General features: G+C 37.4%; 1 non-coding gene across 1 annotated transcript; it reads right to left on the reverse strand.

Annotated features, from left to right (window-relative positions):
* Window positions 1–34,758: 34,758 nt before the first annotated feature.
* Window positions 34,759–34,830, reverse strand: TRNAD-GUC. The gene has a single exon. It is a non-coding gene; the product is annotated as a tRNA-Asp (tRNA).
* Between the last annotated feature and the right edge of the window lie 37,259 nt (window positions 34,831–72,089).

Raw genomic sequence — 72,089 nt, forward strand, 5'->3', positions numbered from 1 at the left:
TAACTCCTTGAGATACTTTTATCTAGATTGAGTTTGATTGTCTAGTTGATTCTCTAGCAAAGTATTTCGGAGTTAGTCCATACAGATTGCTAAGCGAAATATTGGGTGGTGTTGTTAGACCCCCGCTTTTTCAATTGGTATCAGAGTAGGCAAACACATTAAAGACCTTATAAGTCTGTGTTTGTAGCGATCTGATTATGGACGAGTCTATCTCTAATAACGTACCAGTTCAGAAATTACCAGACGATTCTAAAAGCTTGGATTCAACTGAGAGAACTGTCACATCTAAGTCAATATCTAAACATTCTCTTGATGTAAAAACTATTGATTGGGAAACTCTTCTAGAAGAACAGCTGGATGAACTTTCTGATGAAGGTGATTCAGATATTGATAGATATGTTGATGAGGAAGTCTCAGAGTATGTTAAGTTTTTGGATTCATGGAAAATGAAGAAGATTAAAACTTCTCATGTCTCACCTCATCTGATTCCTCTCTGTCGAGAAAACAAGAAATTGAGAAGATGTTATGCAGGTGTTTATTTTTCGAATCGTTCTTGCGAATCGATCCTCAAGGATTCTGAGGAAAACCTACGTATGAAGTCACTTGAATGTGACAATCTTTATCAAAAGTACTTTTTGTTGGAAAAGAAACTTGCAGAATCTGAAGCAAGGTTTAACTCTCAAAAAATTAGTTTTGATGACAGAAAAAGTGCTTGTCTCGCTCGAGAAAAATGCCTTGAGGCTGATTTAGTTGCTGCTCTTGATAAAATCAAGATGTTGGAAGATGTCTTGAAAAAGTTCAATATTAGTTCAAGCAAATTAACCACTATGCTAGGAGCAAGTAAAAATCATCGTGATACACGAGGATTGGGATATGAGGGAATAGATGCTCCAAGTATTAGCAAAGAGGTAAAATTTGTCAAAGCTAATGATTCTTCTCAACAAAAGGTTTCCACTGATGGAAAAAGTGAAATACCTTCACCTGCAGTTAAGGTTCAAAAGAGAAAAGTTTATCAACCTCCAAAGACAGCACACATGGATCGAGGTAAGAACATTCCTTATGTTTATCACTATTGCGGAAATAAAGGTCACCTGGAAAGGAGATATCGTTTCCGTATAAGGAATGAGAAACTTCGTGATGTTCTTGTTTGGGCATCACAAGAAGTTGTGAAACCAAGATCATACGTTAAGATTGATCTTCTTAACATTACAGGTTGTAACTGTCCAACCTTTACGCAAAGGAATCAGTGTTGTGATAAACCTAGATTTGCTTATAAACGTCGTACGAATCCTTTTCACAATCGTAATGGTTATCAAAAGGATAACTTCGTAAATACGAAGACAAGATCCGATGCTCCCAACTGGAGAAAGACTAACTTGCAAAAGAATAGTCAATTCAATTCTCTTCCGAGAATTCTAGAAGAGAGTAATAGGAAGAAGGTTCCAATTGTTCCTAAACGCACTCAGAAGTGGATACCAAATAAAGTCGATGATGTTTTGAGTGTGAAAAGGAATGATCTCCCAGAAAATTCCATGATTATGGAGAAGGCAATATCCATGATGTTGGAACTTAACAAGTTTTTTGGGAAAATGAAATTGGATGTGAAAGGTTCTAAAAGCGATCTCTTTCATGATAATCCAAAGGTCACTTGTGGTGAGCAAGACATTGTTCACCCCTACACAACTTGATTGTGTTGTAAGTGCATCCTCACCAAGGAATGCCCAGTTATGTACACGGTGAGGGAAGCACGAGAATTGGGGCACACAGATTATGTTCGGTAAGGCTTTAGAATTCGTCTGGATTCATCTAAAAAGGTATGTCTATAAACTTGAGCAAGATTTGTGTTTTTATTTGCATAGAGAACTTATAATGATTCACGTATCTTTCTTATCGTTCTTTTCTACCTAATTTGATATGTGTTTAAGGTTCTTAAATGTTTATGTTTGAAAAAATAGTTCGGGATGTTTGAACTTCATGGTACACCTACCAGGTATGCATAAAATCTTTTAAAATCAAAATCCATGGGTTTAAGTTCGCGGACTTGAAAATTCGTTTGCAAACCCGTATGCATATTTGCCTGTAGACGTCGATATTCGGTAAACTTTGTTTTGGCCGTAACTTCTTCGTCCGAACTCGGATTGACCTCATTATTTTTGCACTCTCTTCCTATTTGAATTCTCTTCAAAATGGAGATGAGAAACCTTGAATTTGTATGAGTCAAGATTGGTATTTGTCCTGTATCTTGTTTTTGAGTATTTTACTCCGTTTCGTTGCATTTGTTCCACTTCTCTTGGAATTGGGCACTTGGATTCTTGGAGTACCACTCTTATAAGCTCATTTATAGCTTTTACAAGAATGTTGTTAGTGAATCACAAAGAAGAAAGTTTAAGATGGGCAGTAGTACGCATTACTATGGAATTCTTGAATGTTCACAATCATTTTATGTGAACTACGGTGCATGGTCGTTAATGAGTTTGTATGATCTTCTTTGTTAATAAAATATTTTTATACGCCTTTGGTAGATATTCTTGGTATAAATCCGGGCGAAAAAGATTGATTCTACCCTCTAAGGACAAATCATCTTATATGTGCATTAGAGTTTGTCATGATGCATAGGAAACTTCTTATGAGAATTTGTTGATGGTGGTTTTTAGACAAGGGGTAAAATCGTAAAACCTTACGCATAGCATGACGTCACCGGTGACGCTACACATTTATTAGAACATTTAATGCACTTATGTAAAAAATTACCAGGGTATCTTTTTTCAAATGCTAAACTAGGGTTTCGACACACAGAACCCTAAGCCGCACAATCGCTGCACATCATGGCAACTATGCCAAAACCAAAGCCGCACAATCGCTACGCATCATGGCAACTATGCCAAAACCAAAGCCGCACAATCGCTGCGCATCATCGTAACTATGCCAAAACCAAACCGCACAATCGTTGCGCATCATGGCAACTATGCCAAAACCAAATCCGCACAATCGCTGCGCATCATGGCAACCATGCCAAAACCAAGCCGCACAATCATTGCGCTTCACGGAAACCGTGCCAAATTCGAGTTGCACAATCATTGCGCCACACGCGCCATTGGCACATGCCAAGCGACGCTTGCGACCTAACATGCCAAGTCGTGCAAACCTAGGGCCAAGACGCCACACGCGCCATTGGCACATGCCAAGCGACGCTTGCGACCTAGCATGCCAAGCCGTGCAAACCTAGGGCCAAGCCGCCACACACGCCATTGGCACATGCCAAGCGACGCTTGCGACCTAGCATGCCAAGCTGTGCAAACCTAGGGCCAAGCCGCCACACGCGCCATTGGCACATGCCAAGCGACGCTTGCGACCTAGCATGCCTAGCCGTGCAAACCTAGGGCCAAGCCGCCACACGCGCCATTGGCACATGCCGAGCGACGCTTGAAACCTAGCATGCCAAGCCGTGCAAACCTAGTGCCAAGCCTCCACACGCGCCATTGGCACATGCCAAGCGACCCTTGCAACCTAGCATGCCAATCCGTGAAAACCTAGGGCCAAAGCCGCTACGCGCTCCATTGGCACATGCCATGCAATACTTGCATTTTGGCATTGCCACCTGCACCCGATGCGCAACCTACAACCAAGGCATTCCACACAAGCCATTAGCACATGTCATGCGACCCTTGCACTTTAGCATGCCGCGCCTACATCAAAGGCCACGATTCCTCTCAAGATGCAAAATCTCGACCGTCGAAGGTCGCCACTAAGCCGGTGCATCTCTCATGCTCAACTTATCAAACACCATCGACATGCTACACGTTTTCCACGAAAACACTCGAGACATCAATACATGTCACAAACTGGGGGATGCTCTTTAGGGTTTTGGTTTGGAGGTTTACAGCGTACGGCATACACAAATACCCGTTTCAAGACATTATATTAAGAATAAAATGGTTAGTAAATGCAGGAAACAATGGTGAAACGCTCTTTTATTATGGAACATCAATTCCATCAAATTCCATCAATACCAGGCGTTACCACCTCTTCCCATTTAACTCATCCGTTTTTTTTCTTACGAGGCCAGAGTACGTTTCACTTAGACTTGTATAAATAGGTCTTACCTATTTCCACCAAGAAAACAAGTTTTTGGTCAGGAGAAATACAATACTCAAAAAGGCAACTTTGCTAGCTTCCCCAAAATCTTTCACCTTCTGATACAAGTCAAGTAATACACTTCCAGAACTGTTCTGGTCTCAACACTCTCTTCGCTTCCCTCCCTAAACCAGCCCTTCTCCTCCTCTTTGTGACCGAAGCAAATCCAGAACGGCCATTTCTTTGTTTAGGCCGGAGTTGTACAGATTGATCTCTCGAATCTAAAGTACTCCCGTGCAGTACATTTGTTTAGGGTTTAGATCTGTTTCTCACTCACCTACCGGAATTACCAAAATCGGCAGAAATGATTTTCACCCATAAACAGAATTTATTCTTGCTTTTGAGAAGGATTACTAGAGTTTGGAATAGCCATTATTGTGATTACACATAGCTATGTCCAACGATTTCATCTTCATGTTTTTAGATTTATTTGTTTAAATTCTAAAACTTTTTTGAGGATGATTGTTTGCAGTATTTAATCTTTTTGATTTGTTATATTGCAACTTGTTATGGGATATTGGTGTTTACGTCCGTGAACTATGTTGTCCCATATTTTGTCAAAAGTAAAGTCGTTCATGATCGGTATTCGTTTATTGGTTTAAGAACGAATGGACTTTTGATATATACAAAAGTTAAGCCCATATTGTCAATATTTGATGGAATATAGGTTAAAATCTTCTGTGTGATAAGGATAAAGTCTATTATGTCGTTATGCAAATAGTGATTGAAAAATAGAATAGATCCTTATATGTATTCCACAGTAATGATCATCACTGATCCATATCTTATGTATTACTATGAGGCTCCGTAATGTGTCTTATGTTGAGCACGATACAACTAAGTTGATTATTTTGTGATTGGCTTTGTTGGTTGTTCCGTAAGGTACTTCATGTTGAGCATTGTTGAACTAAATTAATCATCTTGGTTGGTTATTTAGTTATTTGCTCCGAAAGTCTTCTTTTGTCGAGCAAAACTTTTGATAATTAAATTGATTACCTTCGTGATTAGTTTGGTTGTTTGTATTCCATTTAGATTAATTATGGGTTTCTGTTGTAATTAGTCTAGTTGAGTTTTCATATATTCCACAAGTTCTTGTGTTGAGTATATGAATGGCTATACTAACTATGTTCTATTGGTTGATGTAGTCGTATATTCTGTAAGGTTTTCCTTATGTTGAGTATGTGAAAGATTAAGTTAGTCATCTCCGTATGATTACCTTAGTCGTAGCTCCGTAAGTTTACTTATGTTGAGCACTTTCAATTAAATTGACCAATTATTTATGGGATCAACTTCTGTTTGACCGCATTTTCTTGGATTAGTATAATTATGCTTGTACTTAAAATGCTTGGATTTTATAGATGTAAATTCTTCAAATGTTGAATTTTTGGTGCAATGGTAGCATGACTGACTCCATGTCAGATGATGCGTGTTCGACTCACGCCAAGTTCACTCCATGTTGATCCCCTAAATTGGATCAACAATGAAAGTTGATTTTTTTTTTGATCAACTACTGTTGTTGATACAAAAATATCTGAACCAGTGGTGGTGGCGGCGTCGATGGGGTTGGTGGAGGCGGCGGTGGTGACAGAGGTGGATTTGTGGAGACATCGGTGGTGGTGGCGGTGGCAGCGGCGGACTAGTGGTGGCGACGGCATAGAATTAATGGTGGTGGTAGCGGCGGACTAGTGGTGGTGATGGACTGGTGGTGGCGTAATGGTGGTGGTGACTAAGTGGTGGTGGAATATTAGTGGTGGTGGCGGTTGGTAGGTGGTGGTCGTTGAACAGTGGTGGTGGAATGGTAGTTGAATGTTGGTGGTGGTGGTGCTAGTGATGGTCCAATGGTGGTGGTAATGCGGATGAAGTGGTAGAGGAAGAAATTTGTTCCATTTCGAAACAAAGAAAAATATTATATGGGTGGGGTATTAAGGTAATCTAATTTTAAATAGATAAGGTTATTAAAAAGTAGGGATATATTTATTATTGTATAAGGATATATTTATAGGGTGTTAAAACTAGAGACATGTAATAAATATACTCTTTTGGATTTTGAGGAAAAAAACATATTATAGTTGAAACTTAATTTAGTTTTAGCTATTTGGAAATTTCATGGAAACAAATTTGTAAGCTTGTAAAAGTTGATGACATCTGACACCATTTATTTGACTTCAACTTTCCGGATCCCTAAAAAAAATAAATATATTAATTGCTTTATTTTTCTATCGTTTTTGTCATTAACAATTCAGTGATACGATTATTTTTAGTTGTTTTGTAGTACATATGCCAATATGAAACTTGGTTATATTTAACGGTGCACAATGGTTGGTTCGGACCGATTTTGGACAAAACCAACCACTAAACTGTACATCGTTGATTTCTACGTTTCAAAACTGTGTATACCAGCCTGGAGAATTGGTTCGGGTTCGAACCATCCAAACATGTGTCTGATTATAACAATCAGTACTACGAAACCGGTAATTTCTTCCAAGAAAATATAGGAAAAATTATTTTTCCAAGCATCAAAACAAAATTATCAGTCATTCATCTCTATTTCAGATGCGAGTACAGTTCTAGTACATCATATCATATGTGTTACTTGGCATAGATATGTCAATTATATTTGTATTCAGATTCCAACATTAGAAATATTCTTTCAAAAATGTTTTATTTAACAATTAATCATAAAATACATAATCGATTCTAGCAACTCTCCTATAAAAATCAATATTCAATACTATATGTAAATAAAAACCCTAAACCTATTGTAGGAGAATAATATTACAGTAACCTTGAATCTCGATCTAACTAATTAATTGAGATTTGTAACCCAAGGAAAAATAAGATATGCTTGATCGAATATTTTTTTCTTCTAATTCAACTATTATCTTGTTTATATGCTTTGATTAAGTTCTAAATAAACAATCATGTGAGATTTTAGTTGTTCGGGAAGAAGGGAAATAGAAGAGGGAAGGGAAAAAGAGAGGGAAATGTGCTAGGATAAATGAATAAACCTAAAGAAAATTGATTTATATATACAAAGGGTTATCATTCGTTTGTAATCTCACGGCTGCAATTGGCGGTTCGGTTTGAACAGTCAGTGTCCACCTTTTAGAACCAATATTTTATCGGTTTTATAAAATCCTAAACCATTTATCTACAATTGGATCATCAGTCTTGATTTGGTATGGTTTTTAGGTTTGGTTTTGGTTCGGTCAGACGGATCTAATTGGTTTCGTGCGACCCTATTTATATCAAAGGCACGAGAGAAAAGAGTAAATATTCATTGACATCAGAAAAAAATGGCAAATTTCGGTTTGGTCCTATTTTAAGTGGTCCCAGGACAATTTTATCTATTGACAAACATGAGAATTTTGTTTGGCTCTTATTATCCTTTTCTCTCTCTTATATTCCCTATTTCATTTAAAAAAAAAATCTCATAAACTATAAGTCGAAATTTAGCAAATTTTATACATTAGAAGCCCCTCGATGAGATCTATGTAACGAGTATCACTTTCACTATTTTCAAAGCTTTAATTTTCACGATATTTATAACGGTACTTCATAGTTAAGAATGGACATCATTCTAGAGTTTCGTTTTGTAGAATGAACTCGAAATGGAAGTTCATTCTGTAGAATCAACTAATGGTAGTTCAATTTATTTCTGATTAATTTCTTGAGATTAATAAAGAGCTTACTGAAACTAATTAGTCCGTTTTTGTTTCGGATTATGATCCAAAAGGAGTTGAGTTGCTGAAGTTTTCACTACAGGCGAAGCGACTTGAGATAATGAACTCTATCTTGAATTCACGTGCGTAGACCAGATTGGTTGTAGGCACAGGGATACTGAAGGAACTGAGTAACCAGGGGTAGTTTTCTTAGTCTCAACTATACAAAGTTATGGTAGTCGATTTGTATAGTGGCTTAGTTCTGAGAGTGTTCAAAACTGCACTAGTTCTCGGGTTTTTTTTTTTTGCCTTGCAGTTTTCCTCGTTAACAAAATCTTATGTGTCTGCGTGGTTTACTTTATTCCGCATTATATTGCTTTATTTTTATAATTAAAGTAAATACACATGTACTTTAATCAAACACTTGGTACGATCACATAGACTGGTTCGGTTTCGAACTTACGCTATATACAAAGTGTACATCTTGTCGGAATGGTATCTTGATATTTGTTTGTCTTTATAAGATTATACAAGGTATGTCTGTGTAGGTTAATATTGAAAAGATTATGGTGTATTTGGTACCCTCGTAATTTCAATTGGTGTCAGAGCAGGAAACACGATAACATCTAACAATCTGTATTTGGTGCTATCCAACCTATAAAATAATGAGTCAAAATAATGGTAAAGGAAGACCAAGAATGAACTTTGTTAGCGTACCGCAAGATTTTGAGAATACTATGTCGAAATTAAGTATCGACAGTCGATCAAATACCTCTTCTACATCCAAGCCAAGTGTAGAGTATCTTTTTAATAAACTCTTAATTGAGTCTTAAACTCATGACAAATAAAGTGTATGTCCAAAACTAAAGTTGTGAATACTTTTTTCAAAATATTTTTTGGGTCCCATTCCAATCGATATTTGTAAAGACCTTTCAGTTCCTACCACATTGTCTATTTCAGATAATGTTACCTCTGCATCCAGCTCTCAGGCAGAAATCATGACTAGTTTGCAGATCTTTTTCAATAAAGTTGACCTATTTTTTGAACCTGGTAAAATTTTCAATTGTCTTGAAGATGTCTTATAACTTGTTGTCCATCAGTAGGTCAGAATTTGTGGGATAAACGAAAAACACTCAGTTCCCAATTAATCTTACTGATTATTTGGAACGAAAGATTGATCTGTATAAGGAAGCAAATCAAAAACTTTAAATTATGAAAAACTTATACAATCGTTAAAAAATTCACTAATTGAGATCACAGACCTTAAAGAACAACTCCTTAAAGAACTTAGTCAAGATTACTACTTGTCAGATCTCTAAAGACTCACTTTCGCCATGGTCTCGACAACTTATATGGACATATTGAATTCTTTAATCAAAGATTTCATTTTAAGAAACATGTAATCTGGATACATAGCAAATCCCAGAAGATTCCGACAAAAGGAACTTGCCACGATGGGCTCAGTCAGATAACTCTGGTGTAGTGTCTCTTAACCATCATGGTTTGAAAGTTGAATCTCATTCTCATGGAAGTTGTACAAGGATTCAAGAATGATTCTTTAAACATGAGAAAAATGATGATAAAGCTATCCCAGCAAAGCTTGGTGAGAAAACTATGTTTCACCCCAACACCAACTAAACGTGTAGGAACGTGCATCTTAACACTACAAGAAAACTTGGCTTTAGCGACCATTTTCTTAAAAACTGTAGTTGACGAAATATTTTACTAACTATTTCTGGTAACTCAAAATAACCTCGTTGGCTAGAAAATTCTACCCACCAGTTTTTAGCAACAAGAGTGGGTTCAAGCCTTTGGCGACAGTGCTTCAACAACTCAAGAATCACTATGTGCAACTATTAGCTTTGAACCACCATGTCTCGCTAACCAAAATGTACACCAGAAGCTATACACTTGTGGTCACTAGTCTGAGCCACCAAAATACTATCTTGCTAGACACATGTACCAACCAGCAGATTGTTAAAGTTGCAACCATCATTCAACCACTAGTTTTAGGCACTAAAGATTGCTTTAGAGGTTGAATACTTCTAGCCAATATGTTTAACTACCAGTGCCATATATTGGTTGACAATTATTCCAATTAGCAAATCTATGGCGTTATTATTTGGCTTTATCGTTTACGATGTGGCAACTGTAAAGTTTACCAGAAGTCAGAAACCTCCAGCTACTGCAACTAGACATCTGACCGATCGAGGGTAGGCCCCTATTCCGACTACATGGTTTGATGGTTTGTGATGAGTAGTTATGCACTATATTTTGGCTTGGGGGTTTGTATGTATTGCCTACGGTAAAACAAAGCTATATATCATTTTGGCTTAGCGATTCTTATACATGGCATTAAAAACATTGGGTATACTCAGAGATTTTCATATGATGATTTCAAGATAACTTAATCTAATTTTAGAATTGAATCGATATTATGAAATATGATTTAGCATTTACATAGCACGTGTTATCATATTTTACTTCAAGTGCATTTTAGAATTCATATAAATTATCGAATTGATTTTTCATTTCTATGATTCATTCTGATTAATGACCTCTTCCACTAAGTTAGAATCTTTATAGGAACCCCAAATCTACGGATTCTTGTCATTTTATTCTGAATGACTTCTTCGTTTAGCTGGTATCTTCACTGAGACATTGAACTTACAGATTTTTGTTGTGTTATCCTTGATGAACTCTTACCCTAAATCAGATCTCCGCCGGAACCCGAAATCTACCATAATTAGACTCCAAAACTTTGTTTAGTCGAAAGTAGGAGACAATCATCGAATACATTTCTCATTTTTCTAATTCATTCTTGTGTATATATTCGAATTTATTTATAGTCGATGGTTGATAACAATATCCATAACTATACTAATTTATATAATATTCCTTGAAGTTTTTTCGTATTGAAGGTTGATAAATAAACCGAATGTAGGAGACTATGAGTTCATTTTAGCACAAAAGGAAGCACTCACTTTCTTAATCCGTATGAGAATATCAGGCAAAATCTTCACCGTTCAAACTTTTTAGTAATCCTCGTGTTTATCCTTATCCACCGTCCAAAAATTCATTACGATTCTCTTTGGGTAATCCCTCATCCTCATCCGTGTGGCTATCCTTATCCTTATCCACTTCACTTTCTGTCACAACCCCAAAACTTTGGCTTGATAATTACTTAATTTCATTTCGATCTCCGCCGCTTTCTTCGCCTCCATCTCTCTTGCTCTTCATTTCTTTTACTGGTTACCCTCAAACAAGATCGAAAAATCCCAATCCCAAGAGACCCATTTATGTTTTTTGATTTCCTTCATCTCGATTGATTTCTCTCTGTATTCTAAGTTTTTGACATCTGAGCTAGATACGAAAATAATAACTCTTCCACTTTTCTTCTTTTCAGTCCTTTTGCTTTTGTCACTTAACCTCTGCTTTTTGGTTCTACTTCAATGATTCACTATTTTGATTTTGATTTTGGTTTTTATATTTCCCTTGTGTCATTTATGATCAGAAGAAGCTCGGTAAAAAGATGAGACTAAGCAGACGCATCTCTAATTGGATCCGTATGACACTGATAACATCATCAGGTTTGCGTTTTTTTTTTCTCTTTCAATATCTTTTGTCTAGTCAGACATGTTCTTGTTTACACATGTACTTTAATCAAACACTTGGTACGATCCCATAGACTGTTTAGGTTTCAAACTCACGCTATATACAAAGTGTACATATTGTCGGAATGGTCTCTTGATATTTGTTCGTCTTTATAAAATTATGTCTGTGTAGGTTGATATCGAAAAGATTATGGTGTACTTGGTACCCTCGTAATTTCAATTGGTGTCAGAACAGGAAAATACGATTACATCTAACAATCTGTATTTTGTGCTATAAGATAATGAAGGAATACCAAGAAAGGACTTTGTTAGCGTACCGTAAGATTTTGAGAATACTATGTTGAAATTAAGTAACGGCAGTCGATCAAATACCTCTTCTACATCCAAGCCAAGTATAGAGTATCTATTTGATAAACTCTTAATTAAGTCTGATTCTCATGACAAATAAACCGTATGTCCAAAACTAAACTTGCGAATACTTTTTGGGGTACATTAATTATATACCCCTAGTTTTCATGACCAACAAATATACCCCTCACCTTATCCACTTAAAGATATATTACATTAATATCCTCTATTATATAATCTTTTCTTACTTTATCACATAAACATATTTCTTCATTTAAAAAAATATATATATATTCTCATTTCACCACAAGCAATCCATTGCCACCACCATTCCACCACCACCGCCACCATCACCACTATTCCACCACCACCGCCACCACAACCACCGCCATCATTCCACCACCACCAGTACACCGACACCCGTTCGCCACAACCACCGCCCCACCAATCCACCACCACTAGCAGCACGGCGCCACCGGTCCACCACCACTGAGGGTGTGTCAACAACCGAAGTTGATCCAAAACAAAATAAATCAGAAAATAATTAAAAAATAGCATGGTGTCAGCAACCGAAGTTGACCCCAAGGACAAAAATCAGAAAATAATAAGAAAAAAAAATGGTTTCAACAACCGAAGTTGATCCCCAAAAAAATCAGAAACAAGAAAAGAAAAATGATGTCAACAATCAAAGTTGATCCCCAAAAAAAATCGGAAAACAAAATGATATGGTGTCAACAATTGAAGTTGATCCAAAAAATTAAAAATTCATACAATGTTCAAATTATATATGGTGTCAACAACCAATGTTGATCCCAAAATGTGGTGTCAACAACCAAAGTTGATCCCAAAATTAAAACTTCAGAAAATGTTCAGATTATATACGGTATCAACAACCAAACTTGATCCCAATATACGATGTCAACAACCAAAGTTCATCCCGAAAAACTAGTGTCAACAACCAAAGTTGATCCCAAAAATTATTATACTAAAATTAGTGAACCTGACGTGAATCGAACACGCATCTTCTGACGTGGAGTCAGGTGTGTTATCATTTTGTAAGAATACAAGCTCAACTATTTATAATTTTATGACCAAGGCTTGATCGGAAGACAAGGTATTATCAATTCTGAAAATCCTTAAGATAGACAAAGAATATTTATTTCTGAATTTGACAAATACCAACTGCATTCCAACTATTAAACTGATGTCACTCATAGTTGAAAACTAACATTTGCTAGCTGGTAGGCTTCTAAAAATCCTACAAATGATAACCGCAAGTGCACGGTGTCGATTGAAGCTAATGTGCAAATACGGGTCGATCCACAGAGACTTGGTGTGTGTTGAGATCCTCCTAAGATAATTCTCTAACAGTAACAGTGGGTAAAACAGCAAGGTAGCTAAACAGGACAGTGAGTAAAAGAGTAATATAGTGACAAAGACAGTGGTGAGCAAGAGCAACAATAATAACTTAAAAGTAACTGAGACAGAGGCAATAAGTGACAGTGGCAGTGAGCCAAAGAAGCAAAGGCAATGAATAACAGTGAGCAATGAGCAGTGAGTTCTCTAAGTAAAACAGTGACAAAGAAGTAAAACACTAAGGTCTTGAATCCATCTTATACCTAGCTAGATAGTAGCAATTCTAGTTCATATTCTTGTCCTTAATGGAAAAAGGGGGAGGTTCATGCCTTCCTTAGTCCAGGGTATGCATTTGTAGAAAGTTAATGAGCTAAGTTACTCAATCACCCCTAGCATTGAGTGTCTGTTTAAGGCACACTCAATCACAGGTGATATTACATACTAAGTTCACCACTTCCCTAGGCAACTGATCACTACAAGAATTCCTTCCTAATATTTTACCACCTAACATGAATTAAATTTCATCTCAACCTTAGCACCAGTGATTTAGAACATACTTAACATGAAGATACAGATAAACATGGAATTAAACTAAACATGAGATTAAATTGAAACTGAACATGAACTTAACCCAATTAGGGGGTTTCTCGGATGACCCAAGAACATTTTTTGAATTCTCTACAGCTTCCCTTTTATAGTTTACAACAAAATCCCTAATTTCACAAAACCCTAAATTTGCAAACCCTAACTTTTGGGGAAAATCAAATTCGACATACCCATGTGTAAATTGGCTTCGACCCATGCTTCTTGATGTCCCTCTGGTGCTTTTCCTGCTCTTGTTGCGCTGTTGGCCTAGCCCTAGACTTCTGTGAACCCTAGCTTCTCTCACTGTCGAGTTTGTAGCATCAGGACTCGATGCTACAAACGAGAAAGGAAGAGACAAGGGTGGTGATGGAATACTGAGTTTGTCGGGGGAAGGTGGTAGTGGTGGTGTTCGAGATGGTGATGGAAGAGATGGTGGCGATGGAGATGGCAGAGTTTTCTTTTGGGAAGATGAGAAGAAGAACCCGATGGAGAAGAAGGGTCTGTTTGGTTGGGTAATAGGGTTCGGTGACTAGGGTGTTAGACGGACGTATCAAAGGTTGATGCTCAGCGAAGCGAAAGCGTAGGATGAAAAGATGATGGAATGATCCAACGGCGCGATAGGAACGACCGTTGGATGATGAGATACAACAAAACTGACGGCTTCAGATGGAGTTAGGTACTATAGTGTTTGACAGGAGCTTCGGATTTTGATGCACAATGATGAGGCGACCGTTGGATGACAAGATGGATCCAATCTGACGGCTCTCATGGAAATGGGTATGGATAATGGAAATGGATTTGGGTAAGGGTTTTGGGTCTTGGGTATGCCAAGCCCATATCTTCTTTAAGAACAATTCTTCCTCTTCAAGCCCACTTCTAGTTGATTCGGCTCTTGCAAACATCATTCTTCGCTTCCTCCTAGCGAGAGTCTTTGCCGTTCCTTTGCTCTTTTCGCTCCGTGAGATAACCAGGCTTTATTTAGTACCTAAAAATGCAAAATTAATTAAGAAAAGTATTTATTCTTGAAAACAACGAAAACACAGAATATGGGATAAAATGTAGAATTAATGCACAAAAGATGAGTTAAATGCCAAGAAAAATATATAGAAATATGTACTTTTTAGCACTCATCAAATACCCCCAAACCTGAATTTTACTTGTCCTCAAGTAAAACAAAACTAAGGAAATCCTACCTATACCACTGTCGCTGGTCTCTCGAATGCATTTAGCGTATGCACTAAGCCTTTTAAACCACTAAGTGTCCCTAGTGGACGAGTTGAAGTCTCGTGAAGGTTTGCTTAGAACGTACCTACAAAGTTCTAGGTCAAAATATAAGCTCAGATTCCATCAAATGTGACATGTGCAAGTCAGTTTAAGCTCACAGCAAAATGGAGATGTCAATCTAGATATCGAAGGCACAATCCTAGCACTGATAACAAATAAAGACATGTGATAAGAGTGTAAAGTGTATCTACACATGTGTAAAGAAAGATCGGATGTTATGACTACTAATCACCAAGAGATAGTTTCTCAGGCTAAGAACCAAGGTCGAAATCTAGCTAGCTGTCCGGACTTTACGAGAATTGTGAATGAGTAGGAGGTGTTTCACAATTACTCGCGTTGTACATCAATGGCATACACCCTCCTTGCTTATTACAATGAAACAACAAAATGACTCTTTACATGACTCTTATTTATATTGACTACTCTCTTTTATTTTTGGAACAAGAGAGGATGGAATTGATAAATACTTGATTGATTTTTTCATTTTTTGAAATTTTTTTTTTTTTTTTTTTTTTTGAACTTTTTTTTTTTTTTTTTTTCTGAATATATACATCATTTTTTTTTTTTTTTTTTTTGAAATGGAAACACTTTTGATACATATACAAAAGGAAACAAAAAATTACATGACACTTTGCAAGAGGTAGCCCTTTTTGATGCACCCAGTTAAATTCGATGGTTGTCTTTCTTAATGTAACCTCCACCTTCTATCCCAACCAACCAAAGAACAAGCTAGTCAAGTTTCGTTCAGTATTCTAAAGTGATTGGCAATCGTGACTTCCTATCAAACACCTTGAAGATTGAGGCTATACATGTATTGGTAGATCGTGCGCGTGCAAGTTTCTTATCACTATGTGAATTGTGCTAGAATCAGGGTGCCTAAATATCTAGACTAAGACTCCTAATAATTACATATTTGCACAAGAGTCAACATTTCAAGGTAAATGAGCTCCATTTTTATGTTTTTTTCAATTTTTAATATTTTTTTTTTTATATATAACTCTTTGGTTTTAATGGGTTTGGTTTCTTGGGATAAATTTGGTTTAGACGGGATTATGTCAAAAAGAAAGAGGTTTGTTTTCCTATTATAGCATGTTATCAGGGTTCCTAAATCTACCCCCAAACCTAAAATAAACAGTGTCCTCAATGTTTTAGAAAGGAAAGAAAAATTGTACATGAAGAAACAAAAATCACAAGAAAAGAAAGAGCATGGAATGTTTAACCTGATTTATGTACAAGGGTGGATCAGCTTAGTCCACATAGACGGGGTCCTCCAGGTTGGTTGTTTCAATGTCGGGTGGGATTGGTTCAAGGAATGGCTTTAATCTCTGCCCGTTGACTTTGAAAATGTTTCTGTTGGCGACATCTTCCAGTTCCACATCCCCATGAGGGAAAACTGTGCGTACTAAGAATGGGCCCGTCCATCTGGAACGCAGTTTGCCCGGAAAAAGATGAACCGGGAGTTATACAACAAAACTTTCTGACCAGGCATGAATGACTTGCGGAGAATCCGCTTGTCATGAAACATCTTCATCTTCTGCTTGTACAGCATGGCACTGTCATAAGCCTCATTTCTCAATTCTTCCAACTCGTTGAGTTGGAGTTTCCTTTGAATACCAGCCTCGTCCAGAGAGAAGTTAAGCTTCTTGATTGCCCAGTAAGCACGATGTTCTAATTCCACAGGAAGATGGCACGTCTTTCCATACACTAGACGATAGGGGGACATGCCAATCGGTGTCTTATAAGCTGTTCTACAGGCCCACAAAGCATCATTCAGTCGTAATGACCAATCTTTCCGGGACGGGTTAACCGTCTTCTCTAGAATGTGCTTGATTTCCCTATTAGACACTTCTACTTGTCCACTCGTCTGAGGGTGGTACGGAGTTGCAACCTTGTGAGTTATGCCATACTTGCGTACTAAAGACTCAAAGTACTTGTTACAGAAATGTGAACCGCCGTCACTGATGAGCTCTAGGGGTACCAAAACGTGCAAATATGTTTTCCTTTATAAATGAAAGTACCACCTTGTGGTCGTTTGTTCTGGTTGCGATGGCTTCTACCCACTTAGAAACGTAATCAACTGCGACTAGGATATACAACCTACCGTCAGAAATAGGGAATGGACCCATGAAGTCGATCCCCCAAACATCAAAAAGTTCCACTATCAAAATAGGGTTCAATGGCATCATGTTTCTCCTCGAAATACTTCCTAGCTTTTGACAGCGTTCACAAGCCACACAGTGATCATGGCAGTCTTTGAACAATGATGGCCAATAGAACCCACACTACAGAATCTTTGCAGCGGTTTTCTTGGCACTGAAATGGCCTCCACATGCTTGGTTATGACAGAAAGATATCACTTCTCTCTGTTCATTGTTGGGGACACATCTCCGAATGATTTGGTCCTGGCAGTACTTAAACAAATATGGGTCGTCCCAAAGGAAATGTTTAACTTCAGCCAAGAACTTAGAACGGTCTTGTCTAGACCAATGTGAAGGCATTCTACCTGCAGCAAGGTAGTTAACAATGTCGGCAAACCAAGGAAGGTCTGACACAGACATCAATTGCTCATCAGGAAATGATTCTCTGATTAGTATAGACTCATCAATAGACTCAATGGTTAATCTAGACAAATGATCAGCAACCACGTTCTCACAACCTTTCTTATCACGGATTTCGAGATCGAATTCCTGTAATAAGAGTATCCATCGAATAAGGCGAGCTTTAGCATCCTTCTTGGAAAGAAGGTACTTCAAAGCCGCATGGTCAGTGTATATGATGATCTTAGATCCTATGAGATAAGATCTAAACGTGTCTAATGCGAAAACGACAGCAAGCAATTCCTTCTCGGTAGTTGAATAATTGAGTTGGGCATCATTAAGGGTTTTGCTAGCATAGTATATCACACATGGTAGTCTATCAACACGTTGTCCTAAAACAGCACCAACGGCATAATCAGAGGCATCACACATGAGCTCGAACGGTAGCTCCCAGTTGGGTGGTTGGACAATAGGAGCTGAGGTAAGGAGAGTCTTGAGTTCTTCCCACGCCTTCACACACGCAGCATCAAAGTTAAAGACAACATCTTTGGCAAGTAGGTTACACAAAGGGCGAGAGATTTGGCTAAAGTTTTTGATGAATCGCCGGTAGAATCCGGCGTGACCTAAAAATGATCGAATCCCCTTCACAGAGTGGGGTTGGGGTAAATGTTGAATGAGGTCGACTTTAGCTTTATCTACTTCAATTCCTTTTTCCGATACGATGTGTCCTAGAACTATGCCGGAGTTCACCATGAAGTGGCATTTTTCCCAGTTTAAAATCAGATTCTTTTGCTTACATCTTGATAGCACAAGGACTAGATGGTCCAAACATTCGTCAAAAGAAGAACCAAACACAGAGAAATCATCCATAAAGATCTCGAGAAAACTATCTATCATGTCTGAAAAAATGCTCATCATGCAACGCTGAAAAGTAGCAGGTGCATTACACAGCCCGAAGGGCATACGTCTAAAAGCAAATGTCCCAAATGGACACGTGAATGTAGTTTTTTCCTGATCTTCCGGTGCAATGTGGATTTGGTTATAACCGGAAAAGCCATCTAGAAAACAGTAGTGACTGTGTCCAGACACACGTTCTAGCATTTGGTCTATGAAGGGAAGGGGGAAGTGATCTTTTCTTGTTACTGTGTTCAACTTCCTGTAGTCGATACATACTCGCCATCCTGTGGTTGTACGTGAAGGGACTAACTCATTCTTTTCGTTCCGAACTACAGTAATGCCTGACTTTTTAGGCACAACTTGAATGGGACTAACCCATCTACTATCTGAAATCGGATATATGATACCCGCATCAAGCAGCTTCAAGATCTCACTCTTAACAACTTCTCTCATGTTAGGATTAAGTCTCCTTTGCATTTCCCTCGATGGTTTGGCATTCTCTTCAAGGTTAATGTGGTGCATGCAAATGGTGGGACTAATTCCTTTGAGATCTGAGATGGTCCATCCTAAGGCCTCTTTCTGCTCCTCAAGTACTTCTAAAAGCTTGTTTTCCTGTTCTATGTTTAGTTGGGAAGAAATATAACAGGTAAAGTATCATAAGGACCTAGAAAGGCATACTTCAAAGTATCGGGTAAAGGTTTCAATTCCTGCTTGGCCTTAGGAGACTCATCCGAAGATATGACAGACTTCTCAGAAAGTGGGAGTTGTTCCACTTTAGTCTGCCATTCAGTGATGTCCATATGAGGTACAGATTCGAGCAAAGATTGGACTTCACCAAGGTATTCATCATCATACAACTCCAAGTCAACTTCTTCCAGACATGCTTGCAAGGGTTCGACTGACATCATGCTAGTCAATGAGTCTTGTATCAAACTCTCAATCATATTGACCTCATGTACATCCTCATCATCAAGATTCACATGTTGTTGACTAACATTAAACACATTCAGCTCTACAGTCATGTTTCCAAAAGACAGCTTCAACACTCCATTACGGCAATTGATGATCGCATTAGACGTCGCCAGGAAAGGACGCCCTAAAATGACAGGAATGTGGCTATCCGGGTTTTGTACAGGTTGAGTATCTAAGACAATAAAGTCTACAGGAAAGTAGAACTTATCAACCTTAATCAAAACATCCTCAATCACACCTCGAGGGATTTTGACGGATCGGTCCGCCAATTGGAGAGTTATGGGTGTTGGCTTCAACTCTCCAAGACCTAACTGCGCATAAACAGAATATGGCAGGAGGTTCACACTTGCACCTAGATCTAATAAAGCTTTATCAACCATGTGGTTTCCTATAGTGCAAGAAATTGTTGGACAACCTGGGTCCCTAAACTTAGGTGGGGTTTTGTTCAGAATGATGGAACTCACTTGTTCAGCTAAGAAAGCACGTTTGTGTACATTAATCTTACGTTTTTGAGTACACAAGTCTTTGAGGAATTTGGCATATGCAGGGATTTGCTTAATTGCCTCAAGAAAAGGAATGTTGATGTTGACTCTTTTGAACAGTTCTAACATCTCATTGTAGTGGGTGCTTATCTGTTGGCGAACTAACCTCTGAGGATATGGAGCAACAGGAGCATTAGGAGGTAGAGGGACATTCCTAGCAGTGGGATTGTCAGCTTCACTAATGTGCTCGGACTCTTTATCTAAACTGGAGGTTTCCTTAGGTGGTGTAGGCAGTGCTAAGTTTGGCTCGGATTCACTTGTTTGTGGCATGCCTACGTTGTTCTCAACAATCTTACCACTTCGGAGAGTGGTGATGGAATGGACTTGATCGGGTGAGGTTTCTTCGCAAGATGATGTGCCTGCTTGAAATATCCTCTTTGGATTTTGTTGGGGTTGGCTAGGAAGTTTACCCTTTTCTCTCTCACTTATTGAATCACAAATTTGACCCATCTTTTGATCTAGATTTTTCTGACTTTGCACCAGACTCTGGACAATCTCCTCTATGTTGGATAATCTCTTGTCGGTATTGTGTTGAGGATATGATTGTTGTTGAGGGTTCCTAGGGTATTGATATCCCTGATTGTTTTGATAGCTTTGGGTGGGTTGATATGGTCCTCCTTGAGTGGGGCCTTTGGACCATGAAAAGTTGGGGTGGTTCCTCCATCCTGGATTGTAGGTCTGTGAATAAGGGTTATGCTCTGGTTTTTGAAACATCGCATGTGCTTGCTCAAGTCTAGCTTCCTGGACTGCAAGTAAATCTGGGCAACTATTGAGTTGATGGTTGGGATCATGGCAAGCAGCACATACAGACATTTCGACATGTTCTCGGAGAGTAGTGGTGGAAGGTTTTGCATTTTTATGTAGTTCTAACTCTTCTATTCTCCTAACTAACGATGCCATCGTTGCATTTCCCTCAAAATCTGACTCAATCCTAAGAACCTTAGCTACAGGTGTAGTCTTTCTGGGTTCACGAATGGATTCCCACTGTTGCGTCTTCTCAGCTACCTCAATTAAGAAGTCTCAAGACGCATCAGCAGTTTTGTCTACGAAAAGACCATTGCACATCGACTCAACCGTTGTTCGGGTGGACACATCTAGACCCTCATACAAAATTTGCACAAGTCTCCATTTTTCAAAACCATGATGGGGACATTGGAGCAATAATTCATTGAATCTCTCCAGGTATCTAGCTAAGGTCTCACCCTCTAATTGCACAAAGCTATTCAGACTTTGACGAATTGTCGCAGTCTTGTGGTTTGGGAAGAATTTTTTGAAAAACTCCTTTGTGAGATCATCCCATGTCATGATGGATTGTGGCTGTAAAGCATACAACCAGGCTTTTGCCTTATCTTTCAGGGAGAAAGGAAAGAGCCTTAACTTTAGGGTTTCGTCGGTCATTTGAGTGAAACGCAGAGTTCCACAAATTTCCTCGAATTCTCTCACATGGTGGTAAGGGTTTTCATTTTCAACACCTCTAAAAACAGGGAGCATTTGTATTGTGCTCGATTTCAGCTCATAATGGCCATTAGCCTCGGGTAGGACAATGCAAGAGGGTTGACTTGCTCTAGTTGGGTACATATAATCCTTGAGGGTACGGTGTTCTCCCATTGTTTCAGATTGGTCCGGTGTGTTTTCCTCAGAAGTTGTGGATATGTCAATTGGGTCTATTTGATTTACTCTAACTAGTCTATTTGATTGGTCTCTAAAGGTTACAATCATATCCCACTCATGAAATAACAAGCCCACGGATAATGGAGAAAACAGGGCCCATAAGGATTATGAAGATTTGGTTTTGAAAGGGTTAAGTGGAATTTGGTTTTAAGGAGTGGAATTTTTGGTTTTCAAAAATGGGTATTTTGGTTTTAAGATGGGTTTTGGTTAAAATTGGGTTTGGGAACTTTGGTTGAGTTGGGTTTGAACTAAGCCTAATTTGGGTTAATTTTGGCACACGAATTTGAAGCTTAATATAAATTGTCACACATCCACAAAAGAAAGAAAAATAACAACAATAAAAAAATATTACAAGCCCATAAAAGAAAAAGAAAAAAAAAAAAACAAATAAAAATTATTACAAGCCCAAATTAATTGAATAAATTATTACAAGCCCAAATGAATTTTAATGAGGCCCAGTTGGGTTAACTCATGGGTTAGGCTTACTTGGTTTTGTAGGGAAGCCCAGTTGGGCTTTTATTCCCTTTGTTGCACTAGCCCAGTTGGGCTTGGATCATCCTTAGCCTTTCTTTGCATCAACCCAGTTGGGCTTGTCTCTAACTCAGCTTCACTGCAGCCCGCAGCACCTTGGTTCAGCTCACCCAGCTGGAATAGCAGCACTGGCTCAGGAGAAGAAGGTAGAGGTTGGTAGCACAAGCAGCAGCAAAGCTTTGCAGCAAAGCAGAACAGCAGCAGCTAGAAGCAGACATCAGCAGCACCAGCACCAGCTACACAGCACAGCAGCAGTAGCACACAGCAGCAAGGGTGATGCAGCAGCAAAGCACAGAACATGTATCTGCTTAAGTTACAGCAGGTTAAAAAGGGAGTTGGCAGGCAAGGTAGGTAAGCAAGGCTGGAGCCAGAGAAGGAGGTAGCCAGCAGCAGGGACAAGCACTACTCAGCGCACATCCCCGGCAGCGGCGCCAAAAACTTGGTGTGAAAACGAAAGCGCACACAAAACCTACAAGTATATAGGGCCAAGTTATAGTAAAGGGATGAGTAAGGGGAAGTCCACAGGGATGTGGTGTGTAGTGATGGTAGCTAAGCTACGAACCAAGGCAAGTAGCCAAGAGCAAGGGAGATAAATTGTAACTAAATGCAACCTATCATGAAACTAAGAGTTCAAACTAAAACAGGAAGTAAGCAAATTGCAGGGTGATTTCAAGCACAACAGTGCAAGGCAGAGGAGGACAGTGCACTATAACTAGTGCACATCAAGGTTTAAGTTGCACAATTTAAGCAAAACAGTGAAGAAACAAGTAGCTGGGCAAAAAGAAAAAACAGAGAATTTCAAGTGACAGTGAAGTGAGTTTGTGGACTAAACTAAGGTTCTGAATCCACCTAGTGACCTAGCCAGATAGTGTAGTTCTAGGTTAAATCCCTATCCCTAATGGAGCTAGGTGAAGGTTCAAGCCTGCCTATGTTCCAGGGCATACATAGATGGAATGGAAGAATAATAAGCTAGTTCAACTGTTTTAATCCTAGCATTGACTGTCTTTTAACAGCACAATCAATCACAAGCAAAGTTGGACACTAATTTCCTCCATCCCTCAATCAGTTCAACTTACATGAGTTATAACCTAACATTCCACCACCTAACTGTGTACTAAGGTTTCATCTAAACCTTAGCTAATGTAACTTAGCTCATAACTAACATGTTACTAATATCATACATCTTAACAGATAATTGACACATAACTTCAAATTTTTACTGAACTCAAATAACTGAATTTGAAATTGGAAATAAAACTACTACAATGTTCACTGGCTAGTCCAGAGATGATTCTGACATTCACCCTTCATCTCTATTTATACCCAAAACATTCAATTAGGGTTTACAAGCATTTTCCCCAAATTTGATAAAATTAGGGTTTTTGGGAAATTGGGGAAAACTCGCCGTACCCTCTGAATTCGTTGTCTCCTCTGCAATTGAGCGCTGACCCATGCTTCCACTTGCTCATGTCAACTCGAACAACACTCCAAGTTGGTCTTCTCTCCACTGTAACTGAACTCTAGCTCTGCCTTTCTTGTTTGTAGCATCTAGGGTTGATGTGTTTCTGTGATGGTCGGGGAAGAAGGTGGTGATGGAGCTCGAGGTCTGGTAATGTCGGGGCATGATGGTGAAGGAGTTGCAGGTGATGGAAGAGAGGAAGTTTGGGGAAGAGAAGAAGAGGTCGACAGTTTGGGGAGAAGGGAGTGTTTGGCTTGAGGTCGATGGGTTTGGAAGTTAGGGTGTTGAGCGGGTGTGGCAAGGGGTGATGATTTGCGAGGAAACGCGTCGGATGTGAATATGGTAGGTGGATCCAACGGTGAGATGGGAAGATATTGGAGAGACCGTAGGATGAGGAAATGCAGCAAAAAGGACGGCTCAAGATTGAGATGGGCGCTGCGATGTGAAGCGAGGACTTCGGAGTTTGATGTGCGATAATGGAGCGACCGTAGGATGCTGAAATGCTTCGATCTGACGGCTGAGAACCGAGGCGGGCTAGGGTTGAGATATTTGCGTAATTCCTCCCGGCCTTTCACTACTTTTCTGCTCTTTTCCGCTCCGCAATTCATCCAACTTTATTTATTACCTAAAAATGCAAAATTAATTAATAAAAATATTTAATCTTGAAAACAAGGAAAATACAAAATATGGGGTAAAATGTAGAATTTAATGCACAAAGGATGAGCTAAAGGCCAATAAAAATATATAGAAATATGCACTTTTTAGCACTCATCACTAGCACATACCCATGTACTTTATTAATATCGTACCTAATAATATGCAAAGCTTTGGGATATGATAAGCATATAATTGCGATATCTAAAAAGATATTGAAAGTCGGTGATAGATGCATTTATGTGTATATTTTGATCTCAATTTTCTACATTGTTAGTACCCATTTTTGTACTTGTTTTGATATTTATCTCTTTGTAGGTATTTTTGGAGAAATAAACATGTATGGAAAATTGGCTCGAAAAGTGGTATTAGCGCTCGTGGGAGAAAATCACTAAAGGTAACTATCATTTGGATAAGGGGAACCTCAATTACTAAGGGTAAACCACTTGTTATTTACACTCTGGGACACCCAAGTGTTAAAGGCACCCGACAGTTGGATAGGGGCACTTCATCCTCTTAATTTGAAATATAAAATTTGGCGGGAAAAGTTGATTTTCACGGACAGAATTAGGGTTGGAATTTTGGGAGGTTTTGGAGGAAATTCAATCGCCATAATTATTTTCAATAGACTCCAATGAGATAAACATGGCTGGTATAGGTGATTTAATGGCTCAAATTTGGTTGGATAATCTCGACAACACAGGGGAATGAAGTCTTCTCGGGATTGTTTGGCTGTATTTCATGGAGATTTAATCGGAGATTCTCATGGACTTGGATTAGTTTGGGCCTGTTAGGTCGAATTAGGTTTGGTAGCTGGTCTGAAATCGAAAGAAAAGGAAGGTTTCCACGTAGTTATCTTAAAACAGGGCATTCATAAGTTAGGGGATTTTTTGTGATTTATATAAAGAATTTATGTTGAACTTAGGGGAAGATATTCACGTAAGACTCTCATCTACCAAGTTTAGAAGAGTATTTCACAATCCAGACTCTGTTGGAGACGCGTAAAAGTTTGGCAGTGAATTATTTTATTTTCGTAGCTTGGCTGGGAAGAAAGAACAGATATTTTTGGAGATTTCTTCGAGAATCAATAACCCTGTTGAGTATATATAGGCCGCTGGGAAGTCGAACAGAGGTTTTAGAGAGTTAGGGGTTAGAATAGAGAAGAAAGAATCGCTGCAGGGAAAGTTTCAGCAGCAGCAGGAAGAGGAAGAACATCAAGAACATAATGCTGCAATAAACAGTCGCGAAGTCTGCTGCACAATAAAACAATCCTTTAGTAATAGTCGCATCAATTTTAACAGTGTCCTCTGTAACGCTTATAAACGTCGCAGATTCACTGATTTATTTATTTGAATTCTTTTCTTCTTCTCAAGCACTTTTAAGCCATGTATCAATCTTTTGAGAGTGTTTTGCCTAATGAGCTAAACCCCAACACTGGGACAACGGAGGAAGCTGTATTTCATCCATGCGGTAATTTAGTTAATTCTTTATTTACTTTTTGCACCGATTTTAATTGAATTAAGACTTCGATTAGTTACTTGTAACTTTGTTTGATGGAGCATGCTTTGTCCTAGGGATTCTTGATGCGCCATGCTTATAATCTACACGTAATATTTTACTTTAGCAAAGAATAGAGTTAATATTTGTTTTGTTTTGAGCTATAATTGCTTAGGGTTAATTTTTGAACCACTTGAATATGGAAAACGGTGAAATCTTGAGTCTCAGTAATCTCTCGATATTTGTGACAACCTTGTGAATATATTTTCTTTATTTTAGTGTTTCTATTTTTGAGTCTGAAACCGATCTCATGAAGTCCGAGTTGAACAAATCTCATTCACCACTATAAAAACTACATCAGTCGGTTTCAGGGTCATGCCTTGAGTATCAAAAGGAAAATAGTTAAACATTACGATATTAGAGTTTCATACATGTTCAAATCACCATGTCAACATTTATGAACATTCCCAGTTTAACCAATATACACATCGATGTCTATAGAAACCCTATGATGATAGACAAATCGAAAACATAATATTTGGTCAGATACACGAGGATCGGTCCCAACTTATATCCTTGTTAAGGTACGGTCCAGACTTAGATCCTTAAGATCAATCCTAGTTGAGATCCTTCCACGAGATCAGTTCTTTGAATAGATCTTTATTATGGATCGATCCTTGAATCACTTTTGAACTACGAAACAAGTTTCACAAGTCTACTTCCTTGAACTATGTGATTAAACATTATTTCAAGGTATGGATTCATCCGAAATTTCAACACATAGAATAATAGTTAATTATCAATTAATACAATATCGATTATACATATATCATCAAGTTGTGAAAACAACTAGTATATAATTCCTTAATTCTTTCACATTATAATGACCAAGTCACCAATACTAAAGTCATTGTGAGCAAAACTTTACTTCGTATGTTATGTTCTCGATAAATACTAAGTTGAAAGAACAAATGATAGAGATGGAACAAGTCAAGTATGTAGTTAATAACCTCGAGTTAAAGAATAACGTCTTCGTTATTTACGACACGTCTTATGAATCATCTTATGGAACAAGAGAAAGGTTCAAAAAATTTATGTTTCTAGTCTAACCTAACGAAGTTGATTTTAATTTTCAAATCAAGAGACTCGGAGTTTGGGAACTAAATTTGACAACCAAACTTGGCATACCAACACTTGGTGGATTTATCCGAGCAATACTCTAACAATTCAGTTAAACGTTTGAAAGGTTATTTTCATTTATGAGTTGTTACATTGTTTATTTATTTATTTTCAAAATCAAATTCCTACATGGTTTCAGTAAGGTTGTATTTCTCTAATTTTTTTTGTTCGACATTTACTTGTGATTTCCTCCCTTTTGCTATGATGTATATGTTTTCTTTAAAATCCCCTTTGCTTTGGTTCTCTTCATGTTAGTAGTATGATGGTCTTGTTTTCCGTATAAACAATTTCAGTTGTTTTGGTTAACTTAGTTTCACTTTTCATGGTATTTGACATTTTTGTAGGTTCCTGTACTTGCAACCGCTATTATTGTGAGAAGGGTTTAGATGGTATTAGCATGTTAGAGTTTGGATGATAATCGGTCGGGTCGAGTCATGAATAACATAATTTTCAGTTCGGGTACCCATTGAGTTTGTTTTGAGTTGTTGTAACCATTTTTTGTGTTTCTTAACTGGACATCTTTTAGTTTTTCCTCTTTTGGAGTTTGCAATTCTCGACTCGCTGGTATTTTTACTCCGAAAGGCTTTCGCTCTTGTTGTTTGTTGGGATAACTTTTTTAATATATAGGTAGAAAAGTCATACGTGGTTTAAAAATCACATGATAAAAATTAAGACCAATCCCTTGCTAATTGTACCATTCAAATCCTCATCTTTGTTTAATGCTTTAGTATTTTACATCCTTATATCATTGTTTTCTTCAAGATAAGGCTATTTAGTAATTCAATTAGTATATCCTTTATATTTCCTTTCTTTGGATTGTTTTTTTAGCTTCTGTCCTAGTTACATTTATATCTCAATTAGTGTATTTTCTGTATTTTGTTCGAGTTAAAGTTTATCTTTCCCAATTACATAAGAAATTAAAGACTCATGAGAAACAACATGATGTTGAAATCACTGTTGCATATATATTACTTTGGTTTGGTTTTATAAACTGGAACATGTTTGTTTTTATCCTTTCCATGATACAACCTTTACCTTGCGAATCTTCAATCGAGAAGAAGACTAAAACTTTTTTTTTCTAAATCATTAAGAAAACTCCTTATCCCGTATAAGCTATGGTCACACTTATATTAATCTTGATAGAGGGGATCAAGACAAGTAGTTAAAAATGTTCCTCGGATCCTACTCGGATGGGAATGAGGAGCGGGGAGTGGCCAGCTTGATTGAAGAATTCGCCAATACTCGGACTAAGAAAAAGCATTAGAGACCTAGAGTCCTTTTTATCATATGTATTGTTACTAACATGACTTATATGCAATTAAATTAAAAATTAAACACCAACCCTACAATTTCATATGCATGCAACAAAACCATGTTCATACCTTCTCTTTTAAAATCCAACAAGCATATAAAAGACAACATCTACTTGACCAAATTGACCACCACAACAACATCAGACGTCTCAAATAACTCGTTCAATTTGAAAAACGCTAAAATTCTGACTACTCGTTTGTGTTAATCTTTGTTATTCAGATCCGGCAAGAACTGGAAGATCGAATCGATAGAGGTCCTAATAGCGAGTACTAACGAGAAAATTGACCAATGAGTCCGATTTTTGACTACTTTGCTCAAGACCACATCGTGATAATTGTATCACAAGCAAAAACACCTATCTTCCACAACTTTTCGTGGAGGAATACATATTTCCAGTATTAGAATACGGCTTATTGGGTACCAAAGGAGTAGAAAGAAGTACTATGTCAAACCAAGGTATGTTTGCTTTAGTACTTGTCAGTATCACTTTAGTGGTGATTATTTTCCTTCAGATTGTGGTGACTCTTTTTTTGTTTGTTGAAACCATTGGTTGATTGGGTATGCCTTTAATTCCAAATTTTTGTTATTACTTGAATATGGTTAAACTTAATTTTAGGGTTCAAAGCAAGTTTGATTTCTGTTGATGGTGGATTTTAGTTCAGGGTTAAAATTGTAAAACCAAACTCATGCGTTGACATCCTGCAAAGGATAAAGCCACTGATAAGTGATGAATACTTCTTCACTTTACTAATTCACCTAGAATGGAGCATGTGGCAACAATCCCAGTATTCTGTGAATTAAATACACAAAATTCATCCAGGTTGGAGCATGTGGCAGCAATCCCATATACCCTGTGAATTTATAGCATTATTAATTAATGCATGACTGGCCTTGTATTTCCTGTGTTGTTCCCGCAGAACTCTCATTATTAGTTCGGCATGACGACTGAGTGTTGCTCTCAGCAGAGTAACACGAATCTCCAAGTGTTGATAGTGAGGCATGCACGAAATACCCGTACAGACTACATCTCTCGGTGTGTTATACTATCCTGATTGAGCATACATCTCTCGGTGTCTTATACTAGCCCGATTGAGCATATTTGAATCTGGACTGTCCATATCAACCTCAGAAACAATCACGACCACGCAAGTTGGCCGCATGATTTAACCAACCTAGACGATCCTCAGCAGGAGCAGGCTACCACCGCAATGACCACCAGCGGGCCCGTTTATTGCCTGGCCGGTCAGGTGCACATCACGCCCTTCAGATAACCACCAAACACCAGCCCAGAGTTGGATGACCAAGATGGTGTGGAGTAGCTAAAAAAGAAGTCGTGCGACCAAAACCGGCCAAGGCAGACTTAAACATTTCACGGCCGTCCAACTTCGCCGGCGCGGTTGGACGACGAGGATTATTCCAAAGCCGGTCGGACATCTTCCGTGGTACACACCGGCGGGCCCCCTTCACTCCTTTATAGCCGACTTTTCCCTGACCTAGCCACATTGCAACGTATGCTTGTCCGAAGTTGGGTCAGCGTGAAGAATCAAGGGTCATAGGAAAAGTCCACTAGAAACTTAAATCGATCACGACCATCCAACTTCACTGGCATAGTTGGATGGCTTAGATCAAGCCTGGGTTGGTCGGACATATACCACGACACTCATCGCCGGCCCTACAAGGGTCCCACACGGTCGACCTCCCCGGATGAGGAGTGTAGCTCATAGTTTCGAACGGCCGAACATGCATGCACGCGACCGGCCAAAAACCCTAATTAGGGTTTGCGGCATATTACATGTGTCGCTAATGGATCACGAGCGTCCATCTTCGCAAGCATAGATGGAGGGTGTATATGTAGATTCAAAGGGTCCACAACATGTCAACACGATCACCGTGGGCCCATCTACACGCCTGACTGATCGACCAAGGCCAATCATGGTTGGATGTCTCGAAACGCGCGCCCGATGTAGGCATGACGTGCGGCATGAATTTCTGTCGCAAATTAATCTCAGCCGCTCCTCTTTTCCGGGCAAATTGAGTGGTTTAAATCACACTTTCATGGGACAGTGAGGTACGGACGTGTACACCGGCAACCCGTCTACACGCATGCCCGGTCGGTCTTGCCAAAAACGTCTCCCATGCTTGGATTCGACCAAGCTGAAGAGTGATGCTTGCTCACCTCTTCAAAACCCTAAAACTTCATCAAGCGGTCGCAGATGAGCGTCATATATCATCTTGTCCGTCCAACTATACCAGCTTGGTTGGGCAGCCCTGGTCAGGAGTTAAATGGCGAATGAAGCATCACCATGATCACCGTCCGCCACTCTTCCACGTGGGTTGATCGACCAAAGCAGGGCTTGCCTTATAGCCTCCAAACGATCACTCGAAAATGGATGGACGTGATGCTATTTTAAGACGCTTAATTCATGACTTACTCTGTTAAGCCTTAAAATAGCGATGCTTCATACATGCATAGAATACACACTATATTTCATAAATATCGATTTCCCAAATAACTTAGTTATTTAACTTAGCACCGTATGCTACCTTATGTGGGTCCCACGATCCACACAATCGAGACATCAAGCATGTCACAAACTGGGGGATACATACTGGGGTATTGGTCTGGCGGCTTACAGCGTGCAGCGTGCAACACGCCATCACAAGAACGTGTCAGGAAGACATGGACAGTTAGTGATGATGGGAGAAGTGGGCAAGACTGGTCGTGTGACACTAACACACAACTCCATTACTCCATCACTCCACTTCCTCCACTTCCCATGAGAGACGTGGGTTAGGCTCAATGACTTGTATAAATAGGTTCTCCTCCCTATTTCCAAAAAGGGACAAGACAGAAATCAAGTGTTGATACAACGTATTCCAACACCAGAACTGATAGCTTACATTCTGCAAGCGAGTTCAGCTTTCTGATACAAGTCATACACAACCAACACCTTCACAATCTCAACACCTTCTTTGCTTCCCTCCCTAAGATCAACCCCATCTCCTTCACTTTGTGACCGAAGCAAGTCTGTAACGGCCATTTCTTGGTTTAGGCCATAATTGTACAGATTGATTTCTCGAATCAAAAGCACTCCCGTGCAGTGCATTTGTTTAGGATTTAGATTCATTTCTCATCCACACACCCCAAATTACCAAAACCAACAGAAATATTTTTCACCCATAAACAATTGGCGACCATAGTGGGAGATTAATCTCTCGGTTGCGATCTCAAGATTTTCAAAAGATGGTTGGCCTCAGGGATGATTCTACCGCGACGGATCTCAGCCAGAATCCTTCAAATGGTAATGTCTCTCACCCTCCTTTGAACAATTCTGTTTATAACGAATTTTCATATTTCAATACCCCCATTATCTTTGTCGCTTCAACCGATGGAGAAATCCCAACTCTAGCTGAGCTAGCATGGAGGCAAGAAGTCCTGGCAAGAAATGTGGACCTGATCAAAGAAGCGATAAACGACATACTCGATCTCCTTATCGAGATGACATCAGATACCAGCAGTTCTCCTGTCACAGAGATTTCTACACTGGGGACTGATCCTTGCAGCGATCCTCCTCAAGTCAATAGTTTCACTATGAACCAGAGGCCGATGGATCGGATTCTCTAGTGGAAAGTTTATGCAAACTTTTACACCTCTCGAAGAATCAGCGGGCGGAGACGTTAGCGGCAATTAACCAGATAGCCCTGGAAGTGCACCTGGCTCCTTCACGCCCAGAAGTCTCGAACGCATCAGGAACATCTGTGAATAATGTTACATTCACAGAGGACGACATGATGGCGGAGGAAGGTCACAACCGGTTTCTTTATGAATTGTGTATCTCTCGGTTTCTTTATGAATTGTGTATCTTATGTTTGTTTTTGAGTTTATAGGTGTTTTGGAGTCATATTGACGAAAAAGAGGAGAAACAAACTTGGAGGCTATACTTGGACGTAGGGCTGTCAATGGGTACCCATTACCCGGATCCGGTAGACTTGGGTCCGGTTCCGGGTCCTAAAGTTGGACCCATTAGCAACTTAGGACCCGACGGGTAATTACCCGATTGGACCCGAATCTAAACGGGTCCAAACGGGTAATACCCGTTGGGTACACGTTTATTCATGTTTTTGCTAGTTTTAGCTTTGATATTTTACTCGTTTTAAATTTTTCTCTTACATTTAATCTTTATTTAGTACATTAATAAGAAATAATAATAAATTTTATAAAAGTTATTTAAATCCAAGCCAAAAAGAGACAAATATTAAGTTTTTAAGCTTTTTTTAATAGTTTTTTTAAGACCCAATGGGTACCCGGGACCGGCGGGTACCCGGGCATTTAAACGGGTCCGGTTCTGGGTCCACAAGTGTAGGAACCGGACCCGAAACCGTTAGGATCCGGATCCGACCTTTATAAGTAGAGTCCGGGTCTAGTGATACCCGGGAGGACCCGAACCCGTTGACACCAGGCATTGGCTGTGGACCGAAGTTTTATCAGGTTCCCAAAATACTGACAGATGAGTTGAGCAGAGGATTAGGCTGTCGGTCTTCCAAAACTGACAGATGAAATCAGAATGTTCAGGTGGCCCCTTATCCAGCCATTGGGCTGTCTATAGCCGTCCCAGTTTCAGTACATAACTAAAATCTAAATCGAGAATTTCTCCCCTCATTACCAGACACCTGAGTTTCAGAGAAAAGGAAAGTGAAAAATGGTTGCGCCATTAAGTGGTTGAGAATTGAGATGGGGGTATTACAGGGTTAAGTCTGAGAACAACAAGGGTTTGATGAAGATGATTATTCAGAGCATGAAAAGGGGTTGTTGTCGTTGCTTTGGAAGAGAAATGGAGTCTGTGGTTGGGTTGAAGTCAGATTCAATACTGTTGATTTCGAAGAAATGGAGCAAGGAATTGGAGAGATGGGTTTATTCTAGATTCGAATTACTGAAGAATTGGAAGGAATGGAGTTTGTTTCCATGGATTTAGGTAAACTGGTTGGCAGTGAAGAAATTGAAGTTAGGGTTTGAGATGTGAAATCTTGAGATTGAAATCCAGGAAATCAGATGAATGAAGAATTGGTTAAGCTCAAGTGATGTTGGGTTCGAGTCTGGGATGAATTGAGAAGACCCGATGTTGTTAAATTGCCGAATCTGAGATTGAGATGGTGCTTGAAGGGTTCCTGAATCTGAGTGTTATTATGGGTTTGTTGAGCTGATATGAGTTACAGGGAGTGAATAGAACTGAAATTGAGATGCAGAGAGCAAAGGGAGAAAGAACTGGTACCATGTGCAAGCTGGTGATGTTGGTGCTTGTGTGATTGAGAGGGACAGAAGTTTTGCTGCTGCTGGTCATGGGTTCAATGTCTGCTCGAGATTGCTTGCTGATGTTGTGAAAGAATGGGACTGCAAGCAAGAAGCTGTTGGTGTTAAGGACTGAAGCTGTTGTCAGTGATGCAGTGGTGTTTTGGTTTGAAACTGTGAAGATGTGGAGAATGGCAGAATTTCCAGAGGAGATGTTTTAACTCATGGGCTCGGTGGACCACGTGGAGATGGGTTTTGAGAAGACCTACTTTTGAAAAGAGTATCCTTTTGGAATGGGAGAAGCATATAAATAGAAAGTCTTTCTCTAAACCTAGAGATCTCCATTAGGGAGGCTTCTACTTGTTTTCTAGGGTTTCACATGATAGGTCTTCTTTGCTTTCTATGATGATTTCCAAAAACACAAGTAACTAAGTTTTATTATTGGTTAAAGATGTAGTTGGATTTTGCAACCAAGTTATTGATTTTATGAATTAGTTTTCTCTCAATATTATCGTTTGATTTCTACTGCGTATAATAATTGCATGATTGATGTATTGCAATATGATTGAATGTTTGTTTAGTTAAGTCTAGAATTGATTGAACTTACATCCATATCTATAGCTAACTTAGGGTTCATCATCGAGCGATAACCTTGAATACGAGTAGCATGATATGATTATGGTTTGTAGTGATACATCCTTGTAGTCATATGTAGAAATTGACCTTTGTTCGAATTGTTATGCGCAATGTATGACAATTGCATTGATTAGCCTGTTTCTTAAACTTAATGCTCCTAGGAATTGAACTTAATTAGCGCAAGGCGTTAGGTTACTCTTAAGGTAGAATTCACACTCGCAGCTCTAATGTGTTTGTTGATGAATTTAGGAAATTGACGGAGTATTCTTGCAATAAGGTATTCCCGGGCTTTTGATGATAACGAGATTAAATACGAATTCTAATCATACATTAAATACTTGTTTACAATTGAAGATGAAACCTTTACCCAATATTTCACATCCTTGATTTGCGTGTTTACTTTTCATTGTTTTGCTTTTATTTTATTTAGTTTATATAAAAATCAGAAAACCCCTATTGTTTTATATAGGAAACCGAAACTTATTGACAACCAAGACCTCTCTGTGGGAACGATCCTTTCTTGCCCTTGCTATATTTTATATTTTGAGTAGTGAGAAAGTAATTTATTTTTGACGCATACGACAACGATCAAATTTTGGCACCGTTGCCGGGGATCGAACCCGGGTCACCCGCGTGACAGGCGGGAATGCTTACCACTATACTACAACGACGGAGCATATTGGAACAATGGGTACCTATTTTCAGGTACATATTTTCTATGGACGGAGCATATTGGAACAATGGGTACGGTTTTCAACATCAACAACATTAGGAGAACTATCACCCTTGCGGGGAATATAATCAAAACCAATCCTTTGGTTATGGTCAATATTCTATGTACCCTTTGAGTTATTCTCATACATATCAATCTTCTTATGGTAGGTATGTAAGTGAGCATCCACAAGTAGGGGAGATTAGTTGTACTCCTATTCATATTTCTTCGAGTTTGGTAGATGAAATGCAACAATTTATGGTTAGCCTGGAGTCAGTTTGTAGACAACCAAGCATGGAACCAGTTTCATCGATCGAATATGCTAATAGTATGTTTGGCCCAATTTCTGATCGTAGTTATGATCATTCACCCATTCAAAGGGAAGATAATTGGCCTAGCAATACTGAGGTAAGTGATTCTACTTTTTCCTTGTCGAATGAGCTTTACCAACAAATGGAACACTATTTTCAAAATTTGGATGGATCACTCCAAGAACTTCAAAAGGTGTTTCCAATTTAAGACAAGGCATTGAAGAATACAAAGAGGACATGCAAAATTATGCGAAAGACCAATCTTTGGAAAGTGGTAGTCAATCTTATGTTAACTATGATAGTGACGATGACTACGAAAACACATCATTTGAACCCATTTATGGTGACATCCTCGAGGAGTGTACAATGGAGTCTTTTTGCAATCAAGGTGAAGATGAAAAGGAATATGATGACACTAGTGTAGCTTACTCGAGCATTGATCTTATTAACGATCAAGAACCTATTAAAAGATAGATCTTGAGGATGATGCAATGAGTATTCTAAAAAAATTCCTTATGGTGAGACTTGAATCCGCAGTGGAGTATGTACCTTGCAACAAAGAGGAGTGTGTTGAGAATGAAACCGATATGACCGATATTGTGGAAGACCCAATTGAGCTTGCAAATGATTGTATTGATGCTGTTGATGTCGAGATTTTGGTTAAGGCAGAAACGGACGAAGAATGGTTGGAAGGTTTGATAGAGGACCATGATATACAAGAGGTGAGTAATTCACTTGAGTTTTTCAAGGATGAAGAGGATTCCGTGATACAAGAGATTGTGCAAGGTTTTTCTAACCCTTTGCATATTGTTTCTTCTCCTTTACCTCTTATTGGTTTGAATGTATGTTCTTCGAGAGTATTGTTAAATGACTTTATTTCTCGATATCCTCCATTAGAGATGCTTGATTCTCAAACTATGCAGGTTTGCAAAGAAGAAACCATAGAAGTTCCTGATTTTTATGTTCTTTATACACTTCCAAGTGTGGACAAGAATAAGTGTGGGGGAAACTTCTATTGGGAAATAGCTTCACTTTTGCTTTATTGCACTAATGTTTGTGTGAAGTTATTATTTGCAAAATAGGTTCTATGGGTGGATCCCCAACTTTTCAGATTATTGGTGTATGGGGAATTCAACTTGCAAGTCGGGCTGACGACTTTAAACCAAGCGCTAAATAGGAGGCAACCTACTGGTTTTGTGTATCTGTCTCTATCTTTTTATTTCTCAAGTCTTTTATCTTTATTTTCTTATTTTGGATATTTGCATATCAAAACTCCAACTTTTAGAGATTTTTGACCAATTTAGAATAAACACTAGCCTTTCTAAGTAGATGGAAAAAAAATTCTTGGTGATGAGGTATATATATTGGCTGAGTTGGGATTAGATGCCAACTAAATAGCTTGTTTAGTGTTTATCCTCTATTGTTCAGAAATAACTATGAGTTGGAGTATGAGTTTTTATTATGCATTTTATTTTCTTATTCTGTATATATATCATGTTATGAATTTCCCATCTTGAACTTTACTTTGATTGACTAAATTTTACATTGAGGACAATGTAAAGTTTAAGTGTGGGGGAGTGTTCTCATATAGAGTTTTTAGCCTTGTTAGTTTTCCCTTGTGTTTTTGAAAAAAAAAAAGATGATAAACTCCTAAGTCTAGAGACTTGTGTCTTACACTAATGGAAACATTGTGGTTGTAAGAGTTGAGAAACCCATTAGTAGAGTCTATTCTTATAAAAATAAACAAAATATAAAAATAAATAACATGTTAGTTGTCACCATATCTCGGAGTCGTCACCATATCACGTTCTATTATTGGTGTATGGGGAATTCAACTTGCAAGTCGGGCTGACGACTTTAAACCAAGCGCTAAATAGGAGGCAACCCACTGGTTTTGTGTATCTGTCTCTATCTTTTTATTTCTCAAGTCTTTTATCTTTATTTTCTTATTTTGGATATTTGCATATCAAAACTCCAACTTTTAGAGATTTTTGAACAATTTAGAATAAACACTAGCCTTTCTAAGTAGATGGAAAAAAAATTCTTGATGATGAGGTATATATATTGGCTGAGTTGGGATTAGATGCCAACTAAATAGCTTGTTTAGTGTTTATCCTCTATTGTTCAGAAATAACTATGAGTTGGAGTATGAGTTTTTATTATGCATTTTATTTTCTTATTCTGTATATATATCATGTTATGAATTTCCCATCTTGAACTTTACTTTGATTGACTAAATTTTACATTGAGGACAATGTAAAGTTTAAGTGTGGGGGAGTGTTCTCATATAGAGTTTTTAGCCTTGTTAGTTTTCCCTTGTGTTTTTGAAAAAAAAAAAAAGATGATAAACTCCTAAGTCTAGAGACTTGTGTCTTACACTAATGGAAACATCGTGGTTGTACGAGTTGAGGAACCCATTAGTAGAGTCTATTCTTATAAAAATAAACAAAATATAAAAATAAATAACATGTTAGTTGTCACCATATCTCGGAGTCGTCACCATATCACGTTCTATTTTTATTTTTCCATATTTATTTATTGTTTCTCTAAGTGATTTGGTGGGGCACCAGCATCGAATTGTTATCACTGCTAGGATGAAATATAGTGATTGAGTTACTACAAAAAAAAAGAAGAGACCAGACCAATTTGACAAAACGGTGTACATTAAAAAAAATTGACACTTGGATAGCAATATGTGTGTGTTCTCCCTGTCTTCGTCGCCTAAACAAGCGTGGAATGCAGAATCCATGGGAATTACCATGTAATCTGCTTACAAGAATCATGCGCTTGGATCCAAAATATCCAATCATGTTGTCGATTTGAAAAAAAAAGAAAAGAAAAAGAAAAAAATATTATTGCGTTGAATAAAATCGATCACTGGTTCCCTTGTATATGTCAGTGAATTGATCTAGAATTAAGTTTGTTGACCGTTGGTTCCCTTGTATATGCCAGTCGTGTTGATATTAGTATTCAGCCCAGTAGCTCAATCGAATAGGATTTTTAGGTTTGTTTTGGTAGTGACCTTCAGACAGATATGGGAAACACCGTTCACCTTAGTCAACAGTCCGCCACCATCTACTTTCTATATCCATCTTCTTAATCTTTTCATGTGATTGTGGTTGATTAGATTCCGAGTATTGTGGTTGCGTTCAAATTTCCGAATGAAGCTATACCACTAATTTATGAATTGGATTTGAAAATGGGTACTTCCTCTTGTAATCATTGATAGTATGCCAATTAATAAAAATATTTAGTGTCATTCTTAAATTTTCACAGGTAGCTGGATTTTAGAAATATAGGTTTTGTAGGTATACCTCTTGTAAACCTTCACGAGACTAAAACTCGTCCACTAGGGACACCTAGAGGTTTAAAGGCCTGTTATTCATGCTAAGAGTAACTGTATCCTCGACGAGACGGAGTTGTATATATGATTTAAAATTGTTTTGTTTGATTTGCTCGAGGACTTGCAAAGTCTAAAGGCTAGTTTGGTATTGCTGTGAATTACAGAAAAGCGCTTTTCTGTTGTGCTGTGCGTTGTTGTACTGTGCTGTGGAAATAAATCGGCATGACGTTTGGTAAACTATAATTTAAAAAGCACGGTGCAATTAACAAACTGTAAATTCTGTTTGGTAAACTGGTATTTAAAAGTGTTGGTGATGTAGTTAATGACGAAAATATACATATTTCAAAAACTAGTTTTAAATACAATTTTATTATAGTAAATTATATTTCTAATTTTAACATATTTAATAAAATATAAGTAATATTTATTTTATTTTATTTTTTTAATAAAAAATGTTGATTATGGTTTGGTTAGAAAATATCATTATTTTAATATTTATTAAATTTTTTATTATTTCAAATAATAATTTTTAATTATTATTGTATTTATTATATTAAACAAAAAAATGAAAAGAAAGGTGAAATAAAATAAAATTTAGAAATATAATGTTGAAAGTACAATATTTGGGGGTAAAACTTGTCTTTATAATAAATTAACAAGGTTAAAATAGAGAATCAATTAAATTGAATTATGTGGGTCCACAGCTTCTGCTTTTCCAGCTTTTAAAAGCTAGTGCTGAGTAGCTTTTAAAAGCAGTCCTAAAATGAAAGTGCTTCTCTCCAAAAGCACTTTGAAAAAAATTTACCAAACACAATTTTTGGTAAAAGTTTGTTTCAAGTTTGTTACAAAGTGCTTTTGGTTGAAAAAAGCAATCCCAAATGGGGCTTAAGTGTGGGGGAATTTGATAGGTGTCTAAAACACCTAACTTTATATCTAATATTTATGCTTTCTTTGCTATTTTCTTTATGATTGTGTATCTTATGTTTGTTTTTGAGTTTATAGGTGTTTTGGAGTCATATTGACGAAAAAGAGGAGAAATAGACTTGGAGGTAGGGCTGTCAATGGGTACGCATTACCCGGAACCGGATCCGGTAGACTTGGATCCGGTTCCGGGTCCTAAAGTTGGAGCCATTAGCAACTTAGGACCCAACGGGTAATTACCCGATTGGACCCGAATCTAAACGGGTCCAAACGGGTAATATCCGTTGGGTACCCGCGGGTATCGGGTACCCGTTTATTCATACTTTTATTCATGTTTTTGCTAGTTTTAGCTTTGATATTTTACTCGTTTTAAATTTTTCTCTTACATTTAATCTTTATTTAGTACATTAATAAGAAATAATAATAAATTTTATAAAAGTTATTTAAATCCAAGCCAAAAAGAGACAAATATTAAATTTTTGAGGTTTTTTTTCATAATTTTCTTAAGACCCAATGGGTATCCGGGACCGGCGGGTACTCGGATATTTAAACGGGTCCGGTTCTGGATCCACAAGTGTAGGAACCGGACCCGAAACCGTTAGGACCCGGATCCGATCTTTATAAGTAGGGTCCGGGTCTAGTGATACCCGGGAGGACCCGGACCCGTTGACACCAGGCATTGGCCGTGGACCGAAGTTTTATCAGGTTCCCAAAATACTGACAGATGAGTTGAGCAGAGGATTAGGCTGTCGATCTTCCAAAACTGACAGATGAAATCAGAATGTTCAGGTGGCCCCTTATCCAGCCATTGGGCTGTCTATAGCCGTCCCAGTTTCAGTACATAACTAAAATCTAAATCGAGAATTTCTCCCCTCATTACCAGACACCTGAGTTTCAGAGAAAAGGAAAGTGAAAAATGGCTGCGCCATTAAGTGGTTGAGAATTGAGATGGGGGTATTACAGGGTTAAGTCTGAGAACAACAAGGGTTTGATGAAGATGATTATTCAGAGCATGAAAAGGGGTTGTCGTTGCTTTGGAAGAGAAATGGAGTCTGTGGTTGGGTTGAAGTCAGATTCAATACTGTTGATTTCGAAGAAATGGAGCAAGGAATTGGAGAGATGGGTTTATTCTAGATTCGAATCACTGAAGAATTGGAAGGAATGGAGTTTGTTTCCATGGATTTAGGTCAACTGGTTGGCAGTGAAGAAATTGAAGTTAGGGTTTGAGATGTGAAATCTTGAGATTGAAATCCAGGAAATCAGATGAATGAAGAATTGGTTAAGCTCAAGTGATGTTGGGTTCGAATCTGGGATGAATTGAGAAGATCTGATGCTGTTAAATTGCCGAATCTGAGATTGAGATGGTGCTTGAAGGGTTCCTGAATCTGAGTGTTATTATGGGTTTGTTGAGCTGATATGAGTTAGAGGGAGTGAATAGAACTGAAATTGAGATGCAGATAGCAAAGGGAGAAAGAACTGGTACCATGTGCAAGCTGGTGATGTTGGTGCTTGTGTGATTGAGAGAGACAGAAGTTTTGCTGCTGCTGGTCATGGGTTCAATGTCTGCTCGAGATTGCTTGCTGATGTTGTGAAAGAATGGGACTGCAAGCAAGAAGCTGTTGGTGTTAAGGACTGAAGCTGTTGTCAGTGATGCAGTGGTGTTTTGGTTTGAAACTGTGAAGATGTGGAGAATGGCTCGAGGAGAAGATTGCAGGTTATGCTGCAATGAAGAGGAGATGCAGGGATTTGAGTTTGGCAGCAAGGGGATAGTGTTGGTTGGCCTGGAGAGATGCAGTAAGCTAGCTGGAATGGCAGCAGTTGGCCTTGAGACATAATGTAGTGAATAGTTCGAGGGAGGAGATTATGAAGCTGCTTCTGGATGGAGAAAAGAGAGAAGATTAAATGGGTTAAGAAGATCTGAAGTTTGTAGGTTCAGCAAGGTGGATCAAAATTGAACTGAAATAGGTTTGTTGAATTGAGCAAATTGGGTGTGTTTGAGTTGTTGGAACTGAAGGACTTGGAACATGGCAGTATGGTTTGCTGGCTGTGATACAGGAATTGCAGTTGCAGTGACAGAATGAAGGAGATGGAAATGTGTGATGTTGGTGGATTGAGAATGAAGAATGAGCTGCAGGAACTGAACTGAACTAAATTTGAGATGGTGGAAGCTTGAGTGGCTACTGTTGTTGGTACTGCAGTGAGTTTGAGGCAGTGATGAATGAAGCTGTGTGTTAAATGTTGCAGAGCTGAGTAACTACTGGTGTTGTGAGCTGGTAAGAAGGATTGAAGTGCATGGAAATTCCAGAATTGCAGAAACTGTGCAGAAACGCAGCGAGAATGGCGAGCTGGTGGTACTAGTTCCGGTTGCCGGATTTTGGAACTGAAAGTGGGGATCGCAAAGTTTCAATGAATCATAAAGGCAGAGCGTGTTGGATGAAACAGTAAGCCGCGGTGTACATGAGTTTGGAGTCACGCTTTTGAGTACGTTTTCGCAAGAAATAAGAAGTTGGGTTAGATGGTTTTTGTGAATGTATGAACTATAAAGAAGGAGAGATGAGTTGCTGGAAGTACACATTTGCCTGGTGACAGTTTCAGATATCTCAGGTGGCTAGAATGATTTCCCGATGACCGGATCCCGGCAACGGTGACCGGAAATCGGCGATGACATCAGCAATCCGACGACCCAGTTTTGCACCCAGAATTTCCAGAGGAGATGTTTTAACTCATGGGCTCGGTGGACCACGTGGAGATGGGTTTTGAGAAGACCTACTTTTGAAAAGAGTATCATTTTGGAATGGGAGAATCATATAAATAGAAAGTCTTTCTCTAAACCTAGAGATCTCCATTAGGGAGGCTTCTACTTGTTTTCTAGGGTTTCACATGATAGTTCTTCTTTGCTTTCTATGATGATTTCCAAAAACACATGTAACTAAGTTTTATTATTGGTTAAAGATGTAGTTGGATTTTGCAACCAAGTTACTGATTTTATGAATTAGTTTTCTCTCAATATTATCGTTTGATTTCTACTGCGTATAATAATTGCATGATTGATGTATTGCAATATGATTGAATGTTTGTTTAGTTAAGTCTAGAATTGATTGAACTTACATCCATATCTATAGCTAATTTAGGGTTCATCATCGAGCGATAACCTTGAATACGAGTAGCATGATATGATTATGGTTTGTAGTGATACATCCTTGTAGTCATATGTAGAAATTGACCTTTGTTCGAATTGTTAGGCGCAATGTATGACAATTGCATTGATTAACCTGTTTCTTAAACTTAATGCTCCTAGGAATTGAACTTAATTAGCGCAAGGCGTTAGGTTACTCTTAAGGTGGAATTCACACTCGCAACTCAAATGTGTTTGTTGATGAATTTAGGAAATTGACGGAGTATTCTTGCAATAAGGTATTCTAAGGCTTTTGATGATAACGAGATTAAATACGAATTCTAATCATACATTAAATACTTGTTTACAATTGAAGATGAAACCTTTACCCAATATTTCACATCCTTGATTTGCGTGTTTACTTTTCATTGTTTTGCTTTTATTTTATTTAGTTTATATAAAAATCAGAAAACCCCCATTATTTTATATAGGAAACCGAAACTTATTGATAACCAAGACCTCTCTGTGGGAACGATCCTTCCTTGCCCTTGCTATATTTTATATTTTGAGTAGTGAGAAAGTAATTTATTATTGACGCATACGACAGCGATCAGATGATCAATCAAGAAGCATGGAATTCGCAAGGGTAAATCTAACTGAAGAGGAAGCCACTTCAACGCTCTCTCCAGCAGAAGCTGCTTCAATGGTCTATTCAAGATCCGCCTCCACGTTCGCTTCAGAATCCTGCTTCAATGCTCTCTCCAGGAGCCGCCTCCATGTTCGCTTCAGAAGCTGCTTCAACGCTCTCTGCAGGACCCACATTCACATTTGAGCACACAAAGTTCATTTTTGAGCAAAGCAAACACGCGGTGGGTCCCACGTTCGAGCAGGCAGCAATGCCGGTGTTTGGTCAAGCTAGTTGGGTCGGTGTTTGGTCGAAGTTGCAAGGAAGACACTCGAGCAAGCACATCAACTGTACGGGCAAAGCAGGCACGGGACATGGCCGACGTTTGAAACATGTACACGCTAGACCCGTGTTTGATCGAAGCATGGACATCTACCCATGTTCGGAGCGAGCATGCTTACATCGGGTCCCACGTTCGACCGAAGCAGGCACGCAGTGGACCCACGTTTAACCGAAGCAGGCGCAGCAGTCCGTTGATTAGGCACAGCCCCACGATCGAGCGAAGCAGGCACGACAGCCCCAAGTTCGAGCGGTGCAATCACGAAGCAGGCTCTCGACCGAAGCAGGCATAGCAAGGTCGATCGAAGCAGGCAAGACCGACATCATGCTATGAGAATGCTCGCTTGAACGCCTCTTGAACGTGACATGCTTCAAGGACCGGACGACCCGTCTCTCCTGGTAACATCTAACTTTGTCTCATAAGTTTTATCTGTATGTGTCACCATCTAATGCCTACCCCACAATAGTGTAACCATTATGTGCTAGGCAGGGGACTTAATGTTCATGGTGGATTTTAGTTCAGGTCTAAAATTGTAAAACCAAACTCATGCTTTGACATCCTGCAAAGGATAAAGTCACTGATAAGTGATGAATACTTCTTCACTTTACTAATTCACCTAGAATGGAGCATGTGGCAACAATCCCAGTATTCTGTGAATTAAATACACAAAATTCATCCAGGTTGGAGCATGTGGCAACAATCCCATATACCCTGTGAATTTATAGCATTATTAATTAATGCATGACTATCCTTGTATTTCATGTGTTGTTCTCGCAGAACTCTCATTATTAGTGCGGCATGACGACTGAGTGTTTCTCTCAGCAAAGTAACACGAACTCCAAGTGTTGATAGTGAGGCATGCACGAAATACCCGTACAGGATACATCTCTCGGTGTGTTATACTAGCCCGATTGAGCATACATCTCTCGGTGTGTTATACTAGCCCGATTGAGCATATTTGAATCTGGACTGTCCATATCAGTCTCAGAAACAATCACGACCACGCAAGTTGGCCTCATGATTTAACCATCCTAGACGATCCTCAGCAGGAGCAGGCTACCACCGCAATGACCACCAGCGGGCCCGTTTATGCCCTGGCCGGTCAGGTGCACATCACGCCCTTCAGATAGCCACCAAACACCAGCCCAGAGTTGGATCACCAAGCTGGTGTGGAGTAGCTAAAAAATAAGTCGTGCGACAAAAACCGGCCAAGGAAGACTTAAACATGTCACGGCCGTCCACCTTCGCCGACGCGGTTGGACAGCGAGAATTATTCCAAAGCCGGTCGGACATCTGTCGTGGTACAAACCGGCGGGCCCCTTTCACTCCTGTATAGCCGACTTTTCCCTGACCTAGCCACATTGCAACGTATGCTTGTCCGAAGTTGGGTCAGCGTGAAGAATCAAGGGTCGTAGGAAAAGTCCACTAGAGACTTAAATCGATCACGACCATCCAACTTCACCGGCATAGTTGGATGGCTTAGATCAAGCCTGGGTTGGTCGGACATATACCACCATACCCACCGCCGGCCCAACAAGGGTCCCACACGGTCGACCTCCTCGGATGAGGAGTGTAGCTCATAGTTTCGGACGGCCGAACATGCATGCACGCGACCGGCCAAAAACCCTAATTAGGGTTTGCGGTATATTATATGTGTCGTTAATCGATCACGAGCGTCCATCTTCGCAAGCATAGATGTAGGGTGTAGATGTAGATTCAAAGGGTCCCGGGCATGTCAACACGATCACCATGGGCCCATCTACACGCCTGACTGATCGACCAAGGCCAACCATGGTTGGACGTCTCGAAACGCGCGCCCGAAGTAGGCATGACATGCGGCATGGATTTCTGTCGCAAATCAATCTCAGCCGCTCCTCTTTGCCGGACAAATTGAGTGGTTTAGATCACACTTTCATGGGACAGTGAGGTACGGACGTGTACACCGGCAAGCCGTCTACACGCATGCCCGGTCGGTCTTGCCAAAAACGCCTCCCATGCTTGGATTCGACCAAGCTGAAGAGTGATGCTTGCGCACCTCTTCAAAACCCTAAAACTTCATCAAGCGGTCGCAGATGAGCGTCGTATATCATCTCGTCCGTCCAACTCTACCAGCTTGGTTGGGCAGCCCTGGTCAGGAGTTAAATGGCCAATGAAGCATCACCATGATCATCGTCCGCCACTCTTCCACGTGGGGTGATCGACAAAAGCAGGGCTTGCCTGTATAGCCTCCAAACGATCACTCGAATATGGTTGGACGTGATGCTATTTTAAGACGCTTAATTCGTGACTTACTCCGTTAAGCCTTAAAATATCGATGCTTCATACATGTTGAATATATTTGATGCATTACATGCATAGAATACACACTATATTTCATAAGTATCGATTTCCCAAATAACTTAGTTATTTAACTTAGCACCATATGCTACCTTCTGTGGGTCCCACGATCCACACAATCGAGACATCAAGCATGTCACAAACTGGGGGATACATACTGGGGTATTGGTCTGGCGGCTTACAGCGTGCAGCGTGCAACACGCCATCACAAGAACGTGTCAGGAAGACATGGACGGTTAGTGATGATGGGAGAAGTGGGCAAGACTGGTCGTGTGACACTAACACACAACTCCGTTACTCCATCACTCCACTTCCTCCACTTCCCATGAGAGACGTGGGTTAGGCTCAATGACTTGTATAAATAGGTTCTCCTCCCTATTTCCAAAAAGGGACAAGACAGAAATCAAGTGTTGATACAACGTATTCCAACACCAGAACTGATAGCTTACATTCTGCAAGCCAGTTCAGCTTTCTGATACAAGTCATACACAACCAACACCTTCACAATCTCAACACCTTCTTCGCTTCCCTCCCTAAGATCAACCGCATCTCCTTCACTTTGTGACCGAAGCAAGTCTGGAACGACCATTTCTTGGTTTACGCCAGAATTGTACAGATTGATTTCTCGAATCAAAAGCGCTCCCGTGTAGTGTATTTGTTTAGGATTTAGATTCATTTCTCATCCACACACCCCAAATTACCAAAACCAGCAGAAATAGTTTTCACCCATAAACAATTTCCTATAAGAAAATATCATAATCATTTACTTACAAGATGATCGTACTATATACAACATCTTACCGTGGTTCACATTCAAGTTTTCCAATATGAAGATATATGAGTTAAACATTATATTTCAGTTTTCAAACAACTCATAGAGAATTTATTTCTCGATTGCAATTACTGATTTTATCCTCGGATTTTGCATCATAAAGTTTACATCTCAATCGCTAGGATTATTATCAGAGCGGCTACATTACAGTCAGTTACATGCACTCAAGTCACATCCCGACTCTCAAGGAAGCACTCGTGATGGCCACAACTTCAGTCGTTACTCATGTTGGAAATCTTATAATCTCTCCATATCCCATAACTGCTTGACTGTCTCAAATTATGAACTGCCCAAGTTATCTTCTATTTCTTTTTTCATTACCCATATACCCAAGCACATTTCTAGAACCATAGGACTTGGTATGATACTGTCACTTAAAGACAAGAGCAAAACTAAACCTAATTTATGTAGGTTTAATCTTTGGATTTTGAAGTCCTTTAATTCTGATTGCCAAACAAAAAAATTTAGAACAATAACTCATCATCTCGCAAACCTTGTTCAGTAAAATGTTCATTATTTGTGGACATCTTTTCCAACCCCCTTCTACAGCTCTCTGATGGGTGTCATAGACTCAACAAATTAATAATCTTATTTCCACAAAATTAACTAGTAATATAATGGAAGTAAGGATCGTTCCCACGAAGAGCAGTGAGTTTTAATTGTCAAAATGTCACAAAGGGGGGTTTGTTTCAGATTTGAATAAAGTGAATAAAAGCAATTGAAAATATTTAATTGTATACAATAGAGAGAGAGATGATCGAGGAATCCTTCTTCGTTAATAAACTATCAATGAGTTAATATATTCATCTATTCGTCATTAATCATAGATTATCACCAGCCGTAGAATAACAAGTATGCTTAGTTATTCCCAAAATTCCTTAAATCACTGGATAACATGTACGCTTAGTTACCAGATTCTATTCGTCTGAACCACCTTGAGGTATGCTTACAAGATGTAATTCAATTGAATGCTTTAGGTTTTGTGAATTTAGGTTGATCCTAGTAGTTAGACTCAGTACGCTCGGTCTACTTGCTAAGGTTGTGTTTACACGTGATCGCTTTACAGAATCCCTCTGCAAGGTTTCACGTTTTCTACTTGTGTAAGGAATTATTCAAAAATTATGGATATCCTAACCCTCACTAGCAATAGATTAAATCAACAAATATATTCAGTTGGCCACCTAAACAATCTATCAATTAATCATAAGTATTTTTAATAGTAAACACAAACGATAATCATATGAAGAAATCAAAATAGATTCATATATTAAACCAAATCAAGTTTACAACTTAGAATTCATCCTCAATCAATGGGTGTTTATAGCTACTCATGGATGTAGAAGCATCCATGATATACATATAAGAAAAGTTTAGAGATATCGTTACGATTGCAGAACCGCTCTGAAACCCTAGCTTTCGATCCGTGTGATGTTTCTTCTCTCCAAGCCTTACAATTTTTGATCTCTTGATGATGTTTCATTCATGACCTAATACCTCCTTTTATAGGTTTACATTGCTTGGTCTTCATGTATTTAGTTCGGTTCAAGAACCCGACCCAAAAATATGAAATAACGACCCCAAACGTGACCTTAGGCCTTCCAAGGTATGCATACACGTTTTCCTACTTGTTAAGTATGTGTACACGCTCGCATACTACAAAATCCAGAAGAAATGTTCGGACTTAAAGTATGCGTACCCGTTTGCATACTTTATTGTCTGGGAAAATTAGGCTAAGGCCCAACCCATGGATAACCCATAATATGAGGCCCTTAATTAAAAGAAGTTTAAATCTAGGTCCTGAGTTATTAAAAGACATTCATGTCCTTTTATATATTGTCAAGCCCCAAATTAAATAAAATTTAAATTTAAGCCCAAAATTGTTAAATCTAGGCCCAAAATTATTAAAGTATAGTGTGAATGTGTAAACAGAAGTTACACATGCATATGACATGTGTATCCAGAAGTTACACATCCTTATGACATGTGTAATGCAAAGTTACACATCAAAAAAATAGACATTAAAAAGAACGCATACAAAAAATACATGTATTTCATTTACAATAATTTCTTAGCATGTATAACTAGAAGTTACACACGCATCTGTCTAGTGTAATTGAGAGTTACATATGCATCTATCTAGTGTAATTGAGAGTTACACATGCATCTGACTTGTGTATTCAGCGTCAACTACAATTCCAGCGAGACTACTACCACAAATAAGCGATTAGCTTTTATGAATTTATCGAAAACCTGAAATATAACAACAAACAAACATGAACCAGTGTCAAAAGAAAAATACAAAAGAATATTGTTCAATATTTAGGAGAACAACAAAAAATAGTCCAGAAGAGTGCTTAATGTTGATAACAGTTACAATAAACAGACATAGGAACCAATGCCAAAACAATAATGCAAACAAATATTATTCAGTATTTAAGAGAACAACAAAAATAAAAGAGAAGAAAAATTGAAGATGCATCTGGCTAGTGTAACTAGCAGTTATACATGAAATGGCATGTGGAAAAGATGAAATATACATGAAATGACTAGTGTAACCTGAAATATAACCAATACATCCTCTCTGAAATTAGCATAACTACCACCATCAGCTTCTTCAAAAACTATACAGACACAAGCACTGAAGGTCATATTCAACAAGTAGTCACCAAAAGCTTTAAATGTAAAACAAATAAAATATGTTTCAACTAGTATACATCCTAAGTTAGCGTAACATCATTAATAACCAAAAAAGATGGAAAATAATAATATGTTAAATCATTCTTATATCCTATGCAATTCAAAGCATCTAATTCAACCAAAAATCCCGAAAATTATAATACAAGGAAACAGTATTTTAAACTGCAGATTCAATGGATTGGTTTCACATGAACAACATTCTTGCTTCAGTTTAAATATGTCAATATATCTCATGATATCAATTGCCAAAGCTAGTCTATTAGTCAAGTCCAATGAATTACTTATATAAGTTTCAGACGAAATAAAGCAAAGGTACTGGCATTTAAAAATCGAAACACAGACCTTGATCCTTGTACTTATGATACTATTGAGCAAGCTTTGTGTAGTTTGAGGTAGTCTATCCACTACAAAAAAAATAATTCAAAACCAAATAAAGCAATCAAAATTATTGCCAGCACTATTCAATATTTTCCAGCATACATTGATCATAAATGAACCAAGAATCATATAGAGATATATCATCGTGTAAGCTTACACCAACTGACTTGTGTAACTGAGAGTTACACATGCATATAACATGTGTAATTAAGAGATACACATGCATATGACTAGTGTAACTAGGAGTTACACATGCATATGGCTAGTAGTGATGGATGGATGGATAAATTCAATCAAATATGAGATGATGATCGGGTTTGTAAACTGATTAATCAAATGCACAAAGGCTGAACACAGGCATACCTAACTTCACAAGTGAAAGCACCTCCTTTCTTCACCCAGCAAGCAGCCGCAATCTCATGATACAATGACCTTTTAGCCGAGGTAAGGAACACAAATGGAGGACTGACCATAACCTCTGTACAAAAAACATTCCCAAATACATTTAAATACTTCCAATCCATAGAAATATCAAATGTAACAGCGTATTCACAACATTTATCAGCGCATCCACTCACTAACAACATCTATGGACGCAATTCCATCACCGTTAGTGTGTTAACAATCTTCTTCACTTGGTCCTCAGTTCCATTCTGAAATTCCAAAATTTCTCAATTATGAATTCCACTTCATAGTCCTCATTTCATCATTTCAGCGCCAACTCCAATTCCAGGAAGACCATCCTACAAAAATACCACAAATAAGCAGTCAATTTTATTGAGTTATTGGCAACCTGAAGAAAACAAAAAGCAATAAGCTTTTATGAGATTAAAAAGAACAATAGACACAACAATGTATAACCAGTTTTACATGCACTTAACTTGTGTAAATAGGAGTTACACATGTATATGACTAGTGTAACTAGGAGTTACAGAGCATCTGAATAGTGTAACTAAGAGTTACACATGCAATTCGGATGTGTAGACGCAAGTTACACATAAAATTTGGATGTGTAGACGAAAGTTACACATGTTGTGAATAATCCTCAAAATGAGAAACTCAATCACATTGAAATATTAATCCATTTCTAACCAAAAGAACAGTAAACTCAAATCATAAAGTATATACAATTTCAATATGATGCATTCAAACCATAAAAAAATTCAAAGAAACTTATCTTATTTCATTGATTTTCTATTGAAATAGTTGTTGAAGTTGCTTAGATTCAACTGTATGCTTCCAGTTATCTTTATCGATTAATATTCCATCTTCAAGACAAGGTAATGAATGTAACAAATATAGATTGAACTTAAAACAATCATCCAAGAACAAAATCCATTAAAGATGAGCTCAAATCAGTTTGAAAATTAAAGTAAACGAAATTCATATCAAATAGATGGGTAAAACGAGAGAAATCTTACTGATTTTTAGATCTTTCTCATACCAAATCTTCAGATGAATTATTATTATAAGATGATTCTTCATTAGTTGTTGTCAAAGCTGAAATGAATGACGACGATTTCATTTCTGCTGATGTTGAAGATCTTCTTAATTCCATTGTTGAACCTGCACAAAAAGCAAGTAATTAAGGTTAAAACGACATTGAAGATCTTCGATAGATTCAAGAAAAATCAGGTTCTTCTTCTTCTCAGATCTGAATAGGTTATTCTTCCTAATCGAACTAAGAAAAGTAAGAACGACGAAAAGCTAACCCGATGCAGCTTCGAATCAACTGAAACCTAAAAATCCAGATTCAAATTCTTCATAAAACCAATTAAACCAACTAAAACCTAATCAGATGCATCTTAGAACCAACTGAAACCTAGATTCACATAAAATCGATTGAATGATTGATCCAGATTTGTAGTTTAAATGATGATCAACAATGAAATCTATTGAATCAAATTGATTATCCTTCTTCTTCATCGAACTGAATTCGATAGAGTCGAGAGAGAAAGAGAGAAGAGAGAGAAAGAGAGTAGAGAAATGAAAAGAATCTTCTGATATTCCTCTTGTATTTATAGAAAAGGGTAGTGTGTCATTATTAAAATTCATAATAATTAATTATGTGCCAGATCTGAAGAAAATTTGATTTTTTTGGGCCTAACAATATCATTTTCCTAAAGTATGGAGTTGATAGTGGAGGATCCATTTTGTGGGGCTTCTATATGTTGAACCCATATAGTAGGGGGGTTCTAGTAATTTTCACTTATTGTCTTTGATATTCGATAAAAGCTTGTTTTGGACAAAACTTCTTCGTCCGAACTCGGAATGACCTCATTCTTTTTGCATTCTTTTTATCTTTCAATTCTCTTAAATATGGTGATGATAAATCTTTATTTTGAATGAGTTAAGATAGGCCTTTGTCCCTTCTATTGATTTTGAGCGCTTTGCTCCTTTTCGTCGCGCTTCTTCCACTTCTCTTAGACTTGGACACTTGGATACTTGGAATACTTCTCTTCCTATATATTTTCAGAACTTTGTAGCTCCTTTTTAGATGATTCACCTAATAGAGGCAAGTAAGAGAAAACAAGAGTAATAACACGAAAATATGCAAGAATAATAGCTAAAACAAGTATGGAATGGACACTAAAATCATATGAATTATGCACTTATCAAATTCCCCCACACTTAGCTTTTGATAGTCTCAAGCAAACTAAATATAACTAATCCTAAATACAACAACTCCATGTCATTGAGAAAACAGTTACACTTAACATGTATAACAAGCCTTTAAACTCCTAGATGTCCCAAGTGGACGAGTTATAATCTAGTGAGGGTTTACAAGAGGTATACCCACAAAACCTACTCCAATTTATCGCCTTGGAAGAACCACTAAGGATAGACACAAAGTAGTAGCTAATAATATAATCATCCTACATATGTTCTTTAGCTGCAAACATCCCATATACATTCCAATCATCACACATAAGCAATTACTCACGTGTGATACTCAACCTGATTGAAAAACTCTACTAAGATAGCCGTCGTACTTGTTGCAACGCTTGCCACAACACTCGCATACTTAAATCACATGGATAGATAAGAAAATGGAAATAGAAAAGTGAAGTGTGGTTAACTAAAGTGAAAGATGTTACCGACAATACTTGTATGAATGTCGTCAAAGGATTCTTATTTATAGCACAATAGTTGAGAGAAGCACCCATTTAACTTGACCACATGATTAGATACTCTAAGCGCGTGTTTCCTTTTCAGCAAGTAAGTTATAGTTGCCTTGGATCCTGCGTTCCATGCATGTTTAGGCGACGGAGACAGGGACAATGTTTCACACATACTGCTATCCAAGCGTCAAGAACCTCATGAATGATCTTTTTGACTTGCTATATAATGATGATATGGTTTTTATTTTCATCGACTACATGATTATATACTCTAAGATAATGTTTCCTTTTCAGCAAATACATGATAGTTACCTTGGATCCTGCGTTCCACGCTTGTTTAGGAGACGGAGACAAGGACAACGTTTCACACGTATTGCAATCCAAGTGTCGGTAAATGAAGAGGAGCCTTATATATATGTTTCTTTCTTTTTTAAGCTATTTTTTTTTCTCGGCTCACTCTTTCTAAGTATAAGACAATTGTCTATGGGGCTTTTATATACTCAACCAATGATTACCTTGCTACAACATCCACGGCAGTATCAGGATCCCATCAAATCACTTTAGAGAAACATAAAACGGCAAAAATAAAAAGAAAGTGATTTAGTAATGATTAATTGCGAGGATGACTCTTTCAAATGACTACCATAGCTGAGTTTCACATTCAATTATGAACGTATATTTAAAGATCTTAGAACGACAAAGTGGAACTCAATCTATAGCTGTAAGAACTGTTTCAACCTAAAAAGGTTTAAAGTGTCATCCTAAATAGCTCATAATTAACTCCAAAAGATGAAGTCCCAAGAATGCAAGAAATCAAAGAGTATATTTTGTTTTTTATGTGTATATGCATATAGTATGATAATAAATGCTCCCCCATACTTAAACTCAACATTGTCCTCAATGTTCAAAACCGTAAATTCTGATTTCTGATATAACATCCCTGAAAAACTTGAAAACTGTACCAATGGGTAAGGAACTAGGAAAAACATCCTGAACTAAATTTGTTCGCCTATATCTTTTCTATGAAGTGTCAAAAGGGCACAGGACTTCGATAAACGGTCTGACTTATGTCTTCCGGACTGACAGTCATGCCATCTGAAAAAGTTCTGGAAAAACTCCGAAACTCAAATGTCCAGGCTTATCGCTCAAACTTAACAGACTCCAAATTAAGATTTTATTTTTTCAAAAGAAATATGAGTATGTCCTCTTTAAAATTTGGGATCAACCACTCAAATCGGAATCCGTATGAAGTCTCGAGAGCTATTTCTGTGACAACTGCGCTGTCATAATTTTCTGACGAGAATTCGTTAAAACTTTCATTATAGATATAGGACTTGTAAAATCTAAGATGGGAATGCACGATATGATATGCAAAATTAATAATATTAAAAACAAAAGGGATAGAGATACAAAACCGATGGGTTGCCTCCCATTTAGTGCTTTGTTTAACGTCCTCAGCCCGACTTGGCATTCCAATTATGCTACTCCTCCAGAGGGAGTGAATCTTGAAGTCTCATCACTTCTACATTCTCTTAGAGAATTTTTCATAATAAGGCTTCAATCTATGGCCGTTGACTTTGAAAGTTATTCCATTTTTCGTACTAGTAATCTCAACTGCACCATAAGGAAAAACATTAGTAACAACATACGGTCCAATCCATATGGACCTTAGCTTCCCAGGAAATAATCGAAGACGAGTATTAAATAAAAGAATTTTTTGACCCACAACAAAACTCTTTCGAGAAATCACCTTGTCATGGAAAAGTTTTGTCTTCTCCTTGTATATAGGAGAACTCTCGTAAGCATCATTACGTATCTCCTCTAGCTCGTTAAGTTGTAACTTCCTTTGTTTCCCCGCATTGTCATAATCCATATTGCACATCTTTATCGCCCAATAAGCCTTATGTTTAAGTTCAACCGGAAGATGACAAGCTTTGCCATAAACCAACCGATATGAAGACATACCAATCGGTGTTTTGTACGCCGTTCTATATGCCCAAAGTGCATCATTAAGCTTACAACTCTAATCTTTCCGTGTAGTGTTTACGGTTTTCTCAAGAATGGATTTAATCTCTCGGTTTGAGATTTCGGCTTGCACACTAGTTTGTGGGTGATACGGCGTACCAACCTTGTGTGCTATGTTGTAATTCTTGAGTAAAGCATGGAAGGATTTCTGAAAATGTGATCCTCCATCACTAATAACCAGTCTTGGTGTACCATGTCTAGAAAAAAAAATTCCTTCACAAACTCACAAACAACTTGAGAATCATTAGTAGGGGTGGCTTTATCTTCCACCCATTTTGAAAATCCACAACAAGAAGTATATAAATTTTTCCATTAGAATTGACAAAAGGACCCATAAAATCAATTTTCCACATATCAAAAATTTCTATGGAAAGAATTAGTGTGAGTGGCATTTGATTTCGAGCATCTAGATTGCCCGTTCTTTGACATCTATCACAAGATTTGCAAAAAAATATATGCATCCTCAAATATGATAGGCCAATAAAATCCACTTTCAAGTACTTTGAACGAGGTACGTTTAGAACCAAAGTGACCACCACATGCATAAGTATGAAAAAAAAAAGATTGAAGTTCAGAATTAGGTACGCACCTGCGGATGATTTGATCAGAACCGTATTTCCACAAGTAGGGCTCATCCCACACATACTACTTGGCTATTTTCTTAAGCTTAAGCTTTTGAAAATTAGACACTGTACTAGGTACTTGCCTTGTAACCAAGTAGTTCACTATATCCGCGTACCAAGGTGTTGAATCTTCAATTGAGAAAAGTTGTTCGTCTGGAAAACGATCTTGTAAAGGAAGTTCTTCTTCGGAAACAACAAGTCTACTAAGGTGATCCGCAACAGTATTTTCAACACCTCTTTTATCCTTTATTTCATAATCAAATTCTTGCAATAGTAGTATCCACCGTATAAGTCTTGGCTTAGCTTCTTTATTTTTTAATAGGTACCTAAGTGTTGTTGATCAGAGTATACCACCACTTTTGATCCCACCAAATAGGATCTAAATTTTTCTAGCGCAGACATTATAGCCAGAAATTCTTTCTCGGTGGTGGAATAGTTGATTTGTGCATCGTTTAGGGTCCTAGATGCATAATAAATCACATGAGATAGCTTGTCTACTCTTTGACTAAAAACGGCTCCAACCGCATAGTCACTGGCATCACACATTAATTCAAATGGTAGACTCCAGTCCGTTGACTTGATAATTGGTGCAGTTGTCAACAACTCTTTTAATTTATCAAAGGCATCCTTGCACTCCTTGTTGAAGTGAAAAATAACCTTCTTTTGCAATAATTTGCACATCGACATTGAGATTTTGGAGAAGTCATTGATAAACCGCCTGTAAAAACCTGCATGACCAAGAAACAAGCGAATCTCCCTCACCGAAGTGGGGTATTGTAAGTTTCTTATTAAGTCTATCTTTGCTTCGTCAACTTCAATCCCTCGAGAGGACACAATGTGATCGAGCACTATTCCATGGTTTACCATAAAGTGGCATTTCTCCCAATTTAGAACAAGATTAGTGTCTATGCATCTTTTAAGCACAAGTTCAAGATTTTGTAAACAAATACCAAATGAATCACCATAAACACTAAAATCATCCATAAATACCTCAATAATGCGCTCCACATAGTCAGAAAATATACTAACCATACACCTCTGAAAAGTGGCAGGCGCATTACAAAGACCAAACGACACTCGTCTATAGGCAAACATACCAAAAGGACAAGTAAAAGTAGTCTTCTCTTGATCCCCTGGTGCAATAATAATCTGATTGTAACCCGAATAACCGTCCAAAAAGCAATAATGTGAATGTCCCGCTAACCTCTCTAACATCTGATCAATGAAAGGCAGAGGAAAGTGATCCTTTCGGGTTACTGTATTAAGATTTTTGTAGTCTATGCATACTCTCCATCCAGTTTGAACTCTTGTAGGAACAAGTTCATCATCTTGATTTCTAACAACAGTGGCACCTGATTTCTTAAGTACCACCTGTACCGTACTAACCCATTTGCTGTCAGAAATTGGGTAAATCACCCCCACACTTAGTAATTTGAGGGTCTCTTTCTTCACGACCTCCATCATTGGGGGGTTAAGCCTACGTTGAGCATCACGTACATGCTTAAAATCATCTTCCATTAGGATTCTATGCATGCACATGAATGGACTAATGCCTTTGATATCAGCAATTGTCCAACCAATAGCCGTTTTGTGCTCTTTCAGAACCCTGAGTAGACGTTCTTATTGTATTGTGGTGAGGTTCTTTGCAATAATCACCGGAAGTTATTCTTTATCACCCAAGTGCGCGTACTTTAGGTGGTTTGGAAGCGGCCTCAATTCCAGTTCCGGTGCCTGCACAATAGAAGGTAATGGAACCTCATTAGTTACGGGTAAAGAAATATAAGAGATATTACCCGGTTTAGCTTCTTGTAGTGCTGTTAAGGCACCACACATCTCCACCAGTTCTTTGTCTAATTCAACGTCCAGGTTCGGCTGTCCGTGAACGTCCAAAGAAATGCTATTCCGTAGCACAACTCCAAGTTCATCTTCAGTATTCAAATCGAACATTTGTTGCGCTAACAAACCAATAACATCAATGGAGAAAGCTGAGTGAACATCACTAGAATAACGCCTGGTTTCAAAGATATTGAACCGTATGATCTCCTTATCAAATTCCATAGTGAGTGCACCACTATCAACATCAATATTCATCTTTGCAGTTCTCATGAACGGTCTCCCAAGAAGTAACGAAGTAGATGAATAATTATCTCCATTGTGCATATCAACAATGTACAAATCAACCGGAAAGATTAACTGATTCAGTTGAACTAACACGTCCTCCACGACTCCCTTAAGATATATATTGGACTTGTTAGCTAATTGAATAGTGATCTTTGCCTCTTTTAAAGGTACGAGATTCAAAGAATCATAAACATCGGTTGATATAACACTTATGGAAGCTCCCAAATCAAGCAAAGCACGCTCAAATCATCGGTTACCAATGGTAACGGGTACCGTGAAACCATCAGGATCTTCACACTTTGTAGGCATCTTCTTTAGTAACATAGATGTAGCACTTTCGCCCACCTGAGTAATCTCATTAGCAATCAGCCTATCCTTCCTTGTACACAAATCCTTCAAAACCTTGGCATACCTGGGTCCGGTTATGATGGCCTCAATAAATGGAATGTTGATGTGTATTTCGCTGAAAATGTCCATGATCTCCTTGTCTTGAGCTTGCTTATTTGACTTGTCAAAACGACTAGGGAAAGGAGGTGGTATGATAAAACTGGGAACTGTGTCCTTGGGTCGGCCGTTTGAGGTTGGCTTTTCCTTTGGGATGGTTTCCTCCTCTATTTCCTTTTTGATGTCGTTACTAACCTCTTTTTGTTGATACGACTCTTCAGTTTGTCTCCCACTTCTTAGAGTTACCGCATTAGCGTGCTCTATTGGGTTCACAAAAGGTTGTGATGACAATTTTGTTGATTTTTGTGCTTTTAGTAAATTCATCCCATATGCATCCTCAAGTCCTTAATGGCCACTTCATGTTGCTGGTGATTTTGTTGAACCGTTTCCTTTAGACTCTGTGTTGTAGATGTGATACCCTGCATGCTTTGCATTAGCATGTTGAACTTATCATCGATAGAAGTTCCCTGCTCTTTAGCTTGTTGTGGTTGCTGTAAGTGTTGTTGAAAACCACCTTGTCTTGCATATGGATTGGGAGTTGCTGCTTGCTTGTTAGCATAACTGAAATTAGGATGATCTTTTCAACCAGGGTTGTAAGTATTTGAGTATGGATCATACCTTGGCCTCTGATTAGGGAATAAAGCATTTACCTCGGCCTCCTCCTCGTATGGTGGAGCGACTACTGAAGCTATACGATGAATTTCCTTTTCAATGGTGCTTAACCGGTGCTCTGTATTTGGAGAATCTCCAATCTTGCTCACTATCCTGACAGAAGTGTGCCTTGTATAAAATTGTTGTGCATTAGAAGCCATGCTTTCTATAAAACTAGTTGCTTGCGAGATTGTCTTCTCAGTGAGTGAACCACCAACAACTGCATCAATCAAATTCTGTTGCTCTGGAAGTAATCCTTCATAGAAGTATTGAATTATGAGTATTGGGGATATGTTGTGATGGGGACAACTTGCCACTAACTTTTTGTACCTATCCCGGTATTCATAAAGAGACTCCCCAGTAATATGAAGAATACCACTAATCTCTTTACGAACAGATGCTGCCTTAGAAGCAGGAAAATACTTCTCTAAAAATAGCTTTTTCATTTCAGTCCATGTTGTAATACTCCCTGGAGGAAGGTAATATACAACCATTCTTCTGCTAAATCTATTAAAGAGAATGGGAAAGCTTGCAGCATTTTCGTATCACTGTCTTCGGTACTTTGCCTAAGACTTGTCATCTTCTGTTGAAATTTTCGAAGATGTCGATTCGGATCTTCACCTGGAAGTCCCTTGAACTTTGGTAGATGATGAAATAGATTCGGCTTCAGCTCCACTGGGTTAGTGATTGTAATACACAGTGGTTGCGAATCTAAGCATGGAGATGTCAACTCTCGCAGCTTCCTCTCCACAGGTGGAGATGGTGGAGGATTTGTACCATCTACCATATCTTCTGAAGAAGGTTCTTGTTGTGTTTGTTGACGTTCTTGTAGTATTGTTCCTTTACGAGTTTGAATACCACACCTTTGGTATTCCCAGTCTTTCGGTGCCAGAGATTAAGTACCTCAAACCACAAATCTAGAAAACGAAATTAACAACTAACAAGAAATTCTAAAAACAATAATATAACTAAGAGAAATAACAACTAAAGCTGTCGACTGCTCCCCGACAGCGACGCCAAAATTTGATGGGTGTCGTAGACTCAACAAATTAATAATCTTATTTCCACACAATTAACTGGTAATATAATGGAAGTAAGGATCGTTCCCACGAAGAGCAGTGAGTTTAGTTGTCAAAATGTCACAAATGGGAGTTTGTTTCAGATTTGAATAAAGTAAATAAAAGCAATTGAAAATATTTAATTGTATGCAATAGGGAGAGAGATGATCGAGGAATCCTTCTTCGTTAATAAACTATCAATGAGTTAATATATTCATCTATTCGTCATTAATCGTAGATTATCACCAACCATAGAATAACAAGTACGCTTAGTTATTCCCAAAATTCCTTAAATCACTAGATAACATGTACGCTTAGTTACCAGATTCTATTCGTCTGAACCACCTTTAGGTATGCTTACAAGATGTAATTCAATTGAATGCTTTAGGTTTTGTGAATTTAGGTTGATCCTAGTAGTTAGACTCAGTACGCTCGGTTTACTTGCTAAGGTTGTGTTTACACGTGATCGCTTTACAGAATCCCTCTGCAAGGTTTCACGTTTTCTACTTGTGTAAGGAATTATTCAAAAATTATGGATATCCTAACCCTCACTAGCAATAGATTAAATCAACAAATATATTCAGTTGGCCACCTAAACAATCTATCAATTAATCATAAGTATTTTTAGTAGTAAACACAAACGATAATCATATGAAGGAATCAAAATAAATTCATATATTAAACCAAATCAAGTTTACAACTTAGAATTCATCCTCAATCAATGGGTGTTTAGCTACTCATGGATGTATAAGCATCCACGATATACATATAAGAAAAGTTTAGAGATATCGTTACGATTGAAGAACCGCTCCGAACCCCTAACTTTCGATCCATGTGATGTTTCTTATCTCCAAGCCTTACAATTTTGTGATCTCTTGATGATGTTTCATTCATGACCTAATACCTCCTTTTATAGGTTTACATTGCTTGGCCTTCACGTATTTAGTTCGGTTCAAGAACCCGGCCCAAAAATATGAAATAACGACCCCAAACGTGACCTTAGACCTTCCAAGGTATGCATACACGTTTTCCTACTTGCTAAGTATGCTTACCCGTTCGCATACTACAAAATCCAGCAAAATTTTTGGACTTAAAGTATGCGTACCCGTTTGCATACTTTATTGTCTTCGGTATTCGATAAAGGCTCGTTTTGGCCAAAACTTCTTCGTCCGAACTCGGAATGACCTAATTCTTTTTGCATTATTTTTTATCTTTCAATTCTCTTCAAGTTAGTTATGAGAAATCCTTAGTTTGAATGAGTTAAGATCGGTCATTGTCCCTTCTCTTGATTTTGAGCGTTTTGCTCCTTTTCGTCGCACTTCTTCCACTTCTCTTAGACTTGGGCACTTGGATACTTGGAATACTTCTCTTCCTAGCTCTTTTTAGCACTTTGTAGCTCTTTTTTAGATGATTCACCTAATAGAGGCAAATAGTAGAAAACAAGAGTAATAATTCGAAAATATGCAAGAATAATAGCTAAAACAAGTATGGAATAGACACTAAAATCATATGAATTATGCACTTATCACTCTCTTATTGTTGTTGAAGGTTTTTTTCATAATGTTTACTTGTTTTTTTTTATTTAAGCAGGCATAATTGGCTTTTATGCTTTTTTTTATTGTAATCTTCCATTGTATTGCGGTCTTTTATTATTAATATATAATGTATGAAACTTTCTATAAAAAAATAATTATAAATTGTGAAAACTACTATAACCCCCTTACTATATGGGTTCAATATAGAGAAACCCCGTAAAGTGGATCCTTCACTATCAACTGAACTCCATTCTTTCACATTTTGATATTTCTAGGCCCAGAACTTTACAATTCAGGGCTTAGCAATAACAATATTATCCATAATAATTCTAATAATACCAAGACTGCCCTTTAGTATATATAGGTAATAAAACTAGATCTAGATTTCATTCTCTTTTTCACTTTCTCTCTCTTTCTCTCTCTCTCTTTCATTTTATTTTGCTCTCTGTCGGATGAAGAAACATGTCGAGAAGACACGATTTCTAATCGAAATTTTCAGTGAAAAATGATTTCAAAACTTAGATCTAAGTTATACAAACAAAGGTCCTGATTATATAAACCGAATTCAACATCATCATCACTTGTTCTTGGAAGATTCGTGGAAAATAAATGGAGAAGAAGTGATAATTAATCATCCATCATCAGCAGATAAATCTGACGACCCACCTACAAAAAATTGATCAGATAAGTATTAATTTCAATTCAATTCAACCGGTAGGTTTAATTATTCGATTTTGAATTTGTATATATTCTGAAAAATCAATTGGAAAGCTTTACCAATTTCATTTCAGCTCAAATTTGTTACTGAAATCATAATTTGAGTTGGATCTGGTATAATCTCACCTCAATTATACTTTTCAGAGAAACTTTTCAAAGAAAAAATTCCATGATTCTTGAACAGAATTTGATCTATCTTTTAATCTCTCATCTCGATCAAAAATCAGTTTTCAGATTCGAAATCTGTGAATCATTATCCATTTTACCCATCTATTTGATATGAATTTCATTTACCTTTATTTTCGAACTGATTTGAGATCATCTTTAATGAATTTTGTTTTTGGCAGATTGTTTTAAGTTCAATCTATTTTTGCTACATTCAATACCTTGTCTTGAAGATGGAATCTTAATCGATGAAGATAACTGGAAGCGTACGGTTAAATCTATGCAATTTCAACATCTATTTCGATAGTAAATCAGTGAAATAAGATAAGTTTCTTTAAGTTTTTTTATGATTCATGAGATTGATGGATAATACTTGTAAAACAGGAAGGAGAAATACGTGTGAACTTTGATTTTAGTTTGCTTATCTTGAGTCTTGGCCTACAAATGTGAAGTTTGAAATTCTCTATATAAAAACAGAGTTTTTTCGAGCGTTGTGGTTAACCAGAGCTTCTGGCCCCACCATATTTAAATTTGGTAATAATATGAGCACAATAAATTTTAAATCTTATAAAATCTCACGTTATTGCCAAAAATATATGAAAAATCCTAATTGAGATATTTAATTCTAACTAAAATCTAATGTTAAATTAACACACAAAATCATATTAGAATAATCCATATTAAAATTCGAAAATAAAATCAAATCAAAATATTTGTTTTTTTATCATGATTTTATCAGAAAAATAAATTGATAAATAATAAAGAAAAGAACCAATGTCCGATTACATATTTTTACAGAATTAACTCTAATTCTGATTCTAATTACATCCACTCCACTAATAGTAATTTAACCCTGTCAATTCCCACTCTATTAAAATTAAAGAACTCTAATAATAATAAACTAACCCTGTTAATAACAATTCAGTTAAAATGTAAGAAAATCTAATTAAAATTTAGATTAATAATTGGAATTTAAAATACCTGGATACCGAAACATTGATTCTTCCACTTTTACGAACAAATTGATTACTAATCCTGTTCAATAATAAAAAAAAATTGTTAATACAAAATCGGGCTTTCAAATTCACCAGAACGAGAAAAAAAAAGGTGCGAATATTGTTCTTCTTTTTGTTCATTCCATTAAAAAAATTTCAAAAAACAAACGTGTAGGATAAAACGTAAAATAGTTAATAGGAAATCAAGAGATTTTATATTATGTTTGACTATAAACTAATATAAACATTATTTTTGTACTAATTTTTAAAACAAACTGTCCAAATTAGGATTTGTTAATTAGGTATAAAATTATAAATATATTTATGATTTATTCGGAAGTAGATACTCCGTGATTTTTTGCTTGCACAACCTGTTCTCTATATAAAACGTCTAAGCAGACAAAATTCCCTCATCATTTTTTTTCTCCCTCTTTCTAATATCGCTTTTGACTATTCAGGATGGTGCTTCGTAATGGCCGGAAAAACTCAAGCATCTGTTGTGTATGCTTCTTTCTCTACTCATTTTAACTTTCTGATTTAATATGAATGTTTTTATCTCTCTTTTGTTTTTTTGTTTCTTTTTTGGTCAAGGTTTTTTCCCCTCCCACTTAATTTCTCTACGTTTTTTGTTTGAAGTAGAGTACTCGAAGAAAGCTATATGACGAAGAATTCTTCGAATAGTTAGCAATTGATTTTGTTGACTTATAGTTTTTCTCATATTCCTCGAGTGTGTAATAGTTAGTGTTGATGGCTGCGGCAACGGGAGGTCATGAGGATCGATACTGAACCTATTTGGAGCTTCCTGGCGATGAAAATAGACTCATGTGATGTGAGGTACAAAAAGTGAAGATTTTTTTATTTTATTTATTTTATTTATTTTTCTTATGTCGCAATTGTTGTTGGTGATACCATATTACCATCTTCAATTCTTAATTACGGCGCGAGGAAAAAGTATGGTATATAGACACTGGCCTTTGAGGTGCGCCTATTACATGCTTAAATCGTCTTCTCTCTTCCCACCACCAAGGTAATCATCCTCTCAAATTTCGGTTTTCATCATCTCGGTTTTATAATTATTTCAACTTTTCCATTTTGGCAGAAAATTCAACGCGCACAGCAGCGACCTTCACACAGATAAACCAGGTAATTTTTCCACATTTCTCTCAAATCTAGGGCCAGTAAAAGTTGCTGATATAGCTTACATGATATATTGAATTTTCTGATAAACCATGATAAACAAGCGACTCTTAAGTTTCTGTTTTGGAATTTTGAATGGTAAAACGAAAATTACATGATATATTGTTAAACTACATTGCAGACTATTTTAGATCGTTTCCGTAAAAAACATAATAGAAACCATCATCCCGTGATTATGTAAATTGATTGTGAAGACACGCGTGGGGTAAATTTTTAGTTAGTGTGTATATTGAGTTATCTATAATTATTTGTTAATAATTATAGTAATCTCCAAATTTCCTCTTTTGCTATGTTACATACGGAAGTTGTTTTGTTGACAGTCTTACATGTTGCTCATAATCCTAATACAGTGATCTAATCCATCACTGTATTCAGTAATTTAGGTAGTGGCAGTTGAGGTTTCAAAGGGGTCAGTGGTAGAGTTGGGTACTGGATTTAGGTGGAATCATCTATTTTAAATTTGGAAAAGGTTTAATTTTTGGTTTTGCTCTTCTAATCATTACTTTGGTTTTCATTTTTGAAGTAAAAAAAAATAATTGGTGGAATGATCTGTTTTGTACTTGTCAGATAGATTTTCTCTTTTGTTCCTATTGTCTTACTTTCTAGACGTGCAGTCATTACTCTCTCTATGACGCTATGTGAAGTTCCGAGTCCAACTTTTTCTAACAATTTATGTGATCGCCGAAGAGCAGCAATGGCTTCACATGTTTCTTGCACCAAAAACCTTTTCACCAACATGTACATCACTTTAAACCAAAATCCTTACCACCAACATATTCTTTCAACCTGAAGTACTAGATATTCAGAAAGAGGCAACTTATATCATCTTATTAATCTATTTTATAATGTTACAATTGCTATGCGGATGCTGTCAAATAACTGATTGCAATCTCAACCAAAAAAGGAAACACAAAATTGGTTAAAAAGACCAAAACCAATAATTTTTGGATGAAAAAAACGTGTACATTTTGATACTGTTTAAATGGACAAAAATTAAAAAGATATTGTTCAAATGGACAAAAATATAAAAATAGTCAGGATGTAACCAGTTTCATTCTACCCATTTTCAAATATTTTTTTTTATTTTTAATTTATATCAGGATGCGTCCAGTTTCATCCTTGCTATGTTTTAAGTTTAAGCCGCGATGAATCCAGTTTCATCCTTATTATTTTTTTTTGTCCATTTCACCCATACTAATTTTTACTCGTCCATTTGAACCATGTTTTAAATTTTTTTGGACAAACGACCCATTTTCCGAAAAGGAAAAACACCGTTAGGCATTTCGGAAAATGGGTCATTTGTCCAAAAAAAATTAAATCATGGTTCAAATGGACGAGTAAAAATTAGTATGGTTGAAATGGACAAAAAAAATAGCAAAGATGAAACTGGATTCATCGCGGCTTAAGTTTAAAAAATAGCAAAGATGAAACTGGATGCATCTTGATATAAATTAAAAATAAGAAAAAATATTTGAAAATGGGCAGGATGAAACTGGTTACATCCTGGCTATTTTTATATTTTTGTCCATTTGAACAGTATCTTTTTAATTTTTGTCCATTTAAACAGTATCAAAATGTACAAGTCTTTTCACCCAGGAATTGTTGATTTTGGTCTTTTAAACCAATTTTGTGTTCTCGAAAAATGGGTCATTTGTCCAAATATTTTTAAATTACGGTTCAAATTGACGAGTAAAAAATAGTTTGGGTGAAATGGCCAAAAAAAATAGCAAGGATGAAACTGGATTCATCCTAGCTTAAATTTAAAAAATAGCAAGGATGAAACTGGATACATCATGTGTAAATTAAAAATAAGAAAAAATATTTGAAAATGGGCACGATGAAACCGGTTACATCCTGTCTATTTTTACATTTTTGTCCATTTAAACAGTATCAAAATCTAACTGTCCATTTCATCCAGGAATTATTGATTTTGGTCTTTTTAACCAATTTTGTGTAGGCATTTTGAGTTCATAGAATCGAAAGACCATTTCCCAACTTCTACTGCCAAAATGGAAGTCCATTTAACAGGTAGTTTTGCAGCCCAGTACCACAACATCTAGATAATGAAGCATGTCGACGTATGTATCCTATTTATGTAAGCAAGATCTAAATATCATATTGCAAGGCTACCAACCAGACAGTACATGTTCCATTATCATGTAAAATGATTAGATTATACAATAGATAGTTAAATTTGGTGGAAGTATTTGGATATTCCTAGAGCCATAATAGATGATGTTTGAATACTAACTTTGAAAAGATTGTAAAGTGTCCAAATGATAACGGGCAAAGTCCACTGAAGACACGGCAATTGAGTTTGTTCCAAATGCTATCATGTTTACTCACATATCACATATAGATGACTCAATATATCTCTAAGAGGCATTCTATACAAATGTATTATCGTTTTCAAAACCGCCAAAGTCGAATAGTCTGCCTCTTTGAATCGTCTTCATGGTGGTTGAAGTGGGGTTGATAATGATGGTGGTTTTAGAGTAATGGGTGGTGCAGGAAGCTTTATTGGTGGCGGAGGTGGGTCTCTTACAAGTAAACTAATTTCTTACAGAAAGTCTCGGCAGACCGAGATAAAAACCACACAAAAGAAACGTCCCTCACAACCCCCACCCCCTGCACGTCTTCTGAGAGGTGGGGCCATAAAAAAAAGATGAGAGAGGCGGTTTTTACCTGGTCTGTTTTCTCGGTCTTTAGAGAACTAGTGAGTTTCTTATTTAAAAAAAATAAATTTTGGGTAGTTAATGAATTTTAGAGTTCTGTTCTTTGTATCAAACAATAATGCTACATGTACCGCCCCATAAACCACACCAAAACCGTGGTGTGAATAGGGATGGTGGGACCTACCGAAAGGGAGTTAGAAAGGGGACCATTAAAGGGTGAGATGGGTCAACCACCTGAGTCTATGTGGTTTTGGGGGAATTTTATGGAGCGGTCTGTTAAGAATTTTTGATCACCAGAACGATTTGCAGGGCCACTGCAACCCAATTACTTAGTGTACCGAATTACCTAGGTAGTAATTTTCTCGCACCTTAATAGCCCGTTCGGTTGGGAGAATTGGAAACCTAAGAATAAAATTATGGGGTAATCCAATTCTTGGAATTGAATTCCTAGGAATGCAATTCAAATCCTAAAAGTTCATGTTTGGTTGAGGTAATTCAATTATCTTTTTTTTTACCCCGGAATCCAATTCCATTACACTATTGGACCAATGCAATGGAATTCTACTATTTTGGAGGGAATTGGATTCCTAGGAATCAAAATTCTTAATTACAAAATATTCATTTGCACCGTTCGGTTCAAGGAATTGGGTGCATTCCCTAGGAATGGGATTCCCTGAAATCCAATTACTTGAAAAGAACATGCTGTAAGTGTATTAGTTCAATTATTTATGACTATGTCCCATCTGTATTAGTAGTACGAAATTCGGACGAATCAGAGATATACGACTCTGATCTACGGAGACATAAATGGAACCGGACAAGTGACCCAAGCACAAGTGAATGTTCCCGAGAAAATAAAAGGTACAAATATATATATATACTTTTTCACTAAGGTTGCAGCAATCAGTAAGGTTGATAGTTAGAGAGATTTTATTTTTCACTTCATTTGACTATTCAGTTCTATTGTGATTTCCTGTAAAATTTGGCTTATGACTGATTAGTAGGGCTTTCTCATCCATCACGAATACATGCAGAGTCACTGAAAGTATTTATAGTCTACGGGTTCATGTCATGTATACAATCACTCATCCATATATTTCACTCTATAATACACGGGTTCATCCTATAATGATTATTGATTACATTTTTTTGGTACATATTGATTCGATGTTGTAATGATTATTTAGGTGTTCATCCTATAGTTCCAAGGTACATAAACACATATAAACACCGACATGATCCACATAATCACTTTATTTTAATTCTAATATTTTTTTGCTCCAAAATGAGACGCACTCTATCTTTAATAAATAGGAATTTACGAGTACACAACAATAATTGTACAAATAATTGAATGAATGTGATGTATTCACAAATTTAAAATACGCAAGATATTATAATTCACGAGTTTAAAGACACTCGACATATGTCGAAATTACTTACACGATATACATGTAAAATTACGGATTTTTTAAAAAAGAATTTCTAATTTATAATATATGATAATTTCCATGTAAAAACGTTTGTAGGTACGTGTATTAGAGAGAAAGAAAACCCAAAAAAGGTCGATAAGTTACCAAAGAAATCAAAACATTGTTCAAAGTGCATGTTACCTTAATAAAATACCAAATGTCTCATCACATAGTCGAGATAGAGGAATCTATGAAAAACTAAGCGGTTAAACGAGAATATTTTGAAGATTAGAGGAGCATAACTTTAAAGAATATCATGATCTCGATTAGGATTCATCTGACGAACTATATTGAAAATTTTAAAGAATATCATAACATGGAAAAAGATTAGACGGGCGTAACTTTTAGTCAATTTATGAAGCTAGGATAAACGTGATAGTATACGATGATTTCGAACTTCAAGTCCATGTCACTTTCATTGTGTTTTTTTCTTCTTTTGTGTTCCATTGATTTTTTATGAGTTTTTTAAATGTTTTATTAGTTTTAAAGTTCATGAGATTATTGGTTGTTTTAATAAAAATTAATTTTAAAACGTGAATCCATTATCTCATGAACGAGAAGCAGACCCGTGCATAGCACAGGTGACAAACTAGTACGTATAATTTGTATGTTATATACGGTTCTGATCATGGTAAGAAGTAAGTGGTCATGTGATTGAGTTTCCTATTTTGATGATGATGCACAAAATGTGTAACTTGCATCTAAACATCCAATTAGCTTGTGTAACTTTCCTTTACACATCCACTATATATTTTGTTTTTTAGTTTTGATTTTGTTTGATTTGTCTGGTTCTTTGTTTTTGATCGTCAATTGTTGTTGTTCAATTTGTTAAACAGGTCTGAAGCTGAAACAATTTCAAAACCAGATGAAATCGTGAATGAGAATCACAAATCAATGATTTTTTTATGTGATGATGCACAATATGTGGTTATGCACAACAAAGCGAAGAATAATGGAGATGATGGAAGATAAAAAGTCATTCAGGTAATACTGAGAACAAAATGAAGGAGGTTGTTACTGGAGAGTACACTGTCAATCTTCACAAATGCCTTTATGGAAGGTAACTACTCAACACACACACCTAGAAATGGTTTTCGCGTCCCTTCTCATTATAGGATGGGGATTTCATTGTTGTTTGAATTGAATGTATGTATCTGTTGTCAAAAAAATATTATGTCTTATATCATCATTTTATATGTTTGAGTCAAAGTACTAGTGATTTTCAGCTACGTTTGAATATACTACAATAATGTTACTTATCTTCATTTTGCATCATGTGATTCACAGTTTCATATTTTGTAGAGTTTGTATTCCGTCTTGCGAATATGGAGAATGTTCCTCTTGAATTTTATTCTATGTTGCAGTACTTGCAGGGATACTGCATCGGTTTTCTCATGAACTTTTCCAGGTTTGAATCACAAATTTTTACTGTTTTTTTACATTTCGGAATCGGCGCTTCAGATATTAAAATTTTTGTTGAGTATGAAATATGTATATTGTTCGTACAAGATAAGTTGTATGAATGTTGCTTGAAATCACTTTTGAAGCTCTTATTGTACGAATGTTGCTTGGAATCCGCTTACCCCATGGATGGAGCATAAGCTAAATCAAAATGGTACTGCAATCTAATCTGTCTTTTCGCATTCAAAATTAAGCTATGTTTGTTTGGTGAGAAACTTGAGTAATTTATGATGAGTTTCATTCATTTTAATTCGCATGCTAATTACATGTGTAGCTTCTAGTTACACATGCTAATAACATGTGTATCTTCTAGTTACACATGTTGATTGGATGTGATATAAAGTTTATGAATGTGTAACTCTCATTTACGCATGTGTATCCATTTGTTGAAGTTTTTGTAATCTTATGAAAGAGCTTGTTTGTTCATCCTCAGGAATCAGTGTCCCATCCTTGTTAAAGATTTGGTCGTGCCATTTTCAACAAATTAACATTGTCTATTTTCTTCAGGGATCAACTGAAGAACATTCAAGACCACCATTATTGCCAGCAACAATACATATAGTGTAGGTACCACATGAACTCCTTTTGTTGATATAGTATCATCGGATGAATCATTTATCTAACCTATCGAGTACTTGCTGATGCTGTTGCAAGTAATTTATTGATGGAGAACTCAAAACAAAAATTGATACTCTATCTTTTTCACTGACAATATTTTTTGTTGATATATTATCTTTATGCATTATTTTGCTGAAGAAGCACTATTACATTGAGAATGGTTTGATTGTAAACAAATTACTTTTACTGGTATGGTGTCTTTGTATTTTGAGTCATTTTCATATGTGTATGAGCTATTAAAGATGTAGATGGATGCAAGGAGGTCTATTTAGGTGTCATTTAGAAGTGCTAAAGCTTGTGATTTGGACGTGAAGAAAAATGAACAGGTAGTAACACGCCAACCAGTACCAGTATCAGGTCAAGGGAAGTTCTTTGTTCTCAACCCCGTAGTGCTATTATAACTCCTTATACAGTTGATAGTCTTACAAGATTATGCCTCACTTTGAAATATTACATAGTTAACATAGTGCACATGCCAGGTACACTAGTCATATGCATGTGTAACTTCCATCTACGCTAGACAGACGCATATGTAACTCCTAGTTACACTCGATAGGTGCATGTGTAACTTTTAATTACACATGCTAAGATGAGTTATTAGATGCTTTTCTATGATCTTTGTTATCCACCTTTAAATTATTCTATAATTTTGTTTCTTTCTTTTTGTTCATCCAACCTAATCCCACAAATGTTTATTTTGTTGCAGATGTGCAAGCATTTTGGTATCGAGGAAGGCAAGAATGGATGAGAACAATTCTATTATAGGATGTGGTGGCTCATTCCTAGGATTTTGTTTTGCATATCAAGCGTTTTAACTCGTATATTGTTATCAATAACAACTGATTACTATAATTGATAGACGGAGAAATTATTGTAAATAAATATTAAGGTTAATACATGTAACTTTTGTATGTTTCTTTTGATGTGAAATTGTTATGACATGTGTAACTATGCACTGCACATGGCATATGCATGTGAAACTTGTAGATACACATGGCATATGCATGTGAAACTTGTAGATACACATGCCATACGCATGTGTAACTTATGCGTACACATGTGTAACTACTGAGTACACATTTATATACAAGTGTAACTTTGTATTGCACATGTCATATGAATGTGTAACTTCTGGATACACATGCCATATGCATGTGTAACTTCTGGATACACATGCCATATGCATGTGTAACTTCTGTGTACATATCCATATGTTGGTGGTGGTCGGCGGTGGTGGCAGGAGGTGGTTGGCGGTGGCGGGTAACGGCGGCAGTGGGCGACGGTGGTGGTCGGAGGAGGTGGTGGTGGTCGGAGATGGCTGGCGGTGGTGGTCGGAGGTGGTAGGAACATCATCACAGTATATTTTAATTATTTTGGGCCTAAAATTAAATTTTATCTAACTATGGGCTTGGCAAGATGCATAAGAGTATCAACGTCTTT

This window comes from Papaver somniferum, chromosome 9, assembly GCF_003573695.1.
Source record: "Papaver somniferum cultivar HN1 chromosome 9, ASM357369v1, whole genome shotgun sequence".
NCBI classification, from domain to species: domain Eukaryota; kingdom Viridiplantae; phylum Streptophyta; class Magnoliopsida; order Ranunculales; family Papaveraceae; genus Papaver; species Papaver somniferum.